The sequence below is a fragment of the Pongo pygmaeus genome, chromosome 16 (assembly GCF_028885625.2).
Source record: "Pongo pygmaeus isolate AG05252 chromosome 16, NHGRI_mPonPyg2-v2.0_pri, whole genome shotgun sequence".
Classification (NCBI taxonomy): Eukaryota; Metazoa; Chordata; class Mammalia; order Primates; family Hominidae; genus Pongo; species Pongo pygmaeus.
In genome coordinates this window covers 103,013,816-103,077,216 of record NC_072389.2, presented here as the reverse complement: position 1 = coordinate 103,077,216, position 63,401 = coordinate 103,013,816, and the positions used below count along the sequence as shown (strand labels likewise).

Sequence of the window (63,401 nt, the reverse complement as noted above, 5' to 3'; positions counted from 1 at the left end):
CTGCAACCTATAAAGCCACTATCTGCCATTATATATATGATAATGAGAAATCCTTCTATGCCCAGATGTTTGCTGTTTTACAGGAACCCAGTATCCTTTATCCACCTCCCATCCTACTTCTCTGCCAATCCTTACGATGCTTATCCATTTTACAATAAGGGAGCCCCAGGAGTCCATGCAAGAGCATCAGCTTTAATCACTTTATGCAAAGTCAACATAGAAGTCCAGATAGCAAGCTGAAAACCTCGTATTTCTTAATTCAGTATGTTGCTAATTGGTACATTTTGTAAATTAGAACATGGGTGGTGGTAGCTGTTCTTTTCTTAAAGTTTCCGAAGAATGAGAACATTATAAACTCCTTTGAAATGACAGAGCAGTGCTCAGCATTCTTACTGCTAGACTAAATCTGGGCCCCTTTTTCTTAATTTGTATGAGGGCAGTGAAGCTCTTTCATCCTTATCAGTGATGAAGGATCCCTCTGAGAGCTAAAGAGAAATTATGAGCCCTTTGCTCAGAAAAGCGTCCATCTGAGTACACACACAGAATAAATACATTTGTGGCCGGGTGTGGTGGCTCACGCCTGTAATTCCAACATTTTGGGAAGCCAAGGTGGGTGTATCACCTCAGATCAGAAGTTCAAGACCAGCCTGGTCAACGTAGTGAAACCCTATCTCTACTAAAACTACAAAAATTAGCCATATGCGGTGGCACACGCCTATAGTCCCAGCTACATGGGAGGCTGAGGCAGGAGAATTGCTTGAACCTGGTTGCAGTGAGCCGAGATCATGCCACTGCACTCCAGCCTGGGTGACAAAGTGAGACTTCATCTCAAAAAATAAATAAATAAAAAATAAACACATTTGCATACAATGTCAGGGAATATATAGGCTCCCTGGTGCCCACATCCATTAACTCCCCATCCCTTATCTGTAGAATAGGTACTGTGGAAAGTTCTGATGTTTCAATTACAACATACTTTTCAAAAAGATACATATTTATGTAGAAATTAATGATAAAACCTATTACAACTAATATAGTAAAACAAGCTAGAAATGGCTTAGAAATCAACAAAGGTCAAGATGAAGATTTTTAATGGAGGAGAACTTAAAACCTAAGTAATAAAGCACTAACATTGTGAGTCCTAATTATTTCTCATCTGAATTGATAACTCTGCCTTTGGACTAACCATCATTTATTATTTTTGAAACAGTTGTGGGGATAATTTTTAATAAAATAGTGTCATTCTCAGCCTCAATATCTTCAGCCTCCCTTTTGCATGTGAGGAGAGCAGAACATGAATGAACTCTCACACAGAGGTCCCGCCTTCCCTTGCAGAATCATACATGATCACTCCCTAAAGCGCATTGTGCACTTCCAAGTAATTTCAGAATATTTGAAATTCACCAAGGCTGACAAATTATCTCACATTTCTGTTGATATTTTTAAATGTTACCCATTTATCCTGTAATGTTTCCTTGTCTTCCTCCACTGCCTGACAGGTACATATCCACCCAGAATAAGTTCCTCTAAGAACTCTTTTATTGCAATTTTCACCATACTCTCAGTTTCCTTAATATTGAACGCTCATTGCTTAGTTTCTCATTCTCCAAATTTTTAATCGTACAACACATCAATGAAGACTTTTGATTATGCATCTTTATCATACAAACACATACACCTAAAACACACATGTATTACTACGTCAAAGCATTTTGTTTAATTAAAAAGTTCCACAAGAAAATAAATGTTAAAGGATTCATGAAAATGAATCAGAGGGAAATGCAAATCAAAACCACAATGTGATACCACTTCATACCCATTAGGATGACAATAATAAAAAAGACAGGTAACTGCAAGTACTGTCAAAAATATAGAGAATTAGAACTCTCATCCTTCGCTGGTAGAAATGTAAAATGATGAGGCCACTTGGAATATAATCTGGCAGTTCTTCAAAGGATAAGCATACAGTTATCATTCCTAAGTACACACATAAGAGAATTGAAACCATATGTCCATACGAAAAGCCTTATACATGAATGTTTATAGAGATATTATTAGTAATAGCCAAAAAGTGGGAAAAAGTCCAAACGATCATCAACTGATGAATGAATAAATTCAATGTAGTATTTTCAATAGAATATTATTTAGCAATAAAAAGGAATAAAGTACACATGCATGTTACAATGTGGACAAAACTTAAAAATATGCGAAGTAGAAGATGCTGGTCACAAAAGACCATATACAGGACGAGTTCATTTATGTGAAATGTCCAGTATAAGCAAATCTAAAGAAATAGAAAGTAGATAGAGGCAGAAAGTTGTTTGGAGGTTACCTAGGTCTGTGCCAGGGATGGAGGTAGGGTTAAGGAAAATGAACAGCAGCTGCAAATGAGTAGAAAATTTCTTTTTGGTGTGAAAATGTTCTAAAATTGAGTGTGGTGATGGTTGCTTAACTCTGAATACATGGAAAATATTACACATTGAATGGGTGAATTACATGATATATGAGTTATATATAAAAAATTATATTAAGAATAAATTAAGATAGGATTTCTATTATATCAACAGATCATCTTTTACAGGTGCCTCTGGAGTGTATATACCATAATCTTCAAATTTTATATTTAGTAACTGCTTCTTTATTTGATTCTTCTTCAGAGTATAAGATCCCAGAGCACAGCAATTTTATCTCACACTTTAAATTCTTTAGATTTAGCGTATCTAGTATATAAATACTTAATGAGTATAGAATGAATTTATTGATTGATTAATTAACCAAAGAGCTAATCTTTCTCCTGCCCTAGAATTCATCAAAATCTAAATTGCAGCTTATTTCTAAAATTGTGTTAAAAGACACATTACACAAAATTTACCATTTTAATCATTTTTAAGTACACAGTTCAATGGCATGAAGTGCATTCACAAAACTGAATCTCTGTACCCACTAAGCAATAAATTCTTATTACTTTTCCCCTTAGTTCCTAGCTACCACCCTTCTGCTTTCTCTTTCTGACTTTACTCCAAATACTTCATTTGGTGCTATCATCCACATTTGTCCCTGGCTTATTTAACTTTTCCCAGTGTCTTCGAGCTTTATCTACATTGTAGCATGTGTCAGAGTTTCCTTCTTTTTATGGCTGTATAATATTCCACTTTATCTACTATCACATTTTGTTTATTTATTCATCTTTTGACAGACACTTGGGTTGCTTCTACCTTCAGCTATTGCTAATAATGTGCTACGAACATGGTGGTACAAATATAGTGTCCCCGATTTTAATACTTTCGGTTATGGGGTGAAAATTATGGATCATGTGGTAATTCTAATTTAAATTTTTTGAGAAACCACCATACTGCTTTCCATCCCAGCTGTACCATTTTTCATTCCCAACAGCATTGCATAAGGGTTGCAAGTTCTTCACGTTCTCACAAACTCTTGTTATTTTATGTGTTTTTTATGATAGCAATCCTAATGGATGTGAAGTAGGATCTTATAGTTTTGATTTGCATTCCCCCATGATTAGTGATTTTTGAGCATCTTTTTGTATCTTCACTGGCTGTTTGTATATCTTTGGAGAAACAACTAATCAAGTCCTTTGTCCACAAAATAGATTCACAGCCTAATTTAGCTCCTAAGAGCTAAATTATAAAAGACTTAGAAGAAAACACAGGGGGAAAGCTTCATGTCATTAGATTTAACAATGAGATCTTGGCTATGACACCAAAAGTGCAGGCAACCAAAGAAAAAAATAGAGAGATTGAACTTCATGAAAACTTTTAAAAATTATACATCAAAAGACAATATCAACAGAGTAAACAGGCAACCCACAGAATGGGAGATGATAATATTTGCAGTTCACACATCAGAAAATAGATTAATATCCAGAATATATAGAGAACTCCTAAAACTCAACAATAAATTTTGTTTTAACTGTCAGAGCTAAGGATAACTATCAGAATATTTTAATATCACTCCTCACAGCAGCTGTACTGCATTTTTTTTAGAAAAAAAAACTATATTCTCTCAACTCATACTGGGAAGCCTGAACTTATGTGTGAGTGGAATCTAAATTCTGAAGGCTGGAAGTATTGAAGGCATAACTAGAATAAGAAGCTGTATTTCCCTTGAGTTTTTTCTTTTTTATCATTTTTCATTTTCTCTCTAGTACTACAAATTAGCAGATGAAGAAAACAGCTCTCTGTGCTTATGTGTGTGCATTTAGAAGTAGAGCAGGCATTTTTATCAGCTAGATAGTGAGCTTTTAAAGCAAATTAGTAAGAAGAGAAGCAGGGAGGTCCAAATAAAATCTACTCAAAGTGGAGAGCAATTGTAATGGGGCTGGGGGTGGACTGAAATATTGATTCCTAATACTTACTCTTTTCGTTATTACACACAGTGACAAAAACTATCAAATTATAACCAGAGGCCATTTTGTGGGAAAGGGTAAGAGAAGAGAACAGCCACAGATGGAAACCGCCCTCCAATTTTTGTAGCACAGTAGTGACGGAGACAAAAGGTCAGCAAAGGGGAAGGTAAATAATGTAGGAACAATGCTGAATTTGGGTTCTGAGTCAGGCAAGAGGAACTCAGGCCTGCATGCCTACTTTTTGATCTTACCATGGCTGGACTTTCAGAAAGACAGCCCTAGTCACACACCTCCCCATCCCACCTTTTTCATCTGTCTCATCCCTCTCATATGACTTCTGCCAGAGAGCACCTAGCAAAATGCCTCTCATACACAAGCAACAGTTACTCATCTACTAAGGTAAGGAATGCCAACATTGTATTATCTATTGAGTGAATTATTAAACAAGGGTGGAAGGGAAATTAATGAAGCAATGGAAAACCTGAAACTTAGAGTAATAATTTCCTTCCCCCCGACAAGGGGGAACAGGATGTTAGGGCTTAGCAAATCAGGTGTGTCCACACTTTGATCTTTATCTTGGAGATTCTTTTACATTATGAATCCTAGAACAGTGCTAAGTGGTAGCTTCCACAAAGAGCAATTTACTGCCAATGGAATTAAATGTGTGGCTATAACATCAAACAACCAGAATTTAAGAATTATTATGTATGTTCTTTTCTTATCCTATATATAAGAAATAAAGCTTACATATTTATATAACATTCATGTTTTAATCTTTTAGTATTTAAACTAAATTCCCACTCAAATGAGTTAGTGAAAGATTCAAAAATTTCTATTTTGTCTCTTCATTTGTTAGTATTATTCATAACCAAAATAAACATGAAACACAATAGGCATCCTAAGTTGTTTTTTTTTTTTTTTTTTTGAAACAGAGTCTTGCTCTGTCACCCAGGCTGGAGTGCAGTGGTGCGATCTCGGCTCACTGCAACCTGCAACTCCCTGGTTCAAGCAATTCCCCTGCCTCATCCTCCCGAGCAGATGGGATTACAGGCACACGCCATCAGGCACAACTAATTTTTTATTATTTTTAGTAGAGATGGGGTTTCACCATATTGGCCAGACTGCTCTCGAACTCCTGACCTCAGGCAATCTGCCTGCCTCAGCCTCCCAGAGTGCTGGGATTACAGGTGTGAGCCACCACAGCAGGCCAGCATCCTATTTTTTTTTTAACATAACTACAGTGTTGACATTCCTGATTATTATTTCATAACAAGAAAACTGAAGGCCACACTAGTGTAAAACAAGTGACCTCTTTTTTTTTTTTTTTTTTCTACTAAGAAGCATTAAAGATGATGCAAGTTTCCTTTTGGAAGAAGAATCTTTTTGCCACCAAACTGGTATTAATTTCCTGTTCAAAAGGGGCTATATTGTCAATGTGACACTTTAATCAGCCCCCAATGTGACTGGGAAATGCCGACTTCACAATCAATGTCAATGTATTTCATGTCGTCTCGATACCTCTTAGTCATTTTGCTTCAGAAGTGCGTGAACAGGGTCAATATATTTCATTAGTTTGTTTCATCTGAAGGAGAGTACAACATGAGAGCTTTGATTATATTATAAGAATTGCTTTAATGTGACACCGATTCCCTGATTGTGCTATACCAGACATTCAAGGGCTGGAGGGCAACGAAATTATCTTTCACCCAAACGTTCATCTAGCCACCACCAGCAAACTGTGCCACAAATGAAAGAAGAAAATAAGATCCAACTCAATTTACATAGTAGAGATGAGATTATGCTGTCATAAATGCATTATAAAACAGGATCATGGAGATTAACTTTGAAGAATGCCAGTGAATAGTAACAATTCTTTTCCACTGTCTAATTGTAGCAGTAAAAATATTTATGACTCTAAAATTTAAGTTATTTTCATAGTACTGCCACATAATTAACTGCAATAGAATGTTTGTGCATTCTTTCTCAGTGAATTTTATAGCTTCATGACTATCAAACAAATATGAAGTGTCTGCATTAGTCCCATCTAATTCTTCCTTTAAAATTATTAAATGGCACTTTTATCCAACAATCCTTATTGTTTACATCTGACCTCTTTCTAGATGAAGAGGCCACCATCCAGCTCCTCATGAAGTGGATCTTGTAGAGTAGCTATTCACTTTGAGTTTTATTATAAGATAAGGTATATATTTCCTTGTATTTTGCTTTGTTTCATTATTTAAGTATCTCTACCATTTAAGAGAATAGAATAAAGTGAGGGTCTGAAGAATTATCAATAAAGCATGATCCTTTCGTAAGTCAATTTCTGAATGCAGAATTCCTTTTTGCTTAGACTCTGTTTTGTTATTGCACTCTAGCGTGTTCATTTGCCATCTACTCATCTGCAGATAGAATTACTCAGTAAACATCCAGGACATACTTTCTTGTTTCTGACCTATACCCCTTTCAAATCTTGTCTGAGGTTGGCCATGGCTTCTTGGAGAAATCCAGATGCCCCTGCCCTTATGCTATGTGCTGATTTTTATGGTTGAGACTTGACTCTTCTTTTTCCAAAAGACTTGTCTGGGGTTTGCCATGTCAGCACTTCCTGTTATATATCGTCATGCTGGAGAGTATCTAGCCAGAACTTCTGGCCAAACCACTGCTCGGTATCTCTTCCAAAGTCTATAGGTATTCAGGAGACAGAAGTCAGATATACTTTTACTGAAATCACATTTTTTCTTAATATCTTCATTCCATTTCTTAAGAAAAAGACTGACATAAAATACGTTCTATTATTTCTTTAAAAAACAAGCAATGTTATTGACCTTTAATGAGTATTGTCTCTCCAAAATACTAAAAGAAAACCCATAAATGCAGCTTATCTTGCACTTAATGCATTAGTATCATAAAATACAATTTTAAAAAGCCACATGTCACTATGGTCTTTTATGTTTTCTTAGACATTTTCATTTCACAAAGGAAATCAGCCTTTTTGCCAAGAAAAAGAGAATTAGGGAGAATGAAATTTTATGTAGCAATATTTTACTCCTATTCATGAATATTTTTTGAATTTTAAAGTCTGTTATTAAAAAGTCATCAGTAGTTCTGCTAATAGCTATTATCTTTATTTTATCACAGAGTATAAAGATAGATATTGTTCACTAATGGTTATAAGCGATCATAACCAAAGTAACTTTTAACACAAGATTCCAGTAAAAATGTCTGTTAAGTAATGCTATACTTTAGATGTTTATTCCCTCCAAATCTCATGTTGAAATTTAATTCCCAAAATTGGAGGTGAGGCCTAATGTGAGGTGTGTGAGTCATGGAGCTGGATCTCTCAGTGACAGATTGATTAATGCCCTTTCTTGTTGGAGGTGAGTGCATTCTCCTGCTATTAGTTCTCTAAGTGCTCTCCAGAGAGCTGTTTGTTGAAAGGAGTCTGGTACCTAACCCTATCTCTCTTGCTTCCTCTCTTACCATGTGATCTCTGCACAGCCAGCTCCACTTTGCCTTCTACCATGAGTGGAAGCAGCCTGAGGCCCTCACCAGAAATCAAGCAGAGGCTGGTGCCATGTATTTTATACAGCCTGCAGAACTATAAGCCAAATAAGCCACTTTTAAAAAATATATTACCCAGATTCAGGTATTCCTTGCTAGCAACAACAACAACAACAACAAAAATAGACAACAACACTCAACAAGTAAAGAACTACAAGAGTAATACAGAAAAATATGGTGTCTATCTTAAACAGATACAAAGAGAGTATGCACAGTGCTTAGCAGTATGTTGGAGACATTGTCAGTTCAAATGTCTTTGCTAGTAACAAAATGTCCAACTAAAAGTCATATAAAGACAAAGTTTATTTTTCACACACAAGAAATCTGGAGATAAGTGAAACGAATGTGGAATTTTGACTCAAAGAGAACTTTGTTCCTCTTTTCACATAGCCACCCTTATCATGCTATCTGCAGCCTTGTCACATCAAGGATGCAAAGTAGTTCCAAGCATTTCATTCACAGGCATCTTTCAAAGAAGTAAGATCATCATGGATTTCCTCATGCACACCATTTCATTTAGCTTCGAAAACAGTGCTTCCCAAAACTTCCCTAGAAGACATTCTTTTTACTGGGACTTGCTTGCTCACATAGCTAACTCCTGCCCTACAGGAATCTAGAGAGGAGTAGCCAGAATTTTCTGTTTCTATCATGAGACAAAGGAAATAAAAGGGGTGGGGGATGGCCATTGGGTAGACAACCAACAATGTATTCAACAACATGAAAGTTTATGCTCAGTAAATCCTTAAATCTAAGAATAAAAATAAAACTATTAGTTTATTAAATTTGGAGGGAGATCCTCTATAAAGATAGAGCAAACAAAATAATTATAGTCTTAATTTAAGAAAGATTGAATTTAGGGCAAGAATCATGGGACAAATGAAAGCACTTTAAAATACTGAGGTTATATTTACATTGGAATGCTGTGCCAACTTTAAAAATAATGAGACAAATCTGCAGATTCTTTTAGGGAATCATCTCTAAAATCTGTGTCTATGATTACACACACATACACATTACTGAACATTGTGTAATGCCTGAAAGTATTAAAAATGTATAAACTCACCTATAACTACATACACATTTATGCTTGCAAATGCATTGAAAGTTTTAAAAAAATATCCAAGAAACTTATGACAGTTTCTGGTAATCTGGATGCCTGGTGAGTAAGGAGAAAAATAGACTTATTTTCCAATGAATATCCTTTTGTATCTTCTAAATTTTATGCCACATGGATAGTTTAACTATTTTTATTTCTCAAAATATATTTAATGTGTGCCTATATATCAATAAATATCATAAACAGATGTAACTTTTTATTTTAAAGGAGGGTAGTAAGAAAAAGAAAAAAGATGTATGGCACCAATAATAAGGAAACCATTAAAACTTCTAATTGTGCAAGATGAGAACAGGATCCAACCCAGACTATGAAAAAATCTAAGTGATGAAAACACAGCTTTGCTCACATGCTATTTGATAGAGAATAATTGGTCTAAAGCAGATTAATGATAGATTTTCTTATTGATATCTTTAAGAGGATGTTGATTTCTGTTTGTATATGCAAGTCCAGTTTATTATAATAAATACCTGCCTAGGAGAAATAGAAAGCATAAAGAGGTCCTTTTATGATTTTATGCAGTGCTACTTCCTCCATCTCACCAGATAGAAAATAATGACAATGGTACTAATGATGATAATCGAAAATATTCTTAGTGGTGATGCAGTATTCCTCAATTTTGTAACCATAGATAAGTTTTTAGGATTAAATAACAATTATAAATTTAAATTGAGAGGGTACAAATTTGGACTACTGAACTACACCACAAGGAAAGCAACTTTCTTCATTTTGATGACTAGCATTAAGGGAAGCAATAATATGGCTGTGAAATAGCTAATCAAACTTATGGATACATTTCTGGCTTATGGGTACTTTTTCTCTTTTCTTTTCCTTTGCTATCCTCTCATTTCTTTTAAATGATTAAAGCAGGAGGTAATTTTAAACAAACTTTTTTTGAAACTGATCATGGACAGTGATTTTTGCCACTTGCAGGTCTTTCTATTCTAGAAGTTAATCTAGTTATAAACTTGCCATATCTTAATAATATTGTTGGTACAGACAATAACACTCAGCAAATATATTTTAAACTCTCAGAAATTCAGTCACAAGATCGGTTACAACTTTTGCTATCAAGGGAACTTCCCAGGCATATTCCAGTTTGAAGATTCTGCCAAGAAATCTGAGCTCTGTTCAAAGTTCTAGCTGTCATTTCATGAAAGAATCCCGGAATTTTAACAGTTTAAACAAAAAGCCTTCTAACATCTTCCTTTCCCACTGGGAATATACTTCCAAAAGCCTCAGAATCTGATAAAACATTTTCTGGGACTTCATTAAATTTTATTTCAAACATATTATATGTTTAAATGTATATACATGTTTTCCATGTGACCAATATTTTATATAACAGAAATATATGTAATGATACCTGCAAAGAAGAATGAAATGGGCATATAAAATGGCCACATGATTTTATTTTTAAAACTGCTGCTTGAATGCCTAATTATTTAGTTGCATTTTTTACTCATTCCTCACTCCAATTCTCAGTTTGTTATTGTTATTACAACTTATTTTCTATTTAGTTACTCTGTAGTCAGCACTATTTTAAATCTTGGGAAAAAAATCTACAGTTTGTGACTTTGCAAAAGTAATTTAATTGACTCAGGACCTGAACTCCAAACTAGAGCAATGTGATTAAACTCAAGCAGAGTACCAATCATCTGAAATTCCCTTATAATCCTCCACAGAGGCCAGGTTTGCTGGTGCCCATATTCACGTATAGGCCAAGTTTGCTTGATGAATGCGAAAGATTGTTCAGTTGGCCAAGCAAGTCAATGAACACAATGTGCTTGTTACACTAGGATCTTCCATCTAAGTCAATGGGGTTGTGTCTTCAACTAAAGGAAGGATGGGAACCCTCTTCTTGGAAAGACTTAAAAGTTATTACATTTTTTAGAGAAAAGTAGATGTATTATTTATTCATAAGGCCAAACTTATGATGAATGAGAGTAATTAATATGCTCCCTGGTTAGAATGGGTGGCAGAAAGAATTAGCTGAGGGGTTAAAAGAAAAGTTTATCTGTGTTTAGTATCTCAGGAAATAAGATTACCTGTAGTAAATTAAGTGTTTTGATGTCTCAATATTACTTGCCAGCTAAAGCATTTAGCACTAGCTTTAGCATGACAAGTAGGAAGAAAATCCTTAATATTCATATTGCATTGGTAGGAATATAAGGCTTAATATAGAGTTCATAGAATTCCTTTTATAAAATGGCTTGTACAGCATGTGATATATTTAGAACACTAAATGAATTAAATGCCTTCAGATGAAGGTTGCTGCTGAGCATGACAGTGAATGAGCCACAATGCAGATTCATTGATTATCTTAATTTTAAGAGTCAATAGCAGGCCCAGCCTTCTCTGAATAGATATTCTCTACAACAAACCCTCTCAGTCCCATCACTAGCATGTCGGATCACTTTTGTGATGGCATTTCGAACTCTGGAAAAGAAAGACACTGTGGAAATTCAAGGTCAGGTCTTACTGTAGTTGTTATTACTGTAAAAACCTAATCAGCCAGAATAGATTACTTTAACTGAATTTTTAGTTTAACTGAGAGTCATCCAAAACGCCCTTTTATAAAACATCTGTAGTTTAAACATGACTTATATATATTAATCCTGTTTCCTGTCATAGACACTGCAAGCAAAAGCAAAGTTTTTTAAATGGCTCATCATTTTGTAAAAGCTCTTTTTTTGTTGTTATTTTGAATGAAAGAACATTAAATGAAGAAAGGAAATTGGAATAAAAACAAGATGAGCACTTTTCCCAATTTTGTCATTCGCTTGCTCTGTGATCTTGAGCTTTTCCTGTGTTGTGACTCAGTTCCCTTCTCTCTATAACTAAGAAAGTTACACTTGTTCTAGCCACTTTCCAAAGCTGTCAAGAGGTTACCCTTTGCAAAGAAACATGCATACACTTTGGTTCGCATAGAGCTTTATAGAAATATTAAAGATTCTGTGGTTAGAGAAAGCAGACTGAGCTAAATATATACCAACCCTAGATTACACCTTAAGGGGGTGGGTTTCTGTTTGAATCATTTTCAGTAGTTCTTTGCTACAGCATTAAATTATTAATAAGTTGCATCTGTTGCCTAAAAAGATAATTTGGAATCATATCTGCCAATAATCAATGATTTAACCTAGGCTCTAGTTTTTAAAAGTTTCTCTTGGCTGCCATGTAGTATCTTTTATGTCCTGGATATCATGCTACACAAACCTTTTGTAATTCTTATCCACAGTAGGAGATTAGAAAGAATCCTGATTTTTTGCTTCTTATCAACAATGTAGAACTTTCTTCTGGTTCTTTCCTTGTACAAGGTAAGCAGTGTGAACCTTTGAAAGGTCATTATGAACCTCCAGTTAACCTTCCAGCAACTGTCCTAGCCTTTCAATTTTATGTTATTATGTAAACAATAAAACAATGAAGATTAATTTATTTTAATAATAAAGAACTTCACTAAGAACCTGCTCATGGTTAGACACTATGTCAATTGCTGAAGACAAAAATGAAGCTCACATCACTTGTGAGGCTGCCTTTGTCTCTGAGGAAATAGAATGAGTAAGTAAATAAATACAATACAGTGAGCTAACAGCGATGGCAGAATTATGAATCCTGTACTAGGAGACCATGCACAAGGAAGAGACAAAGTCAGCTGGCAGTGTTAGGGAAATTCTTCCTCAACAAGAATATATTTGGTGGATGAAATAACATTGTTAGTTGGAGAAAGGAGTGTCATATCCAGGATCAATTTCCATGTGGATAGAAGCATAGACATGAAAATGTGAGTCTTTTCTTGAGAATAATTGCAGCTGTGTTTTGTGAGAGCTGTGGGCAGTGGGAAGAGGTACAAGATGAAAATGAGTTTGGGCCATATTATGAAGGACCTGCTATGCTGTTCCCAGGAGTATGGCTTAAGATGCTAAAAGCAATGGGAAAATATTCAAGATTTCAAGTAGGAGTATGATACGATCTATTTTAGAAATTTATATAATATATGGAATTGGTGGTAGAGTTAGGAAGCTGTAGAAAAAAAATCTACATTTTGGGACAAAAAAACGAGGGTCTAAACAAAAGCAGTTCTGAGACATTTTAGAGTAAAGGCATAGTGATCCTTTCGTTCTAAGGGAGAGAGACAGGGAGAAGTTCACGTGCCACACGTTAATGGTTTAAGTGGGTAATGAATGATAATGACATAAACAGTAATAATGAAGGCAAATATAGGAAAAAAATACTCCTTTGGGACTTAGTATCAGTGATGCTGTAAAACATCAAAGTGAAAATGTCCAGGAAGCAACTAGAAAACTGGATCTATAGCTCAAAAATAATAGATGATGTATCTTTGTTCATCAGCAGCAGCTGATGTCACTAAAACGGATGGAAGATACTGAAATCACCCCAAAACATGCTCCATTAACCTACAGAATTAATAGTTTCTCTAATATATCAACACTTACTTTCTTCTGTGGTCTTTCATAAAAATGGGCTTCATGACACTAGGTTATTATTTTACAGGTGTCAACTGTTACTAAGGCAATCCTAAAATTTAAAGCATAAATCAAATCAGGGATGCTATTAATAAATATGCTTAAGAAATAGGTGCAGACTGGGACTGTTCCTGACACACTGAAACATAGGATTATGCTAATTATTGTCCATCAATTTTTTTTATAACGCTTTATCATTCTAGAAGATCACAGGCATGCCATCATTAACTTGGATAATAGGAATTCAATTCTGCTCATCTCTGCAAACTGCATTTCTTTCCAGATACATACTTCTCTTGTCCCTTTTTAATAGTATCTTTTTGGTTTTAATCCCAGAACTCTAGGGCTTCAATTAGCATTTTGTAAACTGTGTCTTAATATTTGCAATTGGTAACTGTTTATTAGTCTGATTGTGGTGTTTATGAAGATATTATTCACTAATTAATGTCGAAAGTGAAATATATATGAAGTTAATTTAATTTAAAAGTAACTTATGTATAAAGATTATTAAGCACAACTGCTTTCAAATGATACCGAAAGCAAGGAGGCCTTTAACTTAAAGTTTTATGGCTGGACTTTCTGGACCTGCATATTAGATGCTTGAAATTTGCCACACTATGCTAACAATAAGTTAAAAATAAACAAACTTTAAAAATGTTCAACTCTTCTTAAATACATCAGAGAGTAAGATCACAGGGAATATTGCTGCCTGTACAAATTAGAAAGGCAGACAGGCAAGTAAAGAGAATTGTAATTTATTAGAGGAGAAATCCATGAACACAAACCTCCATGGGAACACGTGCCTGGGTAGGAAAACCTAAACTGTGATTGATGGATTTTTGGAAACTCAGTGTGAATAACTCTGAGGGTTAAAAATCAGGGGATGGACTCAGTCACAGGGGGAACCCCACACAGTAAATATCAGAGAAAAATCCCCTTATGCTTCCAGCAAGAGGAGGGGAAAGGAACCACTTTGAAATATGCCAGAGCACCCTGTTCTTCTAATCAAGGCCTGCCCTCCAAGAGAAACTATTATTAGAGTCTAAGCTGCTGTGACTTTCTCAGAGACTACCCTACCTCGGGGAAGAAAAATATCCAGTTCCAGCCTGCTACATCTTTCCATGTGGAGGAAGAAAGATACCCAATTTTAGCTCACTCTAGCCATTCGGCCCCACCTAAGAGGGGACAAATCTTGCTATTTACTAGTGAAATTCACAACCAGGGACATAAGCTCATCTAAAGGCTGAAACCAAATCATAGGACTATAATATACTTCTTTTTCCACACGTCTTACTACTACATTAAAAAAGACATGTTTACTGCAGCTCCTTTTTTTCCTAAAACACCATGTTCACTTCTCAACAAAAAATTGCAATGCAGACTAAAAGGAAAAATAGATAGTTTGAAGAGATTGAACAAGCATCAGAACCAGGATCAGATATGGAAGGAATGTTAGCATTAACCAACCAGAAATTTAAACAAACAAACAAAACTATGAGTAACGGGCTCAGGCTTTTTATTTAAAAAACAGACAACACGCAAGAACAGATGCATAATGTAAGCAGAGACAAGAAAATTTTAAGAAATAAAAAATCCAAAAGAAATGCACGAGATCAAAGACATCGTGCTAGTTTTTTTGTTGCTGTAACTGAATACTTGGAGAGACTGGCAAATTTACAAAGAAAAGTCACGTATTTCTTACAGTTCTGGGGGCTGGGAAGTCCACGGTAAAGTGTGGCACGTTTGGCGAGGGCCTTCTTGCTGGTGGGGACACAATGCAGAGGGCTGAAGTGGTACAGGGCATCATGTGCTGAGGAGGCTGACTGTGCTGGCTCAGGTTTCTCTTTCTACCCCTACAAAGCCACGAATACCACCCCTCCTCATGACCTCCTCTAATCCTAATTACCTCCCAAAGGTCCCACTTAGTGAATACCATAGTCGTATTTCCCACCCCTTAATTTTATTACAATAGGGATTAAGTTTCACCATGAGCTTTGGTGGAAACAAACATTTAAACAACAGCACACTGTGACAAACATAAAGAATCTCCTCGATGGGTTCATTAGTAGACTGGACACAGTTGAAGGAATTTATGAGCTTGTGGATATTGTAATAGAAATTTTCAAAACTGAAAAAATTTTTTTTTGAAAAAACGGACTAGAAACTGTAAGACAGTTACAAAAAGTGTAATGTATGTGTAATAAGACTATCAGGAGAATAAATAGAGAAAAGAATAGAAGCAATATTTGAAGTAGTAATGACTGAGAATCAAAGAGAAGTCTCAGCTATATGTTTTCTACAAGAAACCTATGCTAAATAATACACATATGCACTGACAGTAAAGGTTGAAGAAAGATATACCATGCTCAACTATTTAAAAGAAACAAGGCAAAGTGCAGTGGCTTATGCCTGTAATCCGAAAAAGTTGTCAGGCCAAGGCAGGAGGATTGCTTGAGGCCAGGTGTTCAAGACTAGCCTGGGCAAAATAGGGAGACCCCTATCTCAACAAGTACAACAGAATTAACTAGGCATGGTGGTGTACACCTGTAGTCACAGCTTCTACAGAGGCTGAGGTGAGAGTATTGCTTAAGACCAAAAGTTTGAGGCATCAGTAAGCTATGATGGAACCGCTGTACTCCACACTGTGTGACAAAGCAAGGCTCTGTCTCTAAACAAACAAGCAAACAAAACAGAAAGCAAACAAACAGGAATAGCTCTATTAATTTCAAAAATACCAGAAAGTAAGTGAAGGCTATGAACAGACACTTTGCAAAAGAAGACATTTATGCAGCCAACAAACATATGAATTAAGAGCAAGGAAATTTATTAGGGATAAGTGGGGGTATTACATAATGATAAAAAGGTCAATATAGTAAGAAGGTATAACCATCCTTAATGTTTATGCACTTAAAAACAGAGCGCCAAAAATATAAAACAAAAACTGATAGAACTATAAGGAGAAAAAGTTAAACCCACTATTATAGTTGGAGACTTTAAACCTCCTCTATTCAAAATGGACAGATCCAGAAAGCAGAATATTATTAATAGTAAAGACATAGTTAGAATCAACACTACCATCAGTCAACTAGATATAATTGTCATTTATGCACTACTATATCCAATAGCAGCAGATCACATGCACTTCTCAAGCTTGCACTGAGCATTCATCAACACAGGCCACACTCTGGGCAATAAAACACACCTTAACAATTTTAAAAGAATAAAAACCACACATTGTCTTATTTCAGACCACAGTGAAATTAAGCTAAAAATCAGTAATAGAAAGATAGCTAGAAAATCCTCAAATATTTCGAGAGTAAACAACACACTTCTAAATACCACATGGGTCAATGAAGAAATCTTAAGGGATATTAAAATATTTTTAAAAACTTTCTATACAAATTAAATTCATAGAAACAGGGAGCAGAAGGGTGGTTACCAGAGGTTGGGGGTTGGAAAATGGGTAGATGTTGGTCAAGGAGGACAAACTTTGGTTATTAATATAAGTTGAATAAAAGAGACCAAGTGTCTGTCATGGTGACAATAGTTAATAATAATATATTGTATCCTTATGTCTTACTAAGAGGGTAGATCTTAAGTACTCTCACCGGACTCACAAATACAAAAAAAGATAACTATTTAAGGTGATGGATATATCATTTAGCTTGATTTTGATAATCATTTTCTGTGTATACACATCCAAAAATGTCATGTCATACACTCTGAACTTATATAATAATTTTCAATTATATGTTGCTAAGGTTTGGATATAGTTTGACCCTACCAAAAACCTATGTTGGAATTTGATCCCCAGTGTGGTATGTTGGGAGATGGGGCCCAGTGGTAGATGTTTGGATCATGGAGGCAGATTCCTTATACATAGATTAGTGCCCTTTTCTAGGAGTGAGTTGTCATTCTCACAGGACTGAATGTTACTAGAAAGTGCATCATTATAAAAGTGAGTTTGGCTTCCTCTCTCATCTGCCATGTGATCTCTTTGCACATGCCCACTCCCTTTCCACTTTCTGCTGTGAGCTGAAGCAGCAAGAGGCCCTCACCAAATACAGACGCCCAATCTTGAAATCTGAACCATCAGAATTGTGTGCCAAATACATATATTTTATTTATAAATTACCCAGTCCCTGGGGTACTGTTATAGCAACATAAAAAAGATGACATATGTCGGTAAAGCTGGGAAAATTTTTTAAATATTTTGAACTAAATGAAAATGAAAATGCAACTTATCAACATTTGTGGGATACAGTGAAAACAGTGCTTAGAAATTTATAGCAATGAATGCTTTTACCAGAAAATAAGAAAGATCTTAGATCAATACTCCAAGTTTCTACCTTAGGAAATTAGAAAAAGAAGAGTAATTAAGTCCAAAGTAAGCAGCAGAAAGGAAATAATAAAAATTAAACCAGAAATTAATGAAACAACAGAAAATCAATAAAACCAAAAGCTGTTTATTTGAGTAGATCAATAAAAGTTATAAACTTTTAGCCATGATAACTGTGGGGTTGAAGGGTAAGAGAGAGAAAACACAAATTACTAATATCGGAAATAAAAGATAAGTCATTACTACAGATCCCATGGACATGGAAAGGATAATAAAGGAATACTATAAACAAATCTAATTTCACAAATTTAGAATTTCACAAATTTGAAAAACTAGATGAAATAGACCAATTCTTTGAAAAATACACTTTTCCAAATTCATACAAAACGAAACAATCTGAATGAACCAATATCTATTAAAGAAATTTATTAAACATTAATAAACTTCCCAAACAGAAAGCATTGTGTTCAGATAAGTTCACTGGTAAATTCCATTATACTTCAGAAGAAAATTGTACCAATTCTCTATAATTACTTCAAGAAGACAGATGAAGATGGAATACTTCCTAAATCACTCTATGAATTCAACATTACATAATATCAAAACCAGCCAAAGATATTTTAAGAAAAGAAAATAACAGGCTAATATCTCTCATAAACATAGATTCAAAAATCCTCAGTGAAATGTAAGCAAATTAAATCCAACAAAGTATAAAAGGAACCATACCCACAACCAGATACGATTTTTCCCAAGTATGCGAGGCTGGTTCATTACCAGAGAATCGATTATTATAATTAATTATATCAAAAAGCTAAAAAAGAAAAAGAAGCACATGATTATATAAATAGATGAAGAAAAAGCATTAGGAAGAAATAAATAAACTGTTTGCAGATAACATTATTTTCTATGTAGATAGTCTGGAAGGATCTATTAAAAAACACCTGGAACTAATAGGCAATTATAGCAAGGTTGCAGAATACAATGTTCATACTCCAAAAGTCAATTGCTTTTTTATAAATCAGCAATAAACAAATGGAACTTGAAATTAAAACACAATATTATTTACATTACCATCCTCAAAATTAAATACTTAGGTATAACTCTAACAAGATATATATACAATATTTATGAGAGATAATACAAAACTCTGATGAAAGCTGTCAAAGAAAGACTAAATAAATGGAGAGCGAGTCCACGTTTATCAATAGAGCAAATATTGTCAAGATACCATTTTTTCCAAACTAGGTCTATAGATTCAACCTAATTGCCACCAAAATCTCTTCAAGTAATTTTCTGAATATCAACAAAGTGATCTCAAAGTTCATACGGAAAGGCAATAAATAAATAAATAAAACAGTATAGCCAACTCAAAAGTGAAGGAGAATAAAGTTGGATTACTGACCCTACCTGACCTTAAGACTTAGTATAAATCTTTATAAATCAAGACGGTGAAGTATTGGTGAAACAACAGACAAATAGATCAATGGAACAAAACAGAAAGCCCAGAAGTACATCCACATCAATATATTCAACTGATCATTGATCCCATGGACATGGAAATGATAGCTGACCAAGGAACAAAAGCAATACAATAGTCATTTTAACAAATGGTGGGACAATTGAACATCTAAATTAAAAAAAAAAAAGGTGTGGGGGCAAACCCACACCTCCACACCCTTCACAATAATTAGCTGATAATGGATCATAAAACTAAAGAAAAATGCAAAACTACAGAACTCCTAAAAGAAAGTATAAGAGAAAATCAAGGTGATGTTGGGTAGGGAGATGACTTTTTAGGTACAACATTAAAGACATGACACAAGAAAGAAAACTGATAGGCTGAACTTCATAAAAATTAAAAACTTCTGCTCTGTGAAATAAGTGAAGAGAATGAGAAGAAAAGGCAAAGACTGGGATAAAATACTTATAAAATATGTATGTAATAAAAGACAGAACAGTAAGAAAGCAAACAACCCAATTTAAAAATGGGAAAAGACCTGAACAAAAAATTTTCTCCCATTCTGTAGGTTGTCTGTTCACTCTGATGATAGTTTCTTTTGCTGTGCAGAAGCTCTTTAGCTTAATTAGATCCCTTTTGTCAATTTTGGCTATTGTTACCATTGCTTTTGGTGTTTTAGTCATGAAGTCTTTGCCCATGCCTATGTCCTGAATGGTATTGCCTAGATTTTCTTGTAGGGTTTTTGTAGTTTTGTAGTTTAAGACTCTTACATTTGAGTCTTCAATCCAACTTTGTGTGAATTTTTGTATAAGGTGTAAGGAAGGGGCCCAGTTTCAGTTTTCTGCAGATGGCTAGCCAGTTTTTCCAACACCATTTATTAAATAGGAAATCCTTTCCCCATTGCTTGTTTTTGTCAGGTTTGTCATAGATCAGATGGTTGTAGATGTGTGGTGTTATTTCTGAGGCCTCTGTTCTGTTCCATTGGTCTATATATCTGTTTTGGTACCATTTTCCCAGGAGGCATTGCACGCTTCAGCCCTGGTCCCGAGGGGTAGGGCACAGGTGTAACTGGGAGAGGTAGACTCCCTGTTGAAACCCTACCTGACTTCAAGACTTAGTATAAATCTTTATTAATCAAGATGGTGAAGTGTTGGTGAAACAACAGACAAATAGATCAATGGAACAAAACAGAAAGCCCACAAGTACATCCACATCAATATATTCAACTGATCATTGATCCCATGGACATGGAAATGATAACTGACCAAGGAACAAAAGCAATGCAATAGTCATTTCAACAAATGGTGGGACAACTGGATATCTAAATTAAAAAAAAAAAAAAAAAAGGTGGTGGCTCCATTGCAACTTGGCCCCATGAAAGAGGATGTAGCAGCAGTTTGGCTCATTGACGGTGGTCTAACAGGCAGGGGTGGTTGAGCACTGGAATGGGAGGGTACTGCAGCCACTCATCCCTGGAGCAGGACACCCTCTAGCAGTAGTTCCAGTTCCAAGAAGGCATAGCACGGTAGCTGTGTTGACCACAGTGGGTGAGGTACGGTGTCAGCTCCTATTCTGGGGGAAGCACAGCTGTGTGGACTCAAATGGGCTTACTGCCTGTGAGGACATTTTCCCACATGGGGAAGTCCCTCCTGGTTCTAGCTGCTCCTGGATGGGAAATGGGGTGGTGGAGGCCAGGTGTTTACTTCTGTTCTCTGTGGCCATCCTGGATTTCTGTTATCCAGAATCTACAAGGAACTTTAACAAATTGACAAGAAAAAAACAAACAACCCCATCAAAAAGTGAGCGAAGGATATGAACAGAAACTTCTCAAAAGAAACATTTATGCAGCCAATGAACATATGAAAAAAAAAAAGCTCATCATCACTGGTCATTAGAGAAATGCAAACCAAAACCACAATGAGATACCATCTCATGCCAGTTAGAATGGCAATCATTAAAAAGTCAGGAAATAACAGGTACTGGAGAGGATGTGGAGAAATAGGAATGCTTTTACACTGTTGGTGGGAGTATAAATTAGTTCACCATTGTGGAAGACAGTGTGGCGATTCCTCAAGGATTTAGAACCACAAATACCATTTGACCCAGTCATCCAATTACTGGGTATATGCCCAAAAGATTATAAATCACTCTACTATAACGACACATGCACACGTATGTTTGTTGCAGCACTGTTCACAATAGCAAAGATTTGGAACCAACCCAAATGCCCATCAATGATAGACTGGATAAAGAAAATGTGGCACATATACACCATGGAATACTATGCAGCCATAAAAAATGAGTTCATGTCCTTTGCAGAGACATGGATGAAGCTGGAAACCATCATTCTCAGCAAACTAACACAGGAACGGAAAACCAAACACTGCATGTTCTCACTCATAAGTGGGAGCTGAACAATGAGAACACATGGACGCAGGGAGGGGAACATCACACACTGGGGCCTGTTGGAGGTGGGGACGCTGAGGGAGGGATAGCATTAGGAGAAATACATGTATCCCAGAACTTAAAGTATAATAATAAAAAAGTGGTAAAAAATAAAATAAAATAAATACCTGAACAGACATCTCACCCAAGATACACAGATGGCAAGTAAGGATATGAAAAGATGTTCAATACCACAGGCCATTATGCAACTGAAAATTTAAATAAAAATGAGACATCACTACTCACCTACTAGAATGGCCCAAATTCAAAATACTGCAATTCGAGAGTAATGTTAGCAAGATAGCCAACTAGAAGCCCTTAGTTCTGGTCTTCTCACCCCAGAAAGACAGTCAAAACAATAAACAACTACATTTTGATTAAAGTAACCAAAGGAGAACACTTGAGTACCTCAAAGGAGTAGCAGAAACCCTGTAAAGCACAGAAACCCAGGATGGCCACAGAGAACAGAAGTAAACACCTGGCCTCCACTACCCCATTTCCCATCCAGGAGCAGCTAGAACCAGGAAGGACTTCCCCATGTGGGAAAATGTCCTCACAGGCAGTAAGCCCATTTGAGTCCACACAGCTGTGCTTCCCCCAGAATAGGAGCTGACACCGTACCTCACCCACTGTGGTCAACACAGCTACCATGCTATGCCTTCTTGGAACTGGAACTACTGCTAGAGGGTGTCCCGCTCCAGGGATGAGTGGCTGCAGTACCCTCCCATTCCAGTGCTCAACCACCCCTGCCTGGTGGACCACCGTCAATGAGCCAAACTGCTGCTACATCCTCTTCCATGGGGCCAAGTTGCAATGGAGCCACCACATGTACCTCTCCCAGTTACAGTTGTGACCTGCCCCTCGGGACCAGGGCTGAAGCATGCAACGCCTCCTGGGAAAATGGTGCCCTGGCACAGCCACTCCATCTACCTAGGCAATGGTATTGCCTAGGTTTTCTTCTAGAGTTTTTAGTTCTAGTCTCTTCACCTCAGAAAGACAGTCAAAACAATAAACAACTACATTTTGATTAAAGTAACCAAAGGAGAGCACTTGAGTACATCAAAGGAGTAGCAGAAACCCTGCAAAGCAGAGAAACCAAGGATGGCCATAGAGAATAGAAGTAAACACCTGGTCGTGCCATGCGCCTTGTGGCTGAGCTGAAGTGGCAACCTGCCTCCTAGAAAAACAGTACGTTGGCCACCCAAAGCAGTCATGCTCCTCCAGTGTGTGAGTTGAATCTGTACCCTGCCTCCTGGGAAATGGTGCCTTGGCCATCTAGAGCAGCCATGCTCCCCTGCGCTTTAGCGGAAGCAGTGCCTTGCATCTTAGGGAAAAACTGGCTTGGCCACCCAGAACAGTCACATCCCCTGGGTTTGAGCTGAATCAGCACATCACCTCCTGGGTAATTAGTGCCTTGGCTAAGCCAAACAGCTGTGCATCCTAGGGATGATCAGATGTAATAATCTCTAACCTAGGGAAACAGCATTGGCTGAGTTGAGACACTCTGCCATACAGAGCAAACAACCTTAGTGCTCTGTTTTTCTAGAACTGGACTAACTCCCTAGTGTCTGAACTGCTGTGATACCTCCCTTATAGAGACTGAAGTAATCACTGTGTTGCTCCTTACCCTCTAGGTCACAAGAGACAGCTATACTCCACCATTCTGGGGTCCTTGTTGCCACTCCACCTGGCCTCACAGAGTCTGGGATATTGATGTATTCTATCATCCCAGGGTTCAGAGTCACCATGACATGATGCCTCATTGCCAGAGACTGAGTTGCCACTGTGCCCTATTGGCTCTGGTTGCCAAATTACAACTGTACCCTGCCCCCTGGGCCCAAACCTCCAGAACATTCCTTTTTCTCCAAAGCTTGGACAATGCTATAACCTGTTCTCCTGCCTCTCATGATTAGAGTCACAGCTACTACCTGGTTTTCTAGGCTCAAGCTGCTAAGGAGTGCCACAGAGTCACAGATACCCGAGTTCTGTGGGCAATCAACATCCACTTGTTACTCATAGAGTTAACCTGAACTCCAAGACTCAGGTGCCACAACTGGTTCACAAGACTCTGAGCCTTGGTCCCTGGCTCCACGCCACTCTAGCACCTGTACTCTAAAACCCAGAGCTACTACAGCTGCTTATGGCAGTGTCAGACCCGACACCAGAGGGATGCCTTTGGCTAAGTCTCCTTATAGGGAGGGAAATTGAGAATAAGAAGATCTCAAACATCTTTGCCATCTAGGACCCTAAAAACCTATGCTGCTGCCACAAACTCATACAGCCTAGGCCACAGAGGCATTCACAGTCATCACTGACATTGATCACAGCTGAAGATGCTGCATAGAAGCTATTCTCCTGCATCTACTTGGAACAAGAGCCACCATACTTTTCCCCACTGGCGCATGAAGACCCAACTGCAGGTTAAAGCTACTTGGTAAAGTTTGGAAGAAGTAATTTTTTTCATGAGATGCACATAAATCATTTCAGGGACAACTATGAAAAAGCAAGAGATTATGACACTATCAAAGGAACACAATGATTCTCCACAAAGAAAAGGAAGTTTACAAATTGCCTGAAAAGGAATTCAGAAAAATGATCTTAAGATAACTCAGTGAGATACAAGAAAATACAAATACACAATTCAAGAACATCAGGAAAAAAATTCATGATCTGAATGACAAATTTAACAAAGAGATATCATTAGAAGACACAAAACACTTGGAGATGCAAAATTTAATGATTGAAATAAAAATGCAATAACGAGCTTCAACAGCAGACTAGATTAAACAGAAGAAAGAATCTCTGAACTTGAAGATAGGTCTTTTGAAATTATCCCATCCTTCATCTTGGTAAATGCAGCACTTATCAAAGTACATTATATATTCAAGAAATGTTTCTTGAATTGAATAAAGTAAGATACCAACAACAAAAGAAATTACCCAGTTGAAGAGAAAAAAAAAGAAGAAAAGAATGAAAAAGAGCAAAGACAGCTGCAAGACTTATAGGACACCATTAAACAATCAACCTTTTGCATTAGGGAAATTTCAAAAGACTTAGACACGAAGATAAAAACAGCTGATTTAATAAAATAATTCCTGAAAACTTCCCAAGGCTTGAAAGTGAAATGGACATCCAAACACAGGAAGTGCAGAAGTCCCCAAACATATTCAACAAAAAAAAAGAGATCATTACCAAGGCACATTATTATTAAGCTGTCAAAAGCCAAAGATAAAAAGAAAATTTTTAAAGCAGCAAGTGAAAAGTATCAGATCATATATAAGGGAATTTCTGTTAGACTATCAGTAAATTTTGTAACAGAAACCCCTACAGTCTAGGAGATGATGGGATAATATTTTCAAACAGGCAAAAGAAACAACAACAACAACTGCTGTACAAGAAAACAAACAGAAATACAAAGCTGTTCTTCAGAAATGTAGGAGAAATAAAGTTTTTCTCGGACAAGCAAAAGAAAATGTGTCACCACTATACTCGTATTACACAAAATGCTTAAAGAAATTATTTAAGTCAAAACAAAAAGATGATAATTACTAACATAAAAACATATAAAAGTATAAAATATACAAGTCAAGATAAATATATAGTCAAATTTCAAATATCCCAATACTGTTATGGTGCTTTCGTTCACATTTTTCTCTAGTATGAAGGTCAAAAGTCAAAACAGTAAAAAATAATGATAGCTACATTAAGTTGTTAAGAAAACCATAATATAAAAAGGTATATATTGGGACATCAAAAAAATAAATTACAACAGGGAGGGTAAAAGTCTAGAGCTTTTGTATACAAATGAAGTTAAGTTGTTAGCAGCATAAAATAGTCTATTATAACTATAAGGTATTTTATGCAAACCTTATGGTAACACCAAAGCAAAAAACTGTATTCAAGGAAAGAAGGAATCAAAACTCAGTACCAAAAAAACAACAAGTGAAAAAGGTAAACAACAAGAGAGGGAGGATGAAATAAAGGATTTACAAAACAACCAGAAAACAATTAACAAAATGGCAGTAGTAAGCCCTTACGTATCAATAATGACTGAAAATAAATGAATTAAATTATCCAGTCAAAAGAAATAGAGTGACTGAATGGGTTCAAAACGGACAATATCCAATTATATGCTTCCTATGAGAGACGCACTTTAGCCCTAAGGACACACATAGGCTGAAAATAAAGGGATAGAAGAAGATATTTCATGCTAATAGTAACCAAAATAAAGCAAGGGTTGTTATACTTTTAACAGATAAAACATACATCAGGCAAAAACCTGTTACAGGAAACAAAGAAGGTAATTATTAATTATAAAGGGCTCAATTAATTAAGAAGACATAACAATTGTAACTATATACACACCCAAGATCAAAGCTCCTAAATAAATCTAAATAAATAAAAAATAAATCTTAATGGACATGAAGAGAGAAATAGATAGAAATACAATAATAGTAGGTGAGATCAGTACTTCATCCTCAACAATGTACCCATCAACAAGAGAGAAAATTAATAAAGGAATAGTGGAATTGAATTGCACTAGAGACAAAATAGAACTATGAGATATATAGAGAATGTCCATGCAACAGCAGCAGAATACACATTCTTCTTTGATGTACACATGCAACTCTCCCCAGGATAGACCATATAACAGGCCACAAAACAAGTCTTAACACATTTTTTAAAATCAAAATCATATCAAGTGTTGTTTCTGACCACTATTGCATGAAACTAGAAATAAATAACAGGAAAGGCTTTAGAAAATATGCAAATATATGGAAATTCGACATCATGTTTCTAAACACCCATTAGTTCAATAAAGCAATTAAAAGTAAAATTTAAAAATTTCTAGAGATAATTAAAAATAAAAACACAACATACCAAAACCTGTGGGACCCAGCATACTCAGGACTCAGAGAAAACTTTATAGCAATAAATGCCCACATCAAAAAAGAAAAAGATCTCAAAAAATAAACCTAAAGTTTCACTTCAAAGAACTATAAAACAAGAACAAAGTAATCCCAAAATTAAGAGAAGGAAAACATAATAATAAAGATCAGAGCAGAAATAAGTGAAATAAAGACTAAACTAATAGAAAAGATCAACATAACAAAGATTTGTTTTTTTAAAAAATAAAATCTAGAACTATAAATCCTTTAGCCAAAGTAACTATAAAAAAAGGAAAACTAAACGAAATCACAAACACAAAAGGAGACATAATAATATACCACAGAAATATGAAGACTAATACAAAAATATTATGAACACCGATATGGTAACAAATTGTAAAACCTGGACAAAATGAATAAATCCCTGGACATATACAACCTATTAATATTGAATCATGAAAATAATTAGGAAACATGACCAGACCGTTAATGAGTAATTAGATTGAATCAGTAATAAAAAGTCTTCCATTGAAGAAAGGCTGAGGGCCTGCTGAATTCTATCAAAAATTTTGAGAACAACTAATACCAATTCTTCTCAAACTACTCCAGAAAAATAAAGATGAGAAAATTCTTCCAAACTCATCTTAGAAGCAAGCATTACCGTGATACCTAGACAAGGACACAACAGGAACAACACTACAGGTCGATATGATGCAGAAATCCTCTACAAAATACTAGTAAACTAAATTCAATAGCACATTTTAATAAATCATTCACTATGACAAGTGGGATTCACCCCACGGACGCAAGGATGGCTCAACATACACAGATCAATAAACATTTGCATGACATTAATGGAATTAAGGATAAAAACCATATGATGATTTTTATAGATGCAGAAAAAGCATTTGACAAAATTCAACAACATTCATGAAAAACCCTCAACAAACTAGGTATAGAAGGAATGTATCTCACTACAATAAAGGCCATATATAACAAATTCACAGCTAACATTATACTGGACAGAGAAAAGCTGAAAGCTTTTTCTATAAGGTCTGGAACTAGAGAAGGATGCCCACTTTCACCGCTTCTACACAATATTGTAGTGGAAGTCTTACCCAGAGCAATTCAGCAAGCAAAAGAAATCAGATTTCTAATTACTCCATGAAAAAACTAATAAATTCAATAAAGCTGCAGGATATGAAATCAACACACACAAATCAGTAGCATTTCTATATGCTAATAGTAAACTATCTGAAAAAATAAATCAGGAAAACAATCCCATTAGCAGTAGCTACAACAATAACAAAAAAATAAGATACCTGGGATTACAGCCAAGATGGCCAAATAGGAACAGCTCCGGTCTACAGCTTCCAGCGTGAGCGACGCCGAAGATGGGTGATTTCTGCATTTCCAACTGAGGTACCAGGTTCATCTCACTAGGGAGTGCCAGACAGTGGGCGCAGGACAGTGGGTGCAGCGCACTGTGCCCGAGCCGAAGCAGGGTGAGGCATTGCCTCACTCGGGAAGCGCAAGGGGTCAGGGAGTTCCCTTTCCTAGTCAAAGAAAGGGGTGACAGATGGCACCTGGAAAATCAGGTTACTCCCACCCGAATACTGCGCTTTTCCGACGGGCTTAAAAAGCGGCGCACCAGGAGATTAATATCCCGCACCTGGCTCAGAGGGTCCTACGCCCACAGAGTCTTGCTGATTGCTAGCACAGCAGTCTGAGATCAAACAGCAAGTCGGCAGCGAGGCTGGGGGAGGGGCGCCCGCCATTGCCCAGGCTTGCTTAGGTAAACAAAGCAGCCTGGAAGCTGGAACTGGGTGGAACCCACTACAGCTCAAGGAGGTCTGCCTGCCTCTGTAGGCTCCACCTCTTGGGGCAGGGCACAGACAAACAAAAAGACAGCAGTAACCTCTGCAGACCTAAATGTCCCTGTCTGACAGCTTTGAAGACAGCAGTGGTTCTCCCAGCATGCAGCTGGAGATCTGAGAACGGGCATACTGCCTCCTCAAGTGGGTCCCCGACCCCTGACCCCCGAGCAGCCTAACTGGGAGACACCCCCCAGTAGGGGCAGACTGACACCTCACACGGCTGGGTACTCCTCTGAGACAAAACTTCCAGAGGAACGATCAGACAGCAGCATTCGCGGTTCATGAAAATCCGCGTTCTGCAGCCACCGCTGCTCTTACCCAGGCAAACAGGGTCTGGAGTGGACCTCTAGCAAACTCCAACAGACCTCCAACAGACGGAGGGTCCTGTCTGTTAGACGGAAAACTAACAAACAGAAAGGACATCCACACCAAAAACCCATCTGTACATCACCATCATCAAAGACCAAAAGCAGATAAAACCACAAAGATGGGGAAAAAACAGAGCAGAAAAACTGGAAACTCTAAAAAGCAGGGCGCCTCTCCTCCTCCAAAGGAACGTAGTTCCTCGCCAGCAACGGAACAAAGCTGGACGGAGAATGACTTCGATGAGTTGAAAGAAGAAGGCTTCAGACGATCAAACTACTCCAAGCTACAGGAGGAAATTCAAACCAAAGGCAAAGAAGTTAAAAACTTTGAAAAAAATTTAGACGAATGTATAACTAGAATAACCAATAGAGAGAACTGCTTAAAGGAGCTGATGGAGCTGAAAGCCAAGGCTTGAGAACTACGTGAAGAATGCAGAAGCCTCAGGAGCCGATGCACTCAACTGGAAGAAAGGGTATCAGTGATGGAAGATGCAATGAATGAAATGAAGCGAGAAGGGAAGTTTAGAGAAAAAAGAATAAAAAGAAACGAACAAAGCCTCCAAGAAATATGGGACTATGTGAAAAGACCAAATCTACGTCTGACTGGTGTACCTGAAAGTGACGGGGAGAATGGAAACAAGTTGGAAAACACTCTGCAGGATATTATCCAGGAGAACTTCCCCAATCTAGCAAGGCAGGCCAACATTCAGATTCAGGAAATACAGAGAATGCCACAAACATACTCCTCAAGAAGAGCAACTCCAAGACACATAATTGTCAGATTCACCAAAGTTGAAATGAAGGAAAAAATGTTAAGGGCAGCCAGAGAGAAATGTCGGGTTACCCACAAAGGCAAGCCCATCAGACTAACAGCGGATCTCTTGGCATAAACTCTACAAGCCAGAAGGGAGTGGGGGTCAATATTCAACATTCTTAAAGAAAATAATTTTCAACCCAGAATTTCATATCCAGCCAAACTAAGCTTCATAAGTGAAGGAGAAATAAAATACTTTACAGACAAGGAAATGCTGAGAGATTTTGTCACCACCAGGCCTGCCCTAAAAGAGCTCCTGAAGGAAGCACTAAACATGGAAAGGAACAACTGGTACCGGCCACTGCAAAATCATGCCAAATTGTAAAGACCGTCAAGGCTAGGAAGAAACTGCATCAACTAACGAGCAAAATAACCAGCTAACATCATAATGACAGGATCAAATTCACACATAACAATACTAACCTTAAATGTAAATGGGCTAAATGCTCCAATTAAAAGGCACAGACTGGCAAATTGGATAAAGACTCAAGACCCATCAGTGTGCTGTATCCAGGAAACCCATCTCACGTGCAGAGACACACATAGGCTCAAAATAAAAGGATGGAGGAAGATCTACCAAGCAAATGGAAAACAATAAAAGGCAGGGGTTGCAATCCTAGTCTCTGATAAATCAGATTTTAAACCAACAGAGATCAAAAGGGACAAAGAAGACCATTACATAATGGTAAAGGGATCGATTCAATTCAACAAGAAGAGCTAACTATCCTAAATATATATGCACCCAATACAGGAGCACCCAGATTCATAAAGCAAGTCCTGAGTGACCTACAAAGAGACTTAGACTCCCACACAATAATAATGGGAGACTTTAACACCCCACTGTCAACATTAGACAGATCAACGAGACAGAAAGTTAACAAGGATACCCAGGAATTGAACTCAGCTCTGCACCAAGCAGACCTAATAGACATCTACAGAACTCTCCACCCCAAATCAAGTGAATATACGTTTTTTTCAGCACCACACCACACCTATTCCAAAACTGACCACACAGTTGGAAGTAAAGCTCTCCTCAGCAAATGTAAAAGAACAGAAATTATAACAAACTGTCTCTCAGACGACAGTGCAGTCAGACTAGAACTCAGGAATAAAAAACTCACTCAAAACCGCTGAAATACATGGAAACTGAACAACCTGCTCCGGAATGACTACTGGGTACATAACGAAATGAAGGCAGAAATAAAGATGTTCTTTGAAACTAACGAGAACAAAGACACAACATACCAGAATCTCTGGGACACATTCAAAGCACTGTGTAGAGGGAAATTTACAGCACTAAATGCCCACAAGAGAAAGCAGGAAAGATCTAAAATTGACACCCTAACATCACAATTAAAAGAACTAGAAAAGCAAGAGCAAACACATTCAAAAGCTAGCAGAAGGCAAGAAATAACTAAAATCAGAGCAGAACTGAAGGAAATAGAGACACAAAAAACCCTTCAAAAAATTAATGAATCCAGGAGCTGGTTTTTTGAAAGGATCAACAAAATTGATAGACCGCTAGCAAGACTAATAAAGAGGAAAAGAGAGAAGAATCAAATAGACGCAATACAAAATGATAAAGGGGATATCACCACCGATCCCACAGAAATACAAACTACCATCAGAGAATACTACAAACACCTCTACGCAAATAAACTAGAAAATCTAGAAGAAATGGATAAATTCCTCGACACATACACCCTCCTAGGACTAAACTAGGAAGAAGTTGAATCTCTGAATAGACCAATAATAGGCTCTGAAATTGTGGCAATAATCAATAGCCTACCAACCAAAAAGAGTCCAGGACCAGATGGATTCACAGCTGAATTCTACCAGAGGTATAAGGAGGAACTGGTACCATTCCTTCTGAAACTATTCCCATCAATAGAAAAAGAGGGAATCCTCCCTAACTCATTTGATGAGGCCAGCATCATCCTGATACCAAAGCCGGGCAGAGACACAACTAAAAAAGAGAATTTTAGACTAATATCCTTGATGAACATTGATGCAAAAATCCTCAATAAAATACTGGCAAACCGAATCCAGCAGTACATCAAAAAGCTTATCCACCATGATCAAGTGGGCTTCATCCCTGGGATGCAAGGCTGGTTCAATATATGCAAGTCAATAAATGTAATCCAGCATATAAACAGAACCAAAGACAAAAACCACATGATTATCTCAATAGATGCAGAAAAGGCCTTTGACAAAATTCAACAACCCTTCATGCTAAAAACTCTCAATAAATTAGGTATTGATGGGACGTATCTCAAAATAATAAGAGCTCTATGACAAACCCACAGCCAATATCATACTGAATGGGCAAAAACTGGAAGCATTCCCTTTGAAAACTGGCACAAGACAGGGATGCCATCTCTCACCACTCCTATTCAACATAGTGTTGGAAGTTCTGGCCAAGGCAATTAGGCAGGAGAAGGAAATAAAGGGTATTCAATTAGGAAAAGAGGAAGTCAAATTGTCCCTGTTTGCAGATGACATGATTGTATATCTAGAAAACCCCATTGTCTAAGCCCAAAATCTCCTTAAGCTGATAAGCAACTTCAGCAGTCTCAGGATACAAAATCAATGTACAAAAATCACAAGCATTCTTATACACCAATAACAGACAAACAGAGAGCCAAATCATGAGTGAACTCCCATTCACAACTGCTTCAAAGAGAATCAGATACCTAGGAATCCAACTTACAAGGGACGTGAAGGACCTCTTCAAGGAGAACTACAAACCACTGCTCAATGAAATAAAAGAGGATACAAAGAAATGGAAGAACATTCCATGCTTATGCGTAGGGAGAATCAATATCATGAAAATGGCCATACTGCCCAAGGTAATTTATAGATTCAATGCCATCCCCATCAAGCTACCAATGACTTTCTTCACAGAATTGGAAAAAACTACTTTAAAGTTCAAATGGAACCAAAAAAGAGCCTGAATCGCCAAGTCAATCCTAAGCCAAAAGAACAAAGCTGGAGGCATCACACTACCTGACTTCAAACTATACTACAAGGCTACAGTAACCAAAACAGCATGGTACTGGTATCAAAACAGAGATATAGATCAATGAAACAGAACAGAGCCCTCAGAAATAATGCCGCATATCTACAACTATCTGATCTTTGACAAACCTGAGAAAAACAAGCAATGGGGAAAGCATTCCCTATTTAATAAATGGTGCTGGGAAAACTGGCTAGCCATATGTAGAAAGCTGAAACTGGATCCCTTCCTTACACCTTATACAAAAAGTAATTCAAGATGGATTAAAGACTTAAACATTAGACCTAAAACCATAAAAACCCTAGAAGAAAACCTAGGCATGACCATTCAGGACATAGGCATGGGCAAGGACTTCATGTCTAAAACATCAAAAGCAATGGCAACAAAAGCCAAAATTGACAAATGGGATCTAATTAAACTCAAGAGTTTCTGCACAGCAAAAAAAACTACCATCAGAGTGAACAGGCAACCTACAAAGTGGGAGAAAATTTTTGCAACCTACTCATCTGACAAAGGGCTAATATCCAGAATCTACAATGAACTCAAACAAATTTACAAGAAAAAAACGAACAACCCCATCAAAAAGTGGGCGAAGGACATGAACAGACACTTCTCAAAAGAAGACATTTATGTAGCCAAAAAACACATGAAAATATGCTCAACATCATCGGCCATCAGAAAAATGCAAATCAAAACCACAATGAGATACCATCTCACACCAGTTAGAATGGCAATCATTAAAAAGTCAGGAAACAACAGGTGCTGGAGAGGATGTGGAGAAACAGGAACACTTTTACACTGTTGGTGAGACTGTAAACTAGTTCAACCATTGTGGAAGTCAGTGTGGAGATTCCTCAGGGATCTAGAACTAGAAATACCATTTGACCCAGCCATCCCATTACTGGGTATATACCCAAAGGACTATAAATCATGCTGCTATAAAGACACATGCACACCTATGTTTACTGTGGCACTATTCACAGTAGCAAAGACTTGGAACCAACCCAAATGTCCAACAATGATAGACTGGATTAAGAAAATGTGGCACATATACACCATGGAATACTATGCAGCCATAAAAAATGATGAGTTCATGTCCTTTGTAGGGACATGGATGAAATTGGAAATCATCATTCTCAGTAAACTATCACAAGAACAAAAAACCAAACACCGCATGTTCTCACTCATAGGTGGGAATTGAACAATGAGAACACATGGACACAGGAAGGGGAACATCACACTCTGGGGATGGTTGTGGGGTGGAGTGGGGGGGAGGGATAGCATTAGGAGATATACCTAATGCTAAATGACGAGTTAATGGGTGCAGCACACCAGCATGGCACATGTACACCTATGTAACTAACCTTCACATTGTGCACATGTACCCTAAAACTTAAAGTGTAATAATAATAAAATTAAAAAAAAAGATACCTAAAAATAAATGTGACCAAGAAGGTGAAAAATCTCTCCCCTGAAAACAATAAAACACTGATAAAGTAAATTGAAGAGAACACAAGTGCATTGAAAGATATCCCATGTTCATGGGTTGGTAGAGTTAGTATTGTTAAAATGTACATACTACCCATACTACCCAAAGTGATCTACAGATTCAATGTATCCTATCACAATACCAACAACGTTCTTCACAGAAATACAAAATACTGAAGGTACCAAATGCTGGTGAGGAACACACAGTTATTTCTGGTAAGAATTCAAAATGGTATCACTACTTTGAAAGACAATTTTTTTTTAACCAAACTAAACATACTCTTACCTTATGATCCAGCAATCGTGCTCTTTGGTGTTTACTCAAATGAGTTGAAAACTCATGCTCACACAAAAACCGGCACACAGCTTTATCTATAGTTGCCAAAACTTGGAAGAAACAAGATGTTCTTTAGTAGGTGAATGGATAAAATGTGGTACATCTGACAGTAGATTGAGCTCTAAAAAGAAATTGGCTATCAAGCCATGAAAAGATATAAAGGAATCTTAAATGTGTATCACTAAGTGAAATAATCCAATACTGTATGATTCCAACTACTCTATGACTTTCTAGAAAAGGCAAAATGACAGGGACAGTAATATGATTGTCAGTTCTCATGGATTAGTCAAAAGGAGAAAACAGGTGGAAACTGGAGGAGGTTTAGGGCAGTAAAATTATTCTGTATGATATCGCAATGGATATATGTCATTATAAGGTTGTCCAAACCCACAGAATGTACAACATCCAGAGTAAACCCTAATGTATACTATGGGCTCTGAGTGGTAGTGATATGTCAATGTAAGTTCATCAATTGTAATAAATGTACCACTGTGGTAAGGGATGTCAATAGTGAAGAGGGTTGTCATGTGTAGGGACAAGGGGCATATGGAAACTTTATACTTTCTGCTCAATTTTTCTGTGAACACAAACTTTCTTTTAAAAAATCAAGTTAATAATCGAAAAGAGAAAATGCATTGCTACTTCTTTATATATTTATCATGAATATAATTTTACTTTAAGAAATGCAAATAATAAAAAAGGGTAAATAGAGAGAAAGAAACTTTAAGCACAGATTCTTACATCTTGCTTCTGAGCTAAGATTCTAATAGGAATGGCACTTAAATGAGAAATCGACACCTAGTCATTTTCAAACTCTCCAAATTAGCACCTTTATCCAATTATAGGCCTGCAAGGCAATCTGTTCCAAAAAGAAACACAGTATAAATAGTCAACATGAGTTCAACAGACTAAAACATGTGTGTCCCAAATTGCTGGATTTAGGTCATTATATTTTTCCAGGCAGCTAATTTTCCCCTTTGAAGTGCTCACAGAAGGTCAGAAACAGTTTAAGCATCAAAGCTTTATGAATTAAACAGTTTCCTCGCGAACAGAGGAAGGCGGCTTTGCCTGCAGAAACACTATTGTGAAGATCTCTGGCTAACCTTCAACTAGGATGCATTCCACAATGGGGAGATCAATAGCCCACAGTCACCCAGAACAGATTTCAAGATTTTTAATACAACTGACCCTTTACACATAAAATGCTCACATCTTTAACTCGGAATGCTGCTGATTCCAACTATTTCATTTCTGCTTACTGATTACTTGTAGGAAAGCATGGTGGTAGAAGAGATGAAGATAAGTGTGAATGAAAACAAGCCCCAGGCAATTTTCTCAAATAACTACACATATACACTGCAAAATCCTATGAAATCTATTACGTATATTCTTTTCCACACAATTGGTTGACCACAATACATTCCTTTTCTCCTTCATGATAAATATGTTTTATCATAGCACAGAATGCCTCCAATGTGAACCTTGCTTCTGCTCCTTGCTAGATCTAGAGTATCCTGCAGTGTTCAATAAACACACCTGGTTGTGTCCATCTTATGAAAGAATAGATTGAAAGCCAATGTTTTAGTGTTTTACTTGGTTAAATATCTGTATCTCCTGTCAACTGGTGATATTTCATAGTGGAGGATAAAATAAAACAATTTAAAGGGGATTAAGTATCTTCACATGAATTTTATTTTATTTTATTTTTTGTTTCACATATAACCTGGAGTCCACAATTAATAACTCTCCTGGCTTCTGTTCTGGTTCTAAGCATTTTTCCTAGCTCTTCAGTTTGCCACTTTGCCATTTTTTTCCTTCAATGAAATTCTTTCTTCTTGAATCAACCTTTTTTCTTAGACACATCTTGAAGACCTACCTTAGAAGGCAGTCATCTGAGTGGAAAGGCCAAGGGCTTTGGCTTGGGACAGAGATGGTTTCTGTATGGGCTGTGTGCTTTCTGGGCACTCATGGGTCTCAGTTTCCTGTCTCTAAAGTGGTGTGTGGTGAGGATCATATCGTGCGAAGAACATTATATTGTTCAATGGGTGTTATCTGTATTATTGTACAGTTTAAACCTTATCAGATGCTTTAGCCTACTTCTCCAAATCTCTAGCAAATGTTTCCCCAACTATAATTTGATTACCTCCACCATTGCATTACCCCTGCACACAGCTCAGATTATTAAAAAATATTATTTTTATAGAACTAAAATGTGCCTCCTACAAGCTTATGCCAATTGTTTCCCCGTTTTCTCTTTGAAAGACAGAAAAAACGTCTATTTTTTTCATTTAGTGATTTTTGTAAGTATCAAATATATATCTAATATATGAAAGATGTGATAGATACTACAGAGAGCTTCCATATACCCGACACAAGTTCCTCCTGTTGAACTAATAGACTAATATTAATATGTTAACTAAAGTTCATATTTTATTCAGATTATAAATATTTTTTTCCTAATGACCTTTTTCTACCCCAGGAACCTATCCTGGAAAAAGATCATTAGGAAACCGCATTAGGTACCACATCACATGTTGGCATCATGCCCCTTCTCAGTTTTCCCTGGGTTGTGATCATTTCCCAGACATTCCTTGTTCTGGATGACATTAACCACTTTGAGAAGTACTGGTCATGCATTTTATAGAATGCCCATCAGTGTGGGCTTCTCTGATAACTTTTTCATGGTTAGAGTGGAGTTATATGCTTTTGGGGAGGAAGACTAAAGAGGTAAGGTGACATTTTTATCATACCATATTAAAGATCCATGCTATCAACATGACTTATAATAATAGTTGATGTTGACCTTGGTCACGTGGCTGAGGTTTTCCAAGTTTCTCTAGGGTAAATTACTTCTTACTCTCTTTTGATGTGTATTCTTTGGAAAAACTGTTGGATGTAGAGCCCAAAATTAAGGGATAGGAAGATACCTACCACATACCTGAGGGGCCAATAGCTACAGAATTTATTTGGAATTTACTGCACTAGAGATTTGTCTCTTTATCCCCATTTATTTATTTATTTATTTAATCATGTAAAAATGGCTGTGTCTTCCTTTGTTTTGATTCTGACCTCACTATATTTGGCAGCTATTTCTTTTACTCCATGGCTTATGGGAACTCCTTTCTAATTTCATTTACCATAAGTAATTCCACTATGCTTTTATTTTTTCCAGTTGGCTTCAGAGAAGAGTGCGGGATTAAAAACACCTTTAATTCATCATTCTTAACCATACATTCCTGCAATTTATTTTATTTTTAGTCATAGGCCCATCCCAGGAAGAACAATTATTAATGCTTTACAGACAAACATTTGAAATGTTTTCCAGAACTGTATACACACCTTATTTCGAAAACAATTAACTTACAATTTCATAATATTCTATAGATCTTTTATCTATAAGCAATATATCTGGGACAATTTTTGATACCATGAATATATACATTAATCTCATGTCTAAATCATTTGCCTAACATTTCATTATATTGATTTGACATATTCTTTTATTGTTAAGCCCTTCAGATAGCCTCCAAGATTTTTTGATTATAAACATGTAAACAAATCTTGTGATTTTTTTTTAAATCAAGTAATTTCTAGGTGGAGAAGGGTATACATATTTTAAAATTTGGTTGCTTGAAATGTACTAACTGACACACCCATCGTTACTAAGAGTAAATATCAATTACCTAACACTTCACCCATTACAGTGTGAAATTATTATAGGAATCGTTATAGAAAATATTACATGCTGCAATTTTTTTAGCATTTGCATTATTACTAATTATGTTGTACATTCTTCTTACATGTTTTTGGCTATTTGTATTTTTTTCTGTTGTGAAATATCTATTTAGACTCTTGGTCATTTTTCTTTTGGGTTATTTGCCCTTTCATATATCTTGACAGGAAACATTTATAGATTATTCTTCCTTCTCTTGTAGTATATATTCATACATTTTGGTCTATGTAATTGAACTTTATTTGTGATTTTTTAACATTAAAATCTTTTTATTTTTTAGGATTCATAATTGACCTATAATATATGCATATTTGACAATCTTCCCTGTTAAGAGTTTCTGAGTTTCACATCATAATTAGAAAGTCTTTCTTCATTTTAGAATTATATAATGTTTTCTAAATTACTTATTAAGATTTATTCATCTCTCCTAGAATTTATTTTGTTACAAGGAACATACATTATGATTATTCTATTTATTCTGTTTTTACCTAATACTGTTACAAATCTTATTTTATCAGTAATTTCTACTATAAATTCCTGACTGAGGAGAATGACCTAAAATTTCTTGTCATTGGTCACTGAGCAGCTTTGCCCTTCACAGAATAGAACCACATTCATAAATCGTGACATGCAAGAGAACTTTATAACACAAAATATACAATTCACACTGAAGTTAGGACATGTATGCATCCATTTTTTTCTGCATTAAAAAAATCACCAAATATTTATAATCCAAAGGCATAGAACAATAAATAATACAAATCTTAGTAGAAAAAGAACTAATCTGCCTCTGTCCATGTTGGACTTAGTGCAAGCACACAAAAGATTACAGCCATAGGGAATTAAAGAATCACTTATGAGACAAATAAAATGGATACCATTCATAACCTAAAACTACAATACACCTTCTTCTAAAATGTCCACGGAATAAAATATCATCTGATTTTACTAATATATTACACTGAAGATAACTTCAATAAATTATAAAAGGTAAATATAGTATAAGTCAATATTCAGATCACAATAAAACAAAAATGAAAACAAAAACAAAATTGGAAAGGGAAGTAAACCAATTGCAGAATGGGAGAAAATATTTGCAAACTATGATCTGACAGGGGACTGATACTACGAACTTACAAGGAACTCAAACAACTCAACAAAAAAAAACCCACTCAAATAGCCTCACTAATATGTAAGCAAAAAACATGAATAGATATTTTTCAAAAGAAAACATGAGAATGGCCAAAAAGCATATGAAAAAGTGCTCAACATAATCATCAGAGAAGTGCAAATTAAAACCACAGTAAGATACCATCCTACACCAGTCAGAAAGGCTGTTATTAAAAAGTAAAAATCAACAGGTGTTGGCAAGGATGCAGAGAAAAGGAAACACTTACATATTGTTGGTGGGAATCTGAGTTAGCACAACCTCTATCAAAGACAGTATGGAGATTACTCAAATAACTATAATAGAGCTACCATTCCATCCAGCAATAAAATACCACTACTGGGTATCTTCCCAAAGGAAAAAGAAATAATTATATCACAAAAACATTTGTATTCTCATGTTCTTCACAGTACTATTCACAATAGTAAAGATCTGGAATCAATCAAAGTGTCCACCAACAGTTGAATGGATAAGGAAACTATGGTATATATACACAATGGAATACTATTCAGGCATAAAAAAGAATGAAATCATATATTTTGCCACAACATGGATGGAATTGGGGGGCATAAACTTAAGTGAAACAACTCAGAAACAGCAAGTCAAATGCTGTGTGTTATCATTTATAATTAGAAAGTAAATAAAGTGTACACATGGACATAGAGTGAGAAATAATAGACACTGAAGACTTGAAAGGGTGTCAGGACATCGGGGCAAAAGGGAGAAGTTACTTAATGGGTAGGGCCTACATTCAGGTGATGATTACACTTAAAGCCCAGACTTCACTGCCATGCAATATATCCATGTTACAAAACTGGACTTCTACCTATTAAGTTTACACAAATAAAAAATATTAAATTCTCAAGTTTTTTGATAAATTGGAAATAAAATTCAAAATTAAAGAATATTCAGACAGAAATCATAATATAAGCAATAAAATATACAAGTATATGGCAAATCCAAAAGTACTCAGAAGAAATTTCACAATCATTAAAGTGTGCAATTCTAGACAAGCAAAACAAACAGAGTGTTAATAAGCATTTGCTTCAGAGGGTGAGAAAATATAATAAAGTAAACAAAGGGAAAGTACCAGGAAAATTTGGTATTCATACATGTAGAAATTAATTAGAAGAGATGGGTAATTCCAAGGACTAATCTTTAAACTAATCAATAAAAGACAAATCATTGTCTACTTCTACAAAATGTGGGTCTTTATAAATAAGCAACCGAAACTAATGCTGATTATTTTAAGCAGATAGAGAAATGAAACATTTTTAAAGGGCACTGACTAGTTACAAAATTAAAGGTAAGCAAATATGACTTAGGGAGAATAGGAGAGAAGCCAACAAGAGTAATCTCAATACAGAAATTGAAGAGAGCTGCCAGGGCTCTGGCTTGGTGTTAGCCACCTCCTGAACACTGCACAAGGTTCACGTTTCTGCAAGAGTCTAATTGGCCTAGCTTGGGTAAGATGTTCACCCACACATGTGTCTCTGCCAGGTAAGATAATTTTCTATGATTGACCTAGTCCAGTTTAAATGCCTACTACTCTGATTAGGATGCATGCATGAGCACTTTTATCTTCATTATCAGCAGGCCCACAATGCAAAGAAAGAGCATATGTTTTGAAGAGAGAATGAGATTCTGTCACCAGGAGTAAAAATACTACACAAGGAAAAGTGATATATGCTTTTAAAATTCTATTCCCTTAGGTGCCTAGTATTAATATTAGCCCTCATGGAGTTAATTTTTGAGCACTTTTATGTCACAGAAACCCTGAGAACATATGCTCACATGCACAAACTCTTTGTATCACTCAGAATTGGTTAAAATTATATCGTAGTAATCCATAAATTAAAAACCACAGTGGCCTCAAACAACAAGGGTTATTTCTTATACACAGCACAAGTACATCACATGTTTATGTGTAGGTTAAGGTGTTTGTTCATGCCATCCTTATCAGGAAACAGGTTGATATAGCATCTACTACTCAGAACCCAGCCAATAGCCAGGGCAGAAAGAGAGAGCAGGAAACCACCAGCTGTTTAAGTTTTGCCCACAAATGACACATTTCACTTTTGCTTACATTTCTTTGGCCAAATCAAGTCACAATGGCCACACCCAATCTCAAGAGGTTCGAGGATTGAAAATATGATTCTATGATATTTCTAGCACAAACACAGAGGTTTTAGGGCACTGGAACTATTCTACATGATACTATAATGGTGGATACAAGTCAATATACATTTGTCAAAAAAAGAAAAAAAACATAGAATATACACGTCCAAGAGTGAACCCGAATATAAACTATAGACCTTGGGTGATAATAACATGTAAAAATAGGTTCATAGATTATAATGAATGTACCACTTAAGTGCAGGATGTTGATAGTGGGAGAGATTGTGCATGTGTGAGAGAAGATATATGGAAACCCTCTGTACTTTCTCCTCAGTTTGTAAACCTGAAATGGGTCTAAAAATAAAATCTATAAAGACTAAAGTCAATAAAATTGTACTGTATTTGAGATTTTTCTTAAATAAGTAGATTTTAGCTGCTCTTGTTGCAAAATGTATGTGAGATAATAGATATGTTCATCTATTTCACTATAGTAACCATTTTATTATCTGTTTGTATTTCATAACATCATGTTGTAGACCTCAAATAGACATGATAAAATTTATTTTTAAAAACTAAAAAACAAAGTCTATTTAAAAACATCAGAAAATATACAGAAAATTAACAAAGACACAGCCTCAGTGAGGAACTAACAAAGATCTAACATTTATGTCAACAGAATCCAAGAAAGAGAGGGAAGCATACAGATGAAGAATATTAGAGGCAATAATAACTTCCAAAATGTGATGAAAAACAAAAACTTACAGATTCAAGTAGCCAAGTGAATCCTAAACAGTATAAGCCTAAGAAAGTATATGGCTAGACACATTATAACCAAATTTCATAAACTTAAAATAAGGAAAATACTTAAAAACAGCGAGAGAAAAATAACACCTTACCTGTAGGAAACAACAATTCAAACAAGGCAGATTACTCATCAGGACTCAGACCAGAAAAAAGTGGCACAAAATATTTTCAAGTTTAATAAAAACAGGACAGTTGATACAAAATTTTAAACCTCTAAAACTATCCTTTAGAAATATGAGTAAAATAAATATGTTCACAGATTTAAAAAATATGAGGTAAATTAAAAGTATTTATCAGCAGCAGACTTTCTCTGAAAGAATAAATTAAACCAAATTTTTCTGGCAGAAAAAAATTATAAAGGAAAATTTGGAACATCAGTAATCAAGAAAAAGCAGTGGAAAAAAGATCAATGTATATATTAAGAACGATTAAGGATACACTTTCCACTGATCTTTCCTAATATATACAAAGGAGTATATATAATAAATATGACTAACTAAAAAACACAGATTATTCATCTCTTCTTTAGTGTTCTAAATTTTGTTTAAAGGTTGAAAGCAAAAAGCCATAATATTGGTGGTTTTATAAAATGTATATAAAAGTAACATTTAAGATGTTTATATTGTAAAGGGATGTGGGGAATAGAAACTAAAGCTTTCTATATTACACATGAAGGGGTGAAATGTTTCTAAAAACAGACAGACATTTTAGGTATGGATTTTGTAATCCTAGAGCATATAGACATAAAGCAAAGTACAGAAAAATCAAAACAGAATACTAAAATATGTTCAAGCAACCCAGAGGTAGTCAGGAAAGAAAAAAGAGAAAAGAAAAACAGAGGTAAACAAATAAAAAATAAATAATATCACAATAGATTTAAATTCTAGCATATCTATAATTACATTAAATGTAAATGATCATGTCACAACAATTAAAAGATAAAGATTGTCAAACTTGTTACCCAAAAAATGATCCAACTATATGCAATCTATAAGAAACTTACTTCCAATGTAAACAAAATTTTAAATGTAAAAGGATGGAGAAAGATATATCATACAGACTCTAATTATACTGAATGGGCAAAAACTGGAAACATTCCCTTTGAAAACCTGCACAAGACAAGGGTGCCATCTCTCACCACACCTATTCAATACAGTATTGGAAGTTCTGGCCACGGCAATCAAGCAAGGGAAAGAAATAAAGGGTATTCAAATAAGAAAAGAGGAAGTCAAATTGTCTCTGTTTGCAGATGACATGATTGTATATTTAGAAAACCCCATTGTCTCAGTCCAAAACTCCTTAAGCTGATAAGCAATTTCAGCAAAGTCTCAGGATACAAAATCAATGTGCAAAAATCACATGCATTTCTATACACCAATAATAGACAAACAGAGGGCCAAATCATGAGTGGACTCCCATTCGCAATTGCTACAAAGAGAATAAAATACCTAGGAATACAGCTTACAAGAGACATGCAGCACCTCTTCAAGGAGAACTACAAACCACTGCTCAAGGAAATAAGAGAGGACACAAACAAATGGGAAAACATTCCATGCTTATGGATAGGAAGAATCAATATCATGAAAATGGCCATACTGCCCAAAGTAATTTATAGATGCAATGCTATCCCCATCAAGCTATCATTGACTTTCTTCACAGAATTAGAACAAACTACTTTAAATTCCATATGGAACCAAAAAAGAGCCCACATAGCCAAGACGATCCTAAGCAAAAAGAACAAAGTGGAAGACATCACGGTACCTGTCTTCAAAAAATACTACAGTAACCAAAGCAGCATGGTACTGGTACCAAAATAAATATATAGACAAATTGAACAGAACAGAGACCTCAGAAATAACACCACACATCTACAACCACCTGATCTTTGACAAACCTGACAAAAAGAAGCAATGGGGAAAGGATTCCCTAATAACAAATAGTGTTGGGAAAACTGGCTAGCCATATGCAGAAAACTGAAACTGGACCTCTTCCTTACATCTTATGCAAAAATTAACTCATAATGGATTAAAGACTTAAACATAAGACCTAAAGCCATAAAAACCCTGGAAGAAAACCTTGGCAATACTAATCAGGACACAGGCATGGGCAAAGACTTCATGACTAAAACACAAAAAGCAATAGCAACAAAAGCGAAAATTGACAAATGGGATCTAATTAAACTAAAGAGTTTCTGCACAGCAAAAGAAGCTATCATCAGAGTGAAGAGGCAACCTACAGAATGGGACAAAATTTTTGCAATCTACCCATCTGGCAAGGAGCTCATATCCAGAATCTACAAAGAACTTAAACAAATTTCAAGAAAAAAACACACAACCCCATCAAAAAGTGGGCAAAGGATATGAACAGACACTTCTCAAAAGAAGATACTTACGCAGCCAACAAACATATGAAGAAAAGCTCATTATCACTAGTCATTAGAGAAATGCAAATCAAAACCACAGTGATATACCATCTCATGCCAGTTAGAATGTGATCATCAAAAAGTCAGGAAACAACAGATGCTGGAGAGGATATGGAGAAATAGGAAAGCTTTTACACTGTTGGTGGGAGTATAAATTAGTTCAACCATTGTGGAAGACAGTGTGGAGTTTCCTCAAGGATCTAGAACCAGAAATACCATTTGCCCCGCAATCCTATTACCGGGTATATACCCAAAGCATCATAAATCATTCTATTATAAGGACACAGGCACACATATGTTTACTGTGGCACTATTCACAATAGCAAAGACTTGGAACCAACCCAAATGCCCATCACTGATAGACTGGATAAACAAAATGTGGCACATATACACCATGAAATACTATGCAGTCATTTAAAAGGATGAGTTCATGTCCTTTGCAGGGACATGGATGAAGCTGGAAACCATCATTCTCAGCAAACTAACGCAAGAACAGAAAACCAAACACCGCATGTTCTCACTCATAAGTGGGAGTTGAACAATGAGAACACATGGACACAGAGAGGGGGAACATCACACACTGGGGCCTATCAGGGGGTAGGGGGCAGGTAGGGGAGGGATAGCATTTGGAGAAATACCTAATGTAGATGACGGGTTCATGGGTGCAGCAAACCATCATGGCACATGTATACCTATGTAACAAACCTGCACATTCTGCACCTGTACCCCAGAACTTAAAGTATAATGATAATAAAAAAACCCTGGAATTACAATATTAATATCAGGAAGAATACACTTTATATCTAAGAAAACTAGGAACAAAGAACATTATTACTTAAAGATAAAACGGCCAACTCATCATGCAGACATAATAGTCCTTAATATATAATCAGGAGTGTTTCCGTGCACATGAAGCAAGAAGTAACATAACTGAAGAAAATAATAGACAAGTCCACTAGACAGAAAATTAGTAAGGATATAGAGAAACTGAATAACACTATCGTTCAGTAAAATCTACCTGTATTTTTAGAACACTGCACCTAACAACAGATAAATACAAGGTATTTTTAATTTTATATGAAATACTTATCAAGATAACCCATACGAGGCCCATCAAAAGTAATACTAAAAAGAACTAAACTTATACCAAGTAGCAAAGTATTTTCTCTGACCATAATAGAATCAAATTAGAAAACAATTGTAACAAAGTAAATGAGACAATCTCCACTCATTTTGTAACTGAACAACACCTGTAACAATAACTCATAGGCAAAAGAGAAACTGCAGTAAAATCAGAAAATATATAATACTAAATATTTAAATGGAATCAAATTACATAGAACTACACACATACCTACACCCAAGTGAATGCAGTAAATATTTATGAAATTAGAATAAAGTCTGTAATATAACTGACAATGTCGTACTGCTATAATTTTCTGTATTGATATTGTACAAGAAAAATATTTTGTAAATTTCAGCAGTAGGTGAAAATGGAGAAAGGATTCAGTGATCTCTAAGTATTATTTTTGCAATTAACACTAAGCCATATTATATACATATATACATATATTATATAGATGTGTGACAAAAATTAAAAGATTTACATATTAAAATCCATGGGCTGCAGTGAAAGCAGGGCTGTGAGGGAAATTTATAGAATAAACTGTTTACGTTAGAATCGAAGAAAAGTCTAAAACCAATAATAGGAGCTTCCACTTCAAGAAACTAAAAAAAGGTAGAAATACATGACAAGCAAATAGAATTAAAAAATTAGATTGTATTAGAAATCAATAAAATTCAAAACAGAAAAATAATAGAGAAAATAAATTAAACAAAAAGCTGATAACTCTGAAAATATCAGTAAAATAATTAACTTCTGGCAAGTATGACTAAGAAAAAGAGAAGGAATACACATATGACAAATATCTGGAAGGAAACATCCGATATCATCACAGAACCGAAGACATTAACAGGGTAAGAGAATACAGTAACAATTCTATGCATATGAATGAAAAAACTTATATGAAATGGATAGATTCCTGAAAAACCATAAATTATTATAATTCAACCAACATGAAATATTCCTATGACTAATAAAGTAATTGAATTTATCAACAACCTTCCAAATAAGAAATCTTCTGGCCCAGATGATTTCACTTGTAAATGTCACCAAATATTTAAAGGAGATAAAACATTAATTCTACACAATATTGTCAAAGAATAATAGAATATAAATCTCAACTCATTTTATAGGGCCAGCATTACCTTGATACTTAAGCCAGAAAAAGACAGTACAAGAAAGAAAGAAAGACAAGTAAAAAATATGTGTCTTTATATAGAATGATTTATATTCCTTTGTATATATACCCAGTAATGGGATTGCTGGGTTGGATGATATTTCTGTCCTTAGGTCTTTGAGGAATTGCCACACTGTCTTCCACAATGGCTGAATTAATTTATAGTCCTACCAACAGTGTAAAAGCATTCCTTTTTCTCCACAATCCACCAACATCTGTTGCTTTTTGACTTTTTAATAGTAGCCATTCTGACTGGTAGACGGTATTTCATTGTGGTTTTGATTTGCGTTTCTCTAATGATCAGTTATGCTGAGCATTTTTCATATGATTATTGGTACTATGCAGCCATAAAAAAAGAATGAGTTCATGTCCTTTGCAGGGACATGGATGGAGCTGGAGGCCATTATCCTTAACAAACTAATAAAGGAACAGAAAAACAAATACTGCATGTTCTCACTTATAGATAAGAGCTAAATTATGAGAACACATAAATACATAGAAGAGAACAATACACACTTGGGCCTTTTGGAGGGTGGAGGGTGAGAGAAGGGAAAGGATCAGGAAAAATAACTAATCTGTACTAGGCTTAATACCTGAGTGATGAAATAATCTGTACAACACACCTCCAGGACACAAGTTTACCTATGTAACAAACCTGCACTTGTACCCCTGAATTTAAAATGAAGGTTTTTAAAAGAAGAAAAAAAATCAAAAAGGAAATCATAATCAATATCCCATGTGAATGTAGATACAAAATTTTCAACAAAATCTAAGCAAATTAAATCCAACAACACATAAAAAGAATAATGCATGACAACCAAGAGTTTTTTTTGTATTGTGCACAGTGTCAAGAGTTGTTTATTTCAGGAATGCAAGGCTGGTTTATTATTTGAAAAATCAATCAAGTATACAACCCTATGAAGAGTTTAAAGAAGAAAAATCATAATCATCTCAATTGATGCAGACAAAAGACTGAACTAACAACCATACATGACAAAAAGTCTCACATAATATGAATAGAGAACTTCTTCAACTTCTTAAAGAGGATCTTGAAAACAAATAGTTAATATTTCACTTGACAGTGAAAAGTTGAGTGCATTCCCCCAGACATCAGAGACAGAGAAAAGATGTTCATCCTCACCACTCCAATTCAACATTATACTGAGAACCCAAGCAAGGGCAATAAGGCAAGGAAAGACAGGCAGACCCATGCAGATTAAACTGGAAGAAATCAAACTGTCTTTACTTGAAGAAGACATTATTTTTTTCTGTATAGAAAGTCATAAGGAATCTAACAAAAAAAAAACTCCTAGAACTAGTAAGTTCAGCAACGTCACAGGATATGACATCAACATACAAAAATCAGTTTTATTTCTGTATATTACCAATGAACAGAAAAACACAAAAATAAAAAACATACATTTTACAATAGCTCCAAAAATAATAAAATCCATCTATGTATATCTGTCAAATTATTTACTGCCACTGTATGCTGAAAACTACAAATGCTAATGAAATGAAACAAAGGATAACTAAATAAATTGACATACTGTAGTCATGATTTTGAAGACTCCATATAGTAAAATGTCAATTCACCCTAAATTTATCTGTTGATTTAACACAATTCATATCTGCATTTCAGCATGAGTTTTTGTCTATACTGTGAAGCTGAATCTAAAACATACACATAAGACAAAGGAAGTAAAATAGATACAAAAAAATTGAAAAAAGACTACCTATATTTAATACATTCTATATATCTACAGCAATCAAGACAGAGAGTGGCATTAGAAAGGAGAGACACATAGATCAAGGGAAAAGAATAGAGAGCTATAAATAGACCCCATATAATTACAGCCTTCTGATTTTATACAAAGTTGAAAAAACAATTTAATGTAAAAAGAATAGTTTTTCAACATATGTTGTTAGAGAACATGGATATCTATTGGTGAAAATGTTAGCCTCAACCTAAACTTCATATTCTCTACAACGATTCATTCAAAATGTACCATAGATCTAAGTGTAAAATATAAAACTCTAAGACTTTTAGAAGAAAACATTACAGAAAATCTACCACAAAGGGGCTAGTGACAGATTCTTGGGCATGACACCAAAACCAGAATCCTTAAACATAAAAAATCATTAAATGGGACTGCATCAAAATTAAGCACTTTTGTTATGTAAAAGTCATTCTTAAGAGAACAAGATAAGCCACATATTGGGAGATAATATTTGCAATAACCAGCAAATGACTTATTTCCAGAATAAGCAACTCTCTGAACTCAGTAGTAAGAAAACAATCAGAAATTAGAAATCAGGCAAAAGACTTAAAAAGATATTTTGTGGAAGATAAAAGGATGGCAATTAATTACATGACTAGATCTCAATATTATTAGTCATTAGGGAAGTGCAAAGTAAAGCCATGAGGAGATACTACTGCTCACATATTAGACTGGCTAGAATAACACACTGGTAACATTGTACCACATGCTGGAGAGAAGGCGGAGAAAATGCATCTGTCATACATTGCCAAGTGGGAAGGTTAAACGGCATAGCCACTGTGGAAAACTGCTTAGTAGTTTTCTTATAAAATTATATGTACACCTCCCATATGACCCAGCAATTGCCGGGGTATTCACTGGAGAAATGAAAACTTATGTTCACACAAGAATCCGCACATCAATATTCTTAGCAGCTTTATTTTGTAATACACCCAAACTGGAAACAACCAAAATATCTTCCCCAAGGCAGAGTCGGCTGAATAATGACCCCAGAGATATTAGATACTAAACTCTGGAATCTGTAAAGTCACCTTATGTGGAAAAAAATGGGTTTGTGTGTACATGTGATTAAATTAATAATCTTGAGCTGGGAGATTATCCTGGATTACCCAGGCAGATCTTAAATGAGATCACACTTCATGATAATGAGGAGCTAGAGGTAGATTGGACAGATAGACATAAGAGGAGAGGGTGATGTGAAGTCAAAGGCAGAAATTGGATTGACGTATCCACAAGTTAATAAATGCCAGCAGCTTCCAGAAGTGGGAAGAAGCAAGGGATAGATTCTCTGCCAGAATATCCAGAGGGATCACAGCACCATTTTTGGGCCAACACCTTGATTTCTGCCCACTGGTACTGATTTTGGACGGCTGGCAGCTAGAACTGTGAGAGAATGCATTTCTGCAGTTTTAAAGCATAAAATTTGTGCTAATTTCTTATAGCAGCCACAGGTAACTAATACACTGGATGAATAAATAAACTGTGGCACATCTATTCAATGGAATATTATTCAGCAATCAAAAGGAACAAACAATCGAAATGCACAATACATTGGATAAATCTCAATGACATTATGCCTAGTGAAACAAGCCATTCTCAAAAGATCATATACTGTATTACTCCATTTTTAAAACTTTCTGTAAATGGCCAAACTGTGATGATGGAAAACACAACCATTGTTGTCAATAGTTAGAGTTGTGTGAAATGTGTGATATAAAGTTGTAGTGTGAGGGAAGTTTTGGGGGATGATATTATAACAGTTCCATACCCTAATTTTAGTGGTGGTTACACAAATCTATACATTTGAGAAAATTTCATGGAAGTGTTCACCAAGAAAATGGCAGGACAACCGACAAAATTTAAGTAAGTTATTCAGTCAATTTTTGGTTTTGATAGTTATTCTCTTTTGTGAGATGTTATCACTGAAGGAAGCTGAGTGAAGGGTACTTGGAATTTCTGTATACTATTTTTGAAGCTTCAATGTGAGTCTAAAATTATTTCAAAATAAAAAATTAAAATACAAACTAGCAATTATAGCTAATGTTTATGAAGGTTTTTGATATGCAGGTATTATTAAGTCTACAAGTTTATTTAATCTTTATAACATAAAGAGATAAGATAGTGTGTGCCTCTATTCCTAGCTACATGGGAAGCTGAAGTGGGAGGATCAGTTGAAATCAGGAGTTTAAAGCTGCAATGAGCTATGATCATGTCACTGCACTTCAGCCTGGGCAACAGAGTGAGATACTGTCTTTAAAAAAAATTAAAATTTAAAAATAACTATTGTTTCACCCATTTTCAGAAATGGGATCACAGAGAATTTACATAACTTTCTCACAGTTAAAATGCTGGGAAGTGTTAGAAGCAGATATGAAACAAAGACAGTCTGACTTCAGATCCCATCCTCATAACCCCTATTCTCACTATGCTAGGATAGTCATTGTGGCCAAATTGGTAACAGCAAAATCAACAACAGCAAATGGAAGCAATCTGCGTATCCATCAATGAGGGACCCATGAATTATCAAACATATGATACATAATATACTGGTTAAAAAACAAAGAAGGTGGTAAGATATGAAAATAATTCTAAGACTTATATAGTGAAAAAAGTGAGATACATAATAGTCTGTATAACAGGCAATAATTCGTATGGAAGAAAAGACAGCAAAGAGAAGGAAACAACAAAAAACATTTGTATATATTGATGAGTGTGTGCATGCATGTGTGTACATGTGCAGACACATGCTGTGCTGCAACCGTGTTGTATATAAGAAATTGCTGAAGTTGGTTAATAATGGGAACTTCTTGGGAAATAGAACAGAGCATGTGTAGTGACAAGGGCTTATAGCAGATGTTGCTAACTGAAACATGATATTCATTTTCCCTTTGAATTAGAGAACCCTGGGCTTTAGCTGAACACATAGCTACCCAACTAAAGTGTCTTTTGCAGCTAGAAATGGCCATGTGATCAAGTTTGGAGGAACTAGAGGGGTTGGCAAGTGATGAGTGTGACTTTGGACCACCTCCTTGAAGATGCACCTGCTTCCCAGGATTTCTTTCCCACTTCCCACAGGCGGGAGAGTGGGCACCCAGGCTTTAGTCACAACCACCAAGATGACCCTATGGGGGAGGTGCCAAGGAGAGAAGATGGACCTCTTGGAGAGGAGTAGCCACATCTCCAGCTATGGACTGCTGACATAAGTACTATTTAGAGAGAGAAAAATAAACTATCCTGTGTAAGTCAGCCCATATTTGAGTGTCTCTGTATAACAGTTTAGCCTGTATTATAATTAGTGCAAATAATTATTATTGTATCCTCTTTGTTTATTCATTCAACACATATATAAATATTAACAGAGCTTAGATTTCAGTAATATGTCGACATGAAATAAAATAAATAAAAAATTGCAACTTGGTTATGAACTCTGAGGGGGATGACTATGGTACAGTGGAAGCCCATAACAGTTTTGAGCAGTCTTGGTGTCGGAGAATGTTGCATTGAGAAAGAAGTGGTTGGCCGGGTGCGGTAGCTCACGCCTGTAATCCCAGCACTTTTGGAGGCTGAAGTGGGTGGATCACGAGGTCAGGAGTTCGAGACCAGCCTGGCCAACATGGTGAAACCCCAACTCTACAAAAATTAGCTAGGCTTGGTGGTGTGTGTCTGTAATCCCAGCTACTCAGGAGGCCGAGGCAGGAGAATTGCTTAAACTCAAGAGGCGGAGATTGCAGTGAGGTGAGATTGCACCATTGCACTCCAGCCTAGGAGACAGAGTGAGGCTCTGTCTCCAAAAAAAAAAAAAAAAAAAAAGAGGTGGGTGACCTGAGACTTGAGGAGTGGCAAGAAACTTCTCAGACTAAAGGAGGAGCAAGGAGTACTTCAGGCTGTACAATATATGAAAAGGTCCCAAGAAAAGGAAAGCAGGCTTAGTAGAAGGATGGAAAGAATGGGAGTCTCAATGGGGGAATAGTTGATATTGAAAAAGAATAGTACATAGAAAAATCCATACAGAATCTTAGAAATCATGTTATGAAATTTTTACCCAAGAGAAGCTCTTGAAGTGTTTTTAAGTAATCAAATTTATATATTTAAAATATCCTGTTTGCATTGTGGAAAGTGGATTGGAACAGTGAATGCAGGTAGACACATAAGGAGGTATTTTCATGGACTGGACAAGCATAGGTGGACTAGAGCCTCTGTGGTGGATATGTAGAACACAATATAGATTCAGAGAGGGGTCTCAACAATGAATCAGTGGGAAGTTAGGGAAGCAATAGCATTACTGGTGACTCCTAGGTATATGGCCTGGGCAAACACTTGGGAAACACAGAAGAAAAGAAGTCCCAGTGAGGGATGATGGGAAATAAGACCAGGCATTCAGCTTTGAATATGTTAATGTTAAGGTTCCTTTGAGCCTACTTTAGTATCGACTGGACTTTTTAATACATAGCTTATGTTATATTCGTATAATTCAAACGAGAATCACAGAAACTATCTTGTCCTCTAAATGTTGCACTGTGAAAATCTTTTGTCTCATTTTACATTTAAATACATTGAAGGCAAAAAAATTTCAAACATCTTTAGTATCCCCAGATTATTTGATAGAGTGATATTTTAATTTGAAAAGTTGCTCTCGACATATTTGGTATTTGATTAAACATGTAAGTGTAAAACACTAATAGTTGTTCTTGGATAGAGGGATGAGAATGTACCACAAAATGGAGTCTGTGATTTGTTTTTCAGCTGTCAAAGGAGCTTACACTTAGGAAGGGGAGGATGCGGTAAGAAAAAATACTTACATAAATTAAGACAATCAACAAAGAGCAGGCAGGTGGGGCAGAGTGGAGCAGCCTGAAGGTGTGGAATAGTAGTTAGGTTCAGAATTATAAATTGGAGCACTAGTGCTGGTTGGAAACCGTGTCCAAGATGGACCAATTAAAGTTGGAAACATTCACAACACTCAGATCCAAGTTCTTAAGAGAAGACCTGTGTCTGCTTTACTGTTTTACCCACCAAGCACAGAGTACTGGGAGTCCTTTGCACAGAACTGATGATCAGAAATGGTTTATTATTAATTATTTAATTTATTTATTAATATTCCCTACTTAAGCATATATCAACACATATAGATATATAATGGGCATGTTGATGTTGTCAGGAGAAAAATCTTCATAGTAAATTAAGTATATTTCAAATAGTCACCAAAATGTATTTTAAATTATTGATTTACAAATCTATTGGATCTGTTATGGGCTGAATTATGTTCTCCCAAGAAGAAATTTTCAAATCCTAACCTTCAGAATCCTCAGAATTTGATCTTATTTGAAAGTAAGTTTACAAAGGTAATGAAGTTAAAATGAGATCCTTAGGATAGGCTCTAATCCAATGGCTATTTTCTTTATAAAAAGAGAAAATGTGGACACAGAAACAGACATGCATAGAAAGAAGACGATATGAAGACATACAGGGAGAAGATGGCCATGAGAGACTGGAATGATGTATCTACAAGCCAAAGAATGCCAATAATTGCTGGCAAACATTAGAATCTAGTACAATTGAGAGAAAGATTATATCCTAGAAATGCCAAAGAAAGCATAGCCCTGCTGACACTTTGGTTTTTGACTTTTAGCTTCCAGAACCAAGATAATAAACTCCTATTATTTTAAACCATCCCGTTTGTGGTGTAGTATTTTGCAATGGCAGCCCCAAGAAACTACTATCTTTCTTTCTCTCTCTTTCTTTCCTTCTCTTTCTTTTTCTTTTCTTCTTTTTTCTTTCCGTCTTCCCTTCCTCTCTCCCTCCCTCCCTTCCTTCCTTCCTCCCTTTCTTCTCCTTCTTTCTTTTTCTCATCTGTTTATCTATATTTCTGTCGCATTTCTTGTTCTTTATTTGAGGATATACATTAAATATCAGTTATGTTGTTTTATTTTCCAGTTTTGTCACATAGGAATTAATGCAGGGAAACCACATATATCCTTTAAAATATATAGGAAGAAACTCACAGGCACACACATACTACTGCACCTAATTTTTTAAATGATGTGAATAATGCCTTTGGAGAGTTGTAGCTCTCTGTTTGCCTCCATGAATTTGCAGCCATAGTGGCTAAAACACTGCTTTAAACTCCATCTTTACTGACCTCCTGGATGAAGATCCCCTCTGGAATGTGAAGATCAGAAATCCCACTGTGATAATGTCACTCTTCAGCTTGTTGAAAATCACCGTAAAATGCACTTGTAGTAAGGCATTGTGACAGCAAGACACATGCCCTGGAGTGGCCCACAGCCTAAATGATAGATCCTGGAAAGCAGCCCAAGTGGAGCGTGTGAGGAGCAGAATATTTGCACTTAGATGAAGCAACTTACTGCTTGCTACAATATTCACAGTTTTTATTATTGCAAATATAGATCCACTGCATTATCTTCCAAGTACTCACACGTTTCTATTCACAGAAAATGGTAGAAAGGTTAAAAAACAGAAACAGAGAAAGTCACACATTATTGATAACATCTTTAAAAACTACAGTGAAACAAGAGTATTTTTTCTTTAGGCAAATCCAATATACAAAAGTAAGAATTTATGAAGTAGAATTACTGAGGGTTCAAGGGAAAGGGAGATAAGTATGATGAATGTTTTTATGAACACAAAGCCACAACGGACCCAAAATAGGTTAATAAGAGTCAACTCAGTCACATGAAAAAGATAATTTAGTTCATCTCATTTTGGTGTTTGTTTTGTAAAAGAGAAAGATGCAAACATTGTATCATTTCATCACCTTTTTTTGCATTGATATAGAGAACTCAATTCATTATTACAATAGACTAAAACAGTGTGAGTATGTGTTTACATCTCTGACTTACGCTATTTCATTGTTTTTTCCTTATCAATATCAACCCATATTTAAATTAATTGTCTGTGTGTGTGTGTGTGTGTCACTCAAACAAAAATGCTGCATGAATGCCATGATGACCAGACCAAGGATTTGGTACTAAAATTGCTCAAGACACAGCCATATATATATATATATATGGCTGTGTCTTGAGCAATTTTAGTACCAAATCCTTGGTCTGGTCATCATATATATATACACACACACATATATATACACATATATGTATATATATGTGTATATACACACATATATGTATATATATGTGTATATACACACATATATGTATATATATGTGTATATACACACATATATGTATATATATATGTGTATATACACACACACACATATGTGTATATGTGTATATATGTGTGTGTGTGTCACTAAAAGAATCTCCCTAAAGTCGTAAGTGCCGTAAGGGATACCTACCCATGCGAATTCAGAGGAGGTATAAATTATTGTTGACAGGGAAGGAGTCAGGGAAGGCATTTGACCTGTGCCTTGAAAGACAGGTGGGGTTTGCTCACATGAAGATGAAGGAAAGGGCACGGGAGGCATAAGCATAAGAGATAAAGCCCAGGACATTTACGAGAAACAGAAGGAATTCAATTTGGCTGGAGCACAGGGCATAGAAGAGCCAGGGGGCTGGGGTTGGATATTCAAATCATGATTACTACATTCAGTACCAAGAAGATTTTGAAATTTCAGAAGCCTCAGAATGGCCTGGTCAGAACATTTTTCCAGGACGATGACTCTAATAGTCTATCAGAAAGATTATAGGGGGCAGAAGGCACAGAAAAATCATGAGACTACTACTACAATGGTCATGGTGAATGGTAAAGGGATTTTGACTTTAGTAGTGTCAGTGTGATAATGGTTCCTTAACCTTTATAATCTGTGTAGGAGGAATTTACAGTAGCATTTAACTAAAAGTCCTACAAATTCTGGGAAGTTGGTCATGTCGAAACATGGGTAAGCTTTACAGGGTCTTACTGGCAGATATTTTCACTGCTTTCTTGATTTTCATATCCATAGGCATAAATTACATTGCAATTGCAGGAGGGATTCATAAAGGAGGTGTTTTGTTGGTTTTGTTCATCTCTGTGTTTCCAGTCTGGTGAATAGCACTAAGTGAATTGTAGATTCAATATATCTTTTGCTTGACGGGATTGCCATATTCTCAAACTTGAATAGTTAAAAACTGAAATTGTTAAGTGGTCCTTAACAATGTCAAAACAATGGCCCATGAGGAGTTACTAAAATAATCTATGTAGTCTGGAGCCAATGAGGATTTAATTACTCATGCATCCCTTACTCCCACTTCTTATGGCTGTGAATGATTTCAATATATGTTTAAAGAATTAATAAACCACAATGAAATAAGATTACGATAAGTACTCAGGTCAAAATCTCTGTTATTTAAATGACTCTGTTCCTTGTCAATTCAATATTAATTTCTAATGTCCTTCTCAGGTGTGATATGCTGTAAATATATGAAACAACAACACTAATACTACTGTGTATTAAGCACTACAAATTCAATAATAATAACTACTATTAACTAAGTGCTTGAAAAGGGACAGACCCTCCTCTGAGTATGTGATAAATATCATGTCATTTAATCCACACAATAACCGCATTGCTTCTATATGTATGTATGGTTTTGTGCATATATGTTTGTGTATGCATTCACACACATATAACCATATATGTGTAAGACCATTTATGTCTGTATTAGTCCATTTTCACTCTGCTGATAAAGACATACCCAAAGCCGCGTAATTTATAAAGAAAAAGAGGTTTAATGGGCTCACAGTTCCACGTGGCTGGGGTGGCCTCAGAATCATGGTGAAAGGTGAAAGTCACATCTTACATGGCAGCAGGCAAGAGATAATGAGAGCCAAGCAAAAGGAGGAACCCCTTATAAAATTATCAGATCTGGTGAGACTTATTAACCACCACGAGAACAGTATGGGGGAAATCATCCCCATGATTCAGTCATCTCCCACTGGGTCCCTCTCACAACACTTGGGAAGTATGGGAGCTACAATTCAAGATGAGATTTGGTTGGGGACATAGCAAAACCATATCAATGTCTTACACATATGTGGTTATCTAAATTTATATCTATACCTATATCTACATCTATGTCTATCCACCTATCCATCTATCTATCTATCTATACACATATGGTTATACATAGGGTTCTATTTTAAGGTGAGAAAACTGACCTTTAATGGTGACAATTAACTTTCTCAAATAAGAGGTCTGTATTAGAACTGGAACTCTTTCTCAAAATCCATCCAAGAGAAGAATCTACCATCAACTCAATTGAGCCAGTCAGAAAAGCATGCAATACATTTTGTCTGTTATCTTTGAAGAGACTTGAAGTTGTGTTATTTGGAGAGCAGATCCCTCACCACCTAGCAATGCCAAAATTCTGAGGCATGTGATTCATCCTGGGAGAAGATTTCCAGGCAGTGCCAAACAAATTTAATGCTCTTTTTCAAGTTAATGCGGAGACTACTATAAGGAACCGCAGTGATTCTGAGGAAGGCTGGTGATTGCACAAGCAGATTATTCAGCTGCACCTGCTCCTGATCTTCCTCTGTGAGCTGTGGAGCCTGCCCACCTCCAGGCTCTCAGTTAACCCCATCTTGCTACCTGGCTTCTGGGAGACCCCAACTCTCTCTCCATGAGGTCTCTCTCTTTTTTTTTTTTTTTTTTGACTTTTCAGTTCTCTCCTTACCTTGCTGTAAATCCACTCCAGCTAGGTGTTTGACCAGCGTTCTCATGGAAGTCAGTAAATGTATGGAGGTACCAGAAAAAGTCAATTTAAAATGTAATCCCTTTGTTAATGGATACAAAGGGCTTTGAGTCAAATAAAATTGGGAAGTGTATAATTCAATTCTCCCTTAGAGATTTATGAGTCAGTAAGACACAAACTGAGAAATTCTCTGGTGAAGGAATCTGTTTAATTTTGTTTAAAGAGTTCTCCAAAGTCATGCAACCCTTTGTTCACGAACACTTCGTTGCTAATTTGCGGCCAAGGACACACCTTAGAAATGCTGTTGAAGTGATGTCCAATGTGCCTCCCAGGTCCTGAGGACCATGCACCTGCTGACAAAAACCACAGTGAGCTTTTGCATTTACTCATGGAGGGCTGACAATTGTTTGTTCAGAGGAGCTGATGAGATTTTTTTTATCTATTTCTAGGACTAGAAGGAAAGCTACATTAGAAAATACCAGATGAATGATTTAGATTTATGTTCAATGAAAGTTTTAGAAGAGACAGAGAGCATCTTAAAGGCAGCAAAAATGGTAGGTTAAAGGTATCAGTAAAGCTCTGCCCAATTCCTAGATTCTGTGGTAGGTCCCAGCTTACTGAACTAACTTTAGTTTTATCAGGTGTAAGTATTTATGTCTCCTAAATCCCTATTTATCAACACCTTTCAAAGGATAGGAAGAGAAGATCTACTCCTCTGATCTCTTTTACACCACGTCTCCTCCTCTTTCCCCTCTTCATTTTTTAAAAAATGTGTAGTAAATTCATTTCGGGTTTTCCAATATGAAACTAGATTAGGTGTACTATCTATTATATGCAAAACTTTTATTGAAGACATAAAAGAACCAATCATAAATCTACACTCAGCAATGAATTCCCTTAAGATTTTGATGTATTTCCTGTTAATGTTCTTCAGTTATCTGTAATTGAACAATAACTTATGTCCAAATGTATATTTTTAACTAATGATAGAAATATATATTTTATGTTATTAAAAATTCCACATAAAACTCCTAACAATGACATATTATTTAATTTTATGTCTGTGCTATGGTATGCATTATTAAGTCTTTAAAGTAGGAATATAGTTGTTGCAATGTTTTGTCATTGTAAGTAATGTGTGAATGAACATCTTTATGTCAGAAAATGTTGCTCTCATTTTGTTTATTTATTTATTATTTATTTATTTTGCTCAAGCGCCTAGACTTTGTAGGACTGTGCATAAAGAAGAGATTAAATCAAACTATATTAATTATCTCAGTGAACTGTAGCATATTTACTCATTAAAAGTCACAGGTCAAGGTTGATGGTCACATAAAATGTAGAATTTTTCTTAATAATTAAAATGTCTTTCCTAATAAACTTCGATCCAATGAGAAGAGTAAAAAAATAACAGATGTTAGTTCAGTCTGAGCAAATGTAGTCCCATGTAAAAATTTAAACAGAACTTTAGCCCCATAGAACCTCAGTTATTTAGGTACAATGTCCAGTTTCTTAGATTTTCTATCCTTTCCCTTGCTCTCTACAAAATTGTTGGAATCTGGCATATATGGCCTTATGGTGTGCAGAATTAGGGAAAAGTGAGGTCAAATTAAGCCCTGGGGAGCCTCACTGCCCCTGCATGACTGGTCTGGCCCCCTGCTTAGCCTGGACACCATGAGGACTACTGGCTCACTTAACTTTTCAGAACCACAAGCCTCCACCCACTAGTGGTTCTGCAGCTTCAGTCATTTGGCTCTGGACACAAAATCTCTGTGACTTCCTCACTAGGATCCTCAGCCTCTGAAGGGCCACCTGTGAGCTTGGTGGCCTTTTCTCATGACCTTGCTGGAATACACAGACACTCCTGGATACTGCTCTGTGAGCACCAAAGATAGGCTTCAAGGAAACCAGGACCATTCTCCTAAGCTCAGCTACCACTCTGTTCTTTTCTACTACCTCCTGCCAACATTTCTATATTATGTAGGAAGTGGCTATGTATGGAGTATCCCCTTTAAAAAGTGCCATTTTTCTCTGTAGTGCTCCTATAAAAATGTGTCCTATACATATTAATACATGTTGAATTCAAAGTGCTATCCTTTCTCCTTGCACACAGTGAAGTTTTGGAGAGAAATAAGATCTTTCCATTTTTTCCCTTCTTTGACCCACGGTCTCCTAGCTCAGATATGATGAATGGAAGATTTTCATTTCCTTTGCTATGTCTTTTATTCCTCTACTCACAGAGCACAGGAAAACTCTATGACCAAGTCTGTCAGGTTGCCCTTTGTTCAGGGTGAAGAGAATAGAACATCTTCCCCCCTCCACCCTTTGACTAAGTCAGGTTTTGGAGCACACTGCTTTGTTATGGAGACAAAAATCCCAAGTACCCGTGTTGGATGATGGCAAAGAATGAACATGAATGCTTTCTTTCTCTTCTCATTCCTGTTGTAACAATTCTAATCCTCTTTCACTACCAGGCTGACAGATAGCTTGAACTGATTAGGGAAAAGGGGAAGTACACAAAACTGCATGAAAGAAAATCTCAGTAAAATATTGGAAAATATTACCATCATTACAGTCAACCCCTCAAGTGCTCTCTAGGAATGCTCATGGCTCCCTGAGCTCCTGGTTTATTTTGCCAGTCCATGTTTCAGATGTTTTATGCTTCATGTGCAGACGAGAGATGCTTCCCGCCTCTGAGTTTTTGCTGAAACCTATTCTCCTGCTTAAAATCCCCTTCCCTCCTATGTTCAGCACTGCTTTCTCCTGTCCACTTAGTATTTCATCCATGAGTTCTTTTCAGGTGGCTCTGGTTGCACTATCCATTTATTCTACTTCTTTAACTGTACTTAATACTCTGATGTAATACTTAATTGCACTTATTTTTAATGAGTTGTTCTTCCCCTAGAAACCTCTTGACATCAGAGACCATCTCTTATTCCTCTATGTACCTCCAATGCATTAACAAGGGTTCACTAAATATTTGCTAAATGAATTAATAGAACAAGCACAGACTGTGACAGAAGAGGAATCCTAAATGGTAGAAATCTGTAACATCTTTCTGCGTTTTGACATTTTGGGGCAATGTCCTGAGCAGCCCCCAAATGACACCAATGACAGGGAAAAAAAGGGCAACAAAGAGTGTGCATGCTGCCAAGTACCTACATGCAAACAATCCCTCAGGCTAAGCATGCTCATGGCTGGGGTACATGAACTTGCCTGAACCATTTCAGCCCATCTCTAATGGAAATCTAATGGAAATCATAAATTACCAAAACAGGTCCACAGGTGCTGAAATTTACTACTGTGTTGACTGCTGCAAGGTCTGAAACTGAAGAACAATGCACGATGTGCTACAAAAATGAAATATTTATTACATTCATATTCTCCCTCAAGCTTTTTTTTTAAGCCTTTTTCTTGATGGCAAAAATAACAAAGCACCAGAATTTCAAGACAAACCAATTTGCAAAGGCATTTTTAGAAATTTTGTTAAATAATTCCCTTTAATGGTTCAAAGCTTTTTAACACAGACACAACTTCATGAATTCTAAATAAACCTTAAAGCCAAAGGGAAAAGAGTAGAAATGTTCTATCTCACAAATTAATCTGCACTTATCTCATCACCAGATACTATATACCATTGCCTTAGCCTCACCAGTTCTTAACCTTTCAGAACCAAATTAGTCATTGAGGAATTAAATGTACTTGGTTATAAGGCCGGCTTAATGAACATAAGAGGAGCCAATATCCTGAACTAGTGCATAAAGAAAGAAAGATCATGTGGCTTGGAACAAGGTCATGGAGAAAGCCCTAAATAAAAACACTGAAAGAAAAGATGTTGGAACACATGATTGCAGAGCATAGGGTGGGAGGGAGTTCACAGAAGCATCGAAGCTTCATTTCAGGATGCCTTTCTCCACTGCAGGAGTCCAGCCATCACCCATCACCAGTGGAAGCTGGGGTTGTCTTCTTGGCTGAAAATGGATTAAGAAAGAGTTTCCCAAAACGTAGGATGTAGACATCGCAGCTATCAAAATGATTTAAAATGATATACCAATAAGAAATTCAATAAATGATAAATCACCAAGTAAATAGCAATTATCCCTTGAAAGGTCTGTGCGTCTTTATGGCTATCTCAAGAAGGAAAGTTAAGTTCGAGGCTCCTCCTCTAAACACTCTATTCTTACCCTTTTTAAACAAACGGAGACCACAGGCTCAGAGCCTCAGGCATGTCGTAACAAGTAGTTCACACTGAGAAACTTTGCTTTGATTTCACAGCATTTTTATAGCTATCTAGTTTTTATTTCAAATGGTAGTAGTTGTTTTCCATTTCACTTACCATGCAAACTTTTAAAAATACATTTAAATACTGTAAAAAATGACTCTATATCTTACATTCATGCAAACTGTTAAGTAAATAAGAATGTAGGTGGTACTGATAGAGCAAAATCATGATTGAACATTGGGGAAAACTCGCTTAGTGGATACATCTGTGTCTACTCTCTGTCTGAGACAGAGCCAGGTAACTGCCTACAACCTACAAACTGTGAAACACAGCTGGCCAGGTTCTAATTTCCTGAAGTGGGCCCGGATGGAAGACGTAATCAGATCCACAACTTACACCTTAGACCCAAACTCTCAGCTGAGGGTCAGGCTCTTCTAGAGGGCTCAGTTAGCCCTACTGTGAACTGGACCTCAGTGAAATTATTCACAAGTAACAGATGGAAACCACATGGGAAGAGAAAGAATAATAACACTGAGTGTTGGGATGCTGATGGCCCTTTTACCCCATTAGTTTATATATAACCCTTTCTTAGGATTTTTATAAGTATTCTTCTAAATTATTATTAATCTCATTTACTTTTTTG

At 36.1% G+C, this 63,401-nt stretch overlaps 1 long non-coding RNA gene across 1 annotated transcript; it reads left to right on the top strand.

The window, feature by feature from the left end:
- The first annotated feature begins 4,985 nt into the window (after positions 1–4,985).
- LOC134738341 (uncharacterized) lies at positions 4,986–52,131 on the top strand. Its single transcript, XR_010124033.1, has 4 exons — positions 4,986–5,071; positions 6,625–6,677; positions 12,280–12,358; positions 51,778–52,131. It is a non-coding gene; the product is annotated as an uncharacterized LOC134738341 (long non-coding RNA).
- The last annotated feature ends 11,270 nt before the right edge of the window (positions 52,132–63,401 follow it).